Here is a 72,089-nt window from a genome sequence, read left to right as displayed (position 1 = left end):
TTGATTCAATAATTGTCATGGCTCACTTATCCAGAAAACCAGAGTTGACAATTTTTGTTGTAGGAACCTTTTATTGATTTGAATGAAATATATATTTCATTCAAATCAATAAAACTCACAACCACTTCACATTGAAGTTTCATGTAGCTGAGGTTGCAGATGTCCCTGGTGTGGAACTCATGCTGCAGTATGCGCATGGAACTTTCCAGCACTGACATAAAACGTGCTAACAGTGAAACTCACCAGTTTCCTCAATGTTGTGACTTTCAGAATATAACAAGTTCATTTTGATTTCAAGCAACTAGTTTAATGTTCAGTGAGTTATTTATCATGTCACCAGGTTGCCTAAATTATCTGCAGTTTGTAGGAGTCTTCAGTAAAGGAAAAGAAGAGTTTGTATTGAAATGTTGAGCACTTTTTCCCATGGTTATGAGTGCTACAATTGTAAGAGAACACAGATATAATTTCTGGTTTGTTGACTGTGAGCAATGAAGCTCTCTGGCGCACAGTTCATCAATCATTCTTGGGAATCCACTCACCAAACACTGACATAATCAACACAGTCCAATTTGGTAGTTTATGAGCTAGTTGGCAGGTAATTAATTAGCACCGCGAACTATCAGAGAAGCAACAACTCAAGCAAGAGTGTGCGTTTCATCTAAATTACAAATCACATCACTCACAGTTTTTATCTCCTTTATTGTGGACTTCAAAAGTCCAGCAGATAGCCAATCCTTTACTGTCCACATTTCCAAATTCAACAGTTTGATGGATCCAGCATGAAACTTTCCACAGTCTTTATAATTTGTTCGGAGTTTCATAAAAACTTCTTTAAGGTTTAATTAATCTTCCACAAAAGAAGTTCCAACTTGCTAGGGAGAACATGCATCTGTCTTGTTCAAGCATCTTCCAGTAAATCGAATGCCATCAAATATGTTTGGAATCTCTATGTCTGTGAAAGTTACGGATGTAATATTTGTGAACTTTTAAATTGCCAAGTAACTCATGGACCAATTTTGAAAGACGTGTTAGTACTGGGAAAAAATACAGTTCTGAATCATTGAAACAATACCAAAACGTAAAAGCCTGAAGATGCAAATAGCTTGCTTAAACTTGGATTATATTCCCATGAGTTTCACAAGATCACAAGATCACAAGACAAGGGAGCAGAAGCAGGCCATTCGGCCCATCGAGTCTGCTCCAAGGAAAAGGGAAAAAGAAATGGGGTGGGAAAAAAAGAAGAAAAGAAAAGAAAAGAAAAAGAAAAAAAAAACTATTCTAATCCCATTTTCCAGCCTTATCCCCATATCCCTTGATACCCTGACTATTTAGATATCTGTCTATCTCCTCCTTGAATACCCCCACTGATCTGGCCTCCACTGCTGTGCATGGCAAGGAGTTCCACAATTTCACCACCTTCTGGGTAAAGAAATTTCTCCTCATCTCTGTCTTGAAACTGTACCCTCTAATTCTAAGATTGTGCCCTCTGGTCCTGGACACGCCCACCAAGGGAAACAGCCTAGCCACATCTACTCTATCCTTACCTGTCAACATTTTAAATGTCGCTACGAGGTCCCCTCTCATCCTTCTGTACTCCAGCGAGTACAGTCCAAGAGCCGACAAACGCTCATCATACTTAAGCCCTTTCATTCCTGGAATCATTCTCGTAAATCTCCTCTGAACCCTCTCCAACGTCAGCACATCCTTCCTAAGATGTGGGGCCCAAAACTGCGCACAGTATTCCAAATGAGGCCTCACTAGCGCCCCGTAGAGCCTCATCAACACTTCCTTACTTTTATACACTATACCTCTCGAGATGAATGCCAACATAGCATTCGCTTTCTTAACCACCGATCCAACCTGGTGGTTAACTTTTAAGGTATCTTGTATAAGTACCCCCAAGTCCCTTTGTACTACCGCACTATCAATCTTCTCTCCTTCTAGATAATAATCTACCCGCTTATTTGAAGGATACAGCTGATTTAATCAACATGTCTGAGTTGATTAAGTAATTGGATAAACCAGATACAAACCAAGGGCATGTGCAAGGTTGAGGAAGGCAGCAGGGACAGAGGGCACCACAGTAATCACTAAGCTGACTAAGGTCGTGTTAAGTGTCCTCCAAAAATGGTCAAATTTAAATTTAAATTCTTACGCACACCCTGAGGAAAACTAGTTTCAGGAGTTGGGTGGAAACGTCGGCTGTTTATTTCCCTCCAGAGATGCTGAGTTCCTCCAGCATTTTGTGTGTGTTTAACCAATGTTTTGTACGGCTGCAACATGATGTCCCAACTCTTATGCTCAATGCTTTGGCCTGTGAAGACAGGCACACTAAATGCCTTCTTCACCATTCTATCCACCTGTGTGGCCAATTTCAGAGAGCTATGGACTTGCACCTCAAGGTCACTCTATACATCAACACTACTGAGGTCCCTGCCACTTACTCATCTGTCCTACCAGAATTTGACCTCCCAAAATGCATTACCTCACACTTGTCTGGATTAAATTCCATCTCTCACTGCTCCACCCAACTTTCCAGCTGATCTATGTCCCACTATATCTATAAACAACCTTTTTTGTTATCTACGATTCTACCAATTTTTGTGTCATCTGCAACTTACTCATCATACCCCCTACATTCTCATCCAAGCCATTTATATGTATTACAAACTACAAAGGTCCTAGCACCGATCCCTGCAGTACATCACTAAACGAGACGTACACAATGATACCAGAGGAACTCAGCAGGCCAGGCAGCATCCGTGGAGAAAAGCAGGAGGTCAACGTTTCGGGTCAGGACCCTTCTCCATGCATGCTGCCTGGCCTGCTGAGTTCTTGCAACATCATCGTGTTTTTCATCTAGATTCCAGCATCTGCAGTCCTTTGTTTCTCTACTCAATGAGAAGTGTTCACTTAGGATCTCGATCAAATTCCCTGACTCCACATGTAGGTGTTTGGTTCCTAAGGGGATCTACACCTTCCTTAGCTACCCTCTTGCTTCTAATAAACTTATCAAAGGCTTTAGGATTACTTAGGCCAAGGTAATTTCATGGCCCCATTTTGCACTCCTAATTTCTTTCATAAGGTCTCTCCAATATCCCCTATAAATCTCAAAGGACTTGTTTGATATCACTTCCAAAACCTGACCACTCCTTTTACCCGATTGAACTTCAATATCTTTTATTTTGCTTCTTATCCTTATAGGTACATGCTGACTCTGAACTCTTACTAACTCCCCTTTAAGTGCCTTCTACTTACCAGATGTTGTTTACCCCTCAGCATATGAGTGAACTCCCACAATAATATTATCAGAGCTCGCTCGTATGTAGAGGGGTCCATAACTTGGGTGTTCACAACACAGTCTGTACAATGAAATACTATTCTTAACTCTATGCATAATAATGTAATGAGCATTCTCATGTTCCCTTTATTAAAACTGAATCATCAGAATTTTGAATCTACATGCAAAACCTTACTGCTTGCTTTAAAATTTATGTGACAAATTAGAACATTCTACTAGTGAATAACATGAAGAGCAGATGAACCATAGGACATGGTTCAATCAAAAAGCTACTTCGTCAAGAAATATTACCATGTAATTAAACCATGGGCGTGTAACCTCTGAATGAATTCTGAAAGATCAAGTCATTCAACAATGATATCCTGAAATATTTCTTAAATGTGCATTCAGTTCAGCAACATTTTTTAAACGGACTGTGCAACATTTTCAGAAAAATTACAAGGAATCTGGAGGCTTGCAGGGAGTTGTACCCTCACTGACCATTAACCCAAGCTGCCACCGGTTACTTTTTGCTCAAATTGTACAATTTCATTTTTCTTCTGCAGAGTTAGTGGGAGCCAAGTTGGCCTGCATGGAGATTGGTTAGCTTTGCAAGTACCAAGTCACTTGCAGTTTTGATTGTGAGCACACAGTTTTAATGCAGTTTGTATAAAGTGGAATCACATACACCGTCTGTGCCAGTCTTACACATACCGTCCATTCTCAGGAAATGCTGATTTCACAGAAGCCCAGCCAATTTGAGCTAAAGAATCAGCACTGTGTGTCAATCATGCACAGGAAACCTGGTGCTGTTGAAAGAACTGTCACCCCCACACATGTACACTGGTATCGCAAACTCTCCCTCTCCAACCATCGCCAGTTGAGTCATTTAGAAGGTGTAGGTTTCTTTGTGATTAAGTTGAGAATCAACATTTGGAAGAGAAGTGTGTTGAGTGATTGGTCTGAGGAGGTAAAACTGACCATCTAAGTGCAGAGACGTGTGACTGAGACTCATCTAGAGTCCCCCATGTTCTCTTTGTTGCTTTGGTGGCAGTCCCACTGACCCTCCAGCATGATGGGAAGGGATGATGGTCAGGCAAACTTGCCAGAAGAATCAGGAGGAGGAAGTGAAGAATTGTCAGGAGATCCTAACCTGCTGGAGTATTTAAGGAGGACAGGTTATAAACCCACCATTCTGAGCAGCAACACGTTTGGAATCTCTGGGAAGATGAAGGCAAATGTTTTCACTTTGCTGCCACATACCACCACAGGCCTGTGTTTGCAAAGCTCAGTCTGCTGTTGTACAGATGACAGTGGCCCTCATTTTGTTCCCCTCAGGGTCATTCCAGACTACTGCTGGCAATGTCAGCAAACCTGTCCCCGGCAGTGTGAGTGCAGGTACTTACTGTTGGCCAGGTGTTGGCCTATTCCATCCAAAATCACCTTGAGGGTCCAAAGTGCAACTCTATCTGACCCACATGGAGCTTCACTCTCTAAATGTGTCAGTGGTCTGTGACCACACCTAAAACTTCGGTTATGTTACGAGCCAGGTTGCTATTTGGTGAATGTCCCTTTAAGGCACCTGGACAGTACAGTAGTAGTGTGTGTGGTGTTATCAAGACAGCAAGACTATAACAACGTGCTGACTGTTTTGCTCAGTGAGTCAAAGAGTGAGTCAAGGAGAGAGAGAGAGAGAGAGAGAGAGAGAGAGAGAGAGTGTGTATGTGACGGTCTCCGTAACAATGGATGAAGAACAATAGTTGTGTCTGTCACTACAATCCATGTATGGATTTTTGGAGCAATCAAGTGGTGTCCACTTTGTCATTAACCTGTAATGGAAAACAGCTATTTCTGTGGGCGGCCACATATCTAATGCCCTCGGAGTGGCAGATACTTCGGAACAAAGCGGTGGAGATCATCGGAGAGTGAGGTGTCATATGGGTTCCATCGTGGAACATTTGGATTTTGTAATTTCTCTCTACATTCTCTCTACATTTTCTCTTCAGTCGGTGGTTTTGCAAAAGCCTTTGCTCACGTTTCACCTTATGACTTGCTGAACTGAACTTTGAGAACTATTCCTAGACTTGGGGTTTGGGAATTTGCCACACACACACTTTGAGTTTATTAGATTTGGGGTTAATGTTTAACATCTAACATTTTTGTTTTTTTTATTATCACAAGTAGTTATTAATAGTTTCTAACACTTATACATGACTCATTGTGTTTCTGTTGTTGCTGCTACATAACAGTTATGATACACGCCCTTGCAGTAGTCAGCTGAGCTTATTATTTTCCAGCTGCTGTGCCACAATATTGGGAAGGACAAAGGTTATTCCCTTTAGATCTAGCTCTTCACACCAGTTGGAGCTAGGAGATTCTTGAAATAATAACCATGCAGCCATGCAGAATAGCATGAAGATCAGGATTTGGTTGTTGAAGCAACAATTTTGACGCCCAGACCATAACAGAGAAACTCTTGCTTTCCGGTGACTTTTCTATACAATTTGGGCATCACTTATTCGTTCCTGACAAGGAAACAGACTAAGGAAGGAGACTCTAGTTTGTCCTGTTCTGAGGAACAAACCAATAGCCTTAAGTTTTCAATGAGGACCCTTAGCTGCAACACCAATGTGCAGGTAATGATTTTGTTTTTTTATGTAACGTTCACATTTTTACCACCTTCTTGATAGTCAACAACACTTCTATTGCTGAATTCACTATCATCAACATCCTGGAGCAGTTATCACTGATCACTCTTTTATGAGGTCCATTCCACTAGACTGACACCATAGAACCATAGAACAATACAGCACAATACAGGCCCTTCAGCCCACCATGTTGTGCCAACCTTCAAACCATTCCTAAGACTATCTAACCCCTTCCTCCCACATATCCCCCCATCTTAAATTCCTCCATATGCTTATTTGACAGTCTGTTGAAATGACCAACATATCTGCCTCCACCACCACCCCAGGCAGCGCATTCCATGCACCAACAACTCTCTGGGTGAAAAACCTCCCTCTGATATCTCACTTCAATTTCCCACCCATTACGTTAAAGCCATGCCCTCTTGTATTGAGTGTTGGTGCTCTGGGAAAGAGGCACTGGCTGTGTACTCTATCTATTCCTCTTAATATTTTGTATACCTCTATCATGTCTCCTCTCATCCATTTCTTTCCAAAGAGTAAAGCCCTAGCTCCCTTAGTCTCTCCTCATAATCTATACTCTCTAATCCAGGCAGCATCCTGGTAAATCTCCTCTGCACCCTTTCCATCGCCTCCACATCCTTCCTAAAATGAGGTGACCAGAACTGGACACAGTACTCCGTGTGGTCTAACCAGAGTTTTGTAGAGCTGCATCATTACCTCGCAGCCCTTAAACTCGATCCCACGACTTATGAAAGCTAACATCCCATAAGCTTTCTTAACTATCCTATCCACCTGTGAGGCAACTTTCAGTGATCTGTGGATATGAACCCCCAGATCCCTCTGTTCCTCCACACTATTCAGAATCCTGCCATTTACCTTGTAATCCGCCTTGGAGTTTGTCCTTCCAAAGTGTACGACCTCACACTTCTCTGGATTGAACTCCATCTGCCACTTCTCAGCCCAGCTCTGCATCCTATCAATATCCCTCTGCAAGTTTCGACAGTCCTCCACACTATCCACAAAACTACCAACCTTTGTGTTGTCTGCAAACTTGCTAACCCACCCTTCTACCCCCTCATCCAAGTCATTAATAAGTATCACAAAAAGCAGAGGTCCCAGAACCGATCCTTGTGGGACACCACTAGTCACAGCCCTCCAATTCTGAATCCACACAGCCAAGCTTCCCTGGATCCCATGCCCTCTGACCTGCTGTAGAAGCCTACCATGTGGAACCTTGTCAAACGCCTTACTAAAATCCATGTAGACCACATCTACTACACTACCCTCATCAATCTTCCTGGTCACCTCCTCAAAGAATCCTATCAGGCTTGTGAGACATCCAGAACAAAACCATCCAGAACAAAGCAGCCTATCTCTTTCCTTGCCTATTTCCTTCCTCCCACCACCAGTGCTCTGTGGCTACTGGGTGTGCCATCCACAATATGCACTGCAAATCTCACAGAGGCTTCTTCCTACTTCAGCACTATCCAAATCATTCCCTCCGCATTTGGGAGCACTAGGACAACAGTCACAATGGAATATCAACACTTGTCATCCTGAACTGGCACAGTACAAATGCTTGTCCCTTGCTGTGGGTCATTCCCAAGCAACTTCCTACCTAACAACTCAATGGACATGCCTTCGCCTCCTGTGCTGCATGGGTTCAAGTTGGTGTTCACCCACCACCTACAAAAGAGTAATCAGGGATGACCATTAAATGCTGGTCTGTTAGTGAATACAAATAACAAAACATATATTCTTCATTCAGAATAAGTTTGCTCTAATAAATTATTTGTATGCAGAATAAATGGGAAAAAAAGATTCTTACAGGAAAGAGTGATTATTAAGGGGTTTTGCAGCAGAAAAGGGCCACCATTGCCTTTACTTGTACATCCATGGGCTGTGTCTCTATAATAAACACTGCAGTATGTCTCCAGAATAGTGCTGGTATTGAAAGTCTCTTGTTCAGAACTCCATTGGTGGTCTCCTTTATATTTTGGGTAGCTTCATAAGGTCTCATAGTAAAGAGCACACTACTCTTGGCTTTTTGAACCCTAGTGGGAATCCAGAGGTAAGAATTAAAGTAATGGACTTTGTGCCCCAAGGGTTGATCTAAAGTTTGGTGCATGAATAGGGCAAGTACTGTGGGCTACTTCCATATTCAGGAACTCAGCAAGTTCTCAGAGTACTTAGCATTAACCATCAAGACATTCTATGTGTGTTTCAAGACTATTTGATCACCCAGCCAGTGAAGACCCTAATGGTCTGGCATGGGTTGGGATTCTCGTGTGGAATTCTTCTTGGTATATGTTTGCACTCTGCTGCTTTCTGTGCAAGAAAGCTTTTTCCCTTCCCTTGCACAGTGAGAGGTGAGGTTACTGACAGTAGTTCCTGCTTGGAATGAGCCAGATGTGATGGAATTGAGGGGTGCTGTGACCCTGATTGCCACAAATAAAGTTGTCTAATTATAACTCAGTGATCACCTTCTTCCACAGAATCTCTGTCCCTATATGCATTACTCCTCAGAATTGATGCACAAAGGATCAGTATTTCAGCAAAGTTCTTGGCCAGAGCCCTTACCCACCCAACCCCCAGCTCCCCCTCACTCCCGACTATTCTGGCTACATGTGGCTATCCTCAGAGCCCTCTCCTCCTCACTGTAATGCCACAGGCCCAGTGATACTGCCACGTGAGGACATTATTTCCACAATATGGCAACCCGTTGTCCTCTACAAACCTTTCCATGGCAAAGTTCACCTTAACTAAGAAAATTGCAAGTCATTAAAGACCCAATTAAGCAGTATAGTTGAGGTGTTCTGTGACTGATAGACGCCCGGTTCACGTGCACAGTTAACAAGGCATTAACTGGATTGATGCAGTACTTGGGGTCAAATTGTAGTTGCATGAGGATTGATGTCACCAAGCATGTGATCCCATTGTACCAAATTTATCATGTGGTGTAAAATGTGCCAAGAATCTACACCTAAGCCAAAATAAAACTATAGTATGGGCCCAATTTTATGGCCACTGAGTTAGAAAACTCTGCCTCCAATGACTTAATTCTATATTGAATAAATGGAAAGAAAAACAAAGATGACATTAATTCCAAACTATGCATTTAAAGAAATCAAGTAGAAATATATTATACATTTTTAGCCATTCCAATAGACAAGACTCGTTTGAGTTTATTTAGAACCATTATACAAAGTGAAGAAAGTAAGTTACCCAGTTTAAATAGAAATGGCACACAACAAAATTCTTATCACTGTTTTATAATTTTATTTATGCATTCATGTAATATGTCCATCACTGTCATGGCCAGCATTTATTGCCCATCCCTAATTGTGTCTGGAAAGATGATGCGTTGAACTGCCATAGTTGGTGTGATGAAGGTGTTCCCGCTGAGCCACTGGGTAGGCTATTCCCAATCCAGAATGGTAGGAAATCTGCAGATGGAGGTATTTCTGTGCATCCATCCATTGCCTGTTTTCTAGATGGTGGAGTTCATGGATTTATAAGTTGCTGTTGAAAAAGCAATGGTGAGTTGCCACAGTGCATTTTGAAAGTGGACAAACAGAAAATTTTAGGGATCCGAAACAAGAAAATACACAGGACTGGATCTCATGTGTAACGTAAAAGAATATCTCGACGTATTCAAAGAATTCTTACAGAAATTGAATTAAAACAAGGGTACATCAAGGGAGATCTAAAAATTTACAACATTATTCATTTTAAGAGCAAGGCTGAAAAACCTTAAATCTATTGTACACGAACAAGATATGGCCGATATATTGAGTGGACTGTAATTTCAGCACAGGGAAATGATTCATAACTTATGGAAGTTAATAAATAATGTTTTATCTTGAAAATAAAACAAATTAATATCCTAGGTTGGGTGTGATAACTTTATGGATACTCAAAGATCTGAAAGGGGAAATGAATAATGGCCTGTTGTACGTGAGCCTGTACTATGAATTGAGACCCTTTCAGGCTGGGTCCAAGGGTTTGAGAATAAAATTAGGCAGCCTGACAGCACTAGATTGGAGCAAAGAGTTTGTTTTGAAAAGTCCTGCTGGAGGTGAAAGCAGAAGCAAGTTTAGTAAAAGCTGTATGTGAGCCAAGGATTGGGTCTTGGCTTAATTATGAAGGCAGAATTGAGGAATGATCAGTAAATGTGGACAATGGTCAAGAATCTTTGAGAATGTATCTCTGTTATTTTCAAAGCTACATGTCTGAAATGGGCTATAGTCAAAGCAATTGCATCTTGTGCCCTTCTGGGGTAAAATTGGTCTGGAAATTCAACTGGACATTTATGTTGAGATTCACCCTTGTATGTATGGTTCAATTTCCATGTCAGGTCTCCATCAAATGACTTAATTCTCCATACTATTGTCCATCTGGTCTATCGTCTGGAAAATTTGTGCATATTATCCGAGGATGGACCATGGTAGGACATATCTGTGATGATAATGTTTAAAAAGCATCTCTCTAGACAGGGATCACCTTTAGGTAAGTTGTTTTACTTACCTTGTGTCCTTTGACGGTAGGACCTCTCCACACTACCAGTCCCCTCACCACCAGTCTCTCCCCACCAACTTCACAGAAGCACAGCTTCTCCCTTTTCAATGTACAAAGGTAAATGTCATGTCTTTTCAGTAGCTGGCCACTGGTGGGTTTTGCAGTCATCTTATCGTGCATCTATTAAGGTATATAATTTCTATACTGTTGAGTGGGGAAATCAGCAATACATTGAAGAGAAAAGTTGTATGGGAAACAGAGAGAAATAACCAGATACCTCAGCAAATCACTTAATGGAGCATAAACATAAAACATTGAACGTAGAACAGCGCAGGAACAGGCTTTTCGGCCCATGATGTTGTGCCAAAGTAATGAAGTGAATGACACCCAATCTCTTTGCCTGCACATGGTTCATATCCCTCCATTCTCTACATATTTTTGTGCCTATCTATCTAATAGCCTCATAAATGCCTCTATCATATCTGCCTCCACCACCACCCCAGGCAGTGCATTCCAGGCACCCACCACACTCTGCATTAAAAAAAAATTGCCCTGCACATCTCCTTCGAACTTTCCTCCTCTCAACCTAGATACATGCCCTCCAGTATTAGACGGTTGTACCCTGGGAAAAAGATACTGGCTGTCTACTCTATCTACGCCTCTCACAATATTACAAACTACTATCAGGCCTCTATGAAGTCTCTACTATCACTTCTATGAAGGTACCAAGGATGGATCAAGAACATGGGTAGTTTTTTGGCAATGAATAAGCATTTGATGTTTCCTGTTAGGTCATGTTCTTATTCAAACTCAGGCTTGCTACAAGAAAATAATGGGTGTACTGGAGCAATACACAAAAAGTGCTGGAGGAACTCAGCAGGTCAGGCAGCATCCATGGAGGGAAATAAACAGTCGATGTTTTGGGCCAAGACCCTTCATCAGGACTGGAAAGAAAGAAGGCAGAAGCCAGAATGTGGGGGGAGGAGGAGGAGTGCATGCAGGCACGGGATAGGTGAGATCAGGTGATAGGCGAGTCCAGGTGAGAAGGGGAAGGTAGTGGGTGGGGGAGAATGGGTGTACTGGTCACTTATCTCCTGACAGAGCATGAAAAATACTGAGGTTTGGGCAGATATACATTGTGAACTGTAGGAAGAATTCTCCACTCCACGCACTATAACTGAGCCTGATTGTCAATTGGTAGAATCTAGAAAAGAGCTCTTAGATGTTTAGATCCCAAACACAGCTTGAGCATCCATAAGGAATGTTTCTATTAATGCTGCTCACCTTTGCCAATTCAGAATCAAACGTGAATCATTCAGAATCAAATTTCATCCATTGTCCTCCCAGAGTTAAGATGCAGAGAAGCATCAGTAAGCAATGCAAATGTGTAATATCTATTCCTCAACAAATCAATGCATGCATGGACATTTATCCCGCAATTTAACTCCAAGGTGCTGAGGAGATTTATGTCTGAAGCTAAAGCATTGGCAAGATGCCTATACAGAGTTAAAGCCTTTTCAAGTCCGAATTTTGTTAATCCAGGGAATTTGTTGTATAGCTGCAAAACTGTGTTTGCACACCACTTGTTAATACTGGCTTCTAAGAGGATTTCATTCTAACGTCAGATGATTCTTTTCAAAAATGTTTTTAGTTGCTAGGAAAGAGAATGAATAAATTAATTGGAAATGTCACATATTACACAGAAGTGAAACCAGACAAAGAAACAAACTATTCCACCTTAGGCAAACTGCTGGAAAAATGCCCGACCTCATTTTTTTTTTCAGTCTGGATCAATAAGCAACATGTCTTCTTACATTTTGTATACTGAAAATCAGAAGAGTAACAGATTCTTGGAATATTTAGTTTCCTTTCTTTTTCAATATTTTTATTAGTTTTTAAATTAATACAGATTAATATATAACATCAGTGTTTGTACATGTAATACAAAGAGATCAGGAGAACAATCATGGCATGGATAATCATAAAAAACAATAAAGTATATAAAAAAATCTGTAGATCCAACGATCTCTTAGTGAATGAATATAATATAAAAGAAAGAAAAAAATCCCCAAAACAATAAGAAAATTTATAAACAGTATATCAAACCAAACTAAGCTAAGGAAAAAAAAATGCAAAAAAAAAACAAACAGAAAAAAAAACCGGACTAAAATTTCTCAGTAGAAACGGAGCAATATTATGTCGTCAAGTCCATTCCTCTAAGTTGAAAGGTTATTACAAGGGGATCTATATCATGTGAAAATATTGAATAAATGGGTTCCAAACTTCCTCAAATTTAGGCGAAGGATCAATAGTACCACTCCTAATTTTTTCCAAGTTTTAACATGATATAGTTTGAGAGAAGCATTGAAAAGTAGTAGGGGGTAGTAGTAGTAGTAGTAGAATCCTTCCATTTAAGCAAAATGGATCGTTTGGCCATTACGGTAACAAAGGCAATCATACAGTTAGCGGAGGCAGACAGATGGCCAGACTCTATCCTTGGTAATCCAAAAATTGTAGTGATAGGTTGAGGTTGTGAATCAATCTTCAATACATTTGAAATAATGTTAAAAATATCTTTCTAATATTTTTCCAAAAGAGGACAGGACCAAAACATATGTGTCAAAGAAGCCACATTCGATTTACATCTGTCACATATAGGATTTATATGTTGATAAAAATGAGCTGGCTTATCTTTTGACATATGGGTCCTGTGAACTACCTTAAACTGTATCAAAGAATGTCTGGCACACATTGAAGATGTATTAACTAAATGAAGAATTTTCTCCCAAGTCTCTGTAGGTGAAGATGTCTGGAGTTCACTTTTCCATTCATTCTTAATTTTGTCCAGTGGTTCTGAACGAATTTTCATAATTAGATCATAGATTATGGCTATCAAGCCCTTCTGACAAGGATTAAAACCGAAAATTTTTTCCATAATTTCAGTTTTGTAAGGTGTCGGAAAAGAGGGTATAGTAACTTTTAAAAAATTTCTAATCTGCAAATATTGAAAAAGGTGTGATCTAGGCAAATTGTATTTGTTAGACAATTGTTCAAAAGATGAAAAACAGTTATCAATGAATAAATCACGAAAACATACTATTCCCTTCCTTTTCCATATGGAAAACGCTGTATCAACTCTGGATGGATGAAAGAAAAAAATAGATTGAATGGGATTTAATAGATTAAATTTATTCAATCCAAAAAATTTACAAAATTGAAAGCATATTCATATTGTATGTTTAACAATTGGGTTAATCATATGTTTACTTAATTTGGTAAGTGCAAAAGGGAGTGGAGCTCCTAAAATAGAAACTAATGAAAATTCAAGGACTGATTGGAACTCAAGGTGTACTCAATTGGGGCATTGAATTGCATCTGAATCTTGTATCCAAAAAATTAAATATCTAATATTAATTGCCCAATAATATAATCTAAAGTTAGGCAAGGCCGTACCACCATCCTTTTTTAGTTTTTGTAAGTATTTCTTACTTAACCTTGGGTTTTTATTCTGCCAAATATATGAAAGAATTTTAGAATCAATAGTGTCAAAGAAGGATTTCAGAACAAAAGTTGGAATCGCTTGGAATAAATTTTAAAATTTTGGTAAAATATTCATCTTAACCGTATTATTTTGGCCTACCAATGATAGAGACAGTGGGGACCATTTAGTAAATAATTGTTTAACATGGTCAATTAAAGGTAGTAGATTAGCTTTAAATAATTACTTATGTCTCTTGGTAATTTTAACACCTAAATACATAAAATAGCCAGTTACCAATCTAAAAGGTAATTGGCTATAAATTGGGGTTTGCATATTTAATGGAAAAAGTTTGCAGGAATATTTAGTTTCCTATTGCTCCCACTCCAACCATGAAAGAACACCTTCCACTGAATGGTTAGTGTTTTGTGCCAGGGAATGGTACAATTATCATTTTCTCCAACTGTGCTGTCATTTGAGTTCAGGTTGAACAGAACAGTTCAGTCCATTTAAAGTAATCATTCATCAAGTGACTCCAGATACCATTATGGACAAGCCATTCAAGCATTCAATGAATCCAGCCAGGCACAAGACAACACTTCTCCGATTTCCAATCTGCACATTTTAGTGGGGTCTGTGACTAATAATCTGAAATAAGAACCTAGAACTAATTATTAACCTGCTGCCTCTCCATTTTATCCCAACCCCTCCCACCACCGGACTTGATGAAGTAAATTAATGGCATGTCAATGGCTGAAACTTGCTAACTCAGCACAGAGTAGGAACCTGACCTACTTTTTCTTCTGTACTGGTGGCATGCTTCTACACATAATCATTTCCCATAATTTGAAATCTTGTCATTAATTTACTCTTTGGGATCTTGTCTTCTATGGATATTTTACATCAATTGCTTCAAACATTCCTGATCCGTCTGTCAACATCTGCCTGTTGAGCACCTTGATTACAATTGTTAATCATCTGGAAATATTTTATGATAGTTTTAGATTCTTAAAGTTATACAGCACAGAAACAGACCCTTCAGCCCATGTCATCCATGCTGACCAAGATGCCTTCCTATGTGAATCACATTTGCCTGAATTTAGCCCATATCCCTCTAAACTTCTCCGATCCACGTATCTCCTCAAATGTCTTTTAAATGTTGTAATTGTACCCGCCCCTACCACTTCCTCTGGTAGGTCATGCCCACTACCCTCAAGGTGGAAAAACTTGTCCCTCAGATCCTCTTTAAATCTTTCCCCTCTAACCTTAAACCTATGCCCTCTAGTTTGATTAGCATCTCAAGGTTTTCACTTATTTTATCTTTATACTTAAAAGGATGAAAAAAGAGGTCATCTGGCCTACTGGGTCTATGCTATCCCCCAGAGCAGCAATCCCATTGGTCTCATTACCTCCTTCACCCTCACAACTCATTCCCACTCACAATTGCATATAATTTCCCCTTTGCTTATGTTGATTCCTTTTGATATGAGCCTGCAGTAAGGGGTAATTTACAGTAGTCAGTTAATCTACCAAATGCCTTTAGGAAATGGGAGGAAATCAGAGCACCCAGGGGAAGCCCATGAGGTCATGGAGAGAATGGGCAAACTCAGAACAGGCAGCATCTGAAGCCAGGATAGAACCTGGAATTCTGCAGCCTGCCTAAGATTTCCTATTTTTTAAGAAGGAAGCAGAATGTTATCTCAGCTCTGTAAGTATGTTCTACTTCAAAAGCAGGGAGTCAATTCATTGCCCAGAAGTTTCCCTTTTTCCAGTAAAGCCAGAACCTCTCAAAGGATCCCTGTTAAGGACACTGAGTTCAGAGATTTTGTTTGCTTGAACTGTCCAGGAAGAAAAGTTGATATCATAGTGGTATTTGCTTTGCTTTTTTGCAGATCCAATAGGTTGTGCTCAATTTGACACAAATGCATGAGGTCTTATGTGTTTATGAGAATTTATCAAGTATTATGTGTGAGCACCATGAAGACATTATCAGACTCTGTTTATGTAATTATGTATAAGAGGAAAAAAATCCCTTTTTTCCAGGAGTTTTCTATATTCACCCAATATTCTAATTTGCTGGGCAGGGTTTTTTTCCCAATGAGTGCTATAAGTAGCTGGTCTACGGAGAAACCAACCTACCATTTGCTCATATAGTGCTCCAGCTCAGAGAGAAAGTCATGTTAATTATTTGTAGCCAACTATAATCCAACTAAATTTGGACAATGGTTGGCTACAAATAATTAACGGTAGCTGATTTTCAAGAAAGGGAAATTGTTTCAAAACATGTTGCTGGCAATGGCACAATTATTGCTCATCCTCACTATCCCAAGAAGGGAAGTTTATCTTCTTGAGCTGCCATATGGTGATGCTTCCTCACATTGAGGTTAGGCAGGGGAATCTAGGGTTCTGACATAACAATGATGAAAGAACATCAATATTTATCCTAGTCAGCAGACCTTTGACTTGAAGGCAACTTGTTCTCTCTCAATACGAAATATATGATTCATTTTTATTTTCATGGTCATGAAAGATGTCATTATCTTTCATGAAGTCATGGTGAGATAGAGCACGGAAATAGGCCCTTCAGCCCACTAGACCGTGCTGACGACTAACCACCTATTTACACTTGTCCTATGTTAATCCTATTTTTTATTCTCCCCACATTCTCATCAATATTCCCCTAACTCCTGGCACTGTGAGGCAGTGATTATACCAGCTGCACCACTGTGCTGCTCTGCTGAGTTCTGCTGGAAGCTCTCAGATTTACATTTCATCACAGGTTCAATTCTGTTATAGTTTCGAACTGAACACTGGAGACCCTGCTAGGACAGGTCAATTAGATTACGATATTTCTTAATGTTATATGTTATTTAAAGAGGCTGTTCAGGAAAAGAACCTAAGTCGCCAAAGATGTGTAGCTACTAAGCCAAGTGGAATTTGACCTTTAAGTTCTGCAATACACAGAGCTTAGTAGACATTGTCACATAGCAAGACTTAAGGTACATAGTTAGTTATAGGGTATTAAGCAATGATAGGGTCATAGAGTAATAATTATATAACATATTTTATCACTATTATTAACTATCCATCAAAGAGGTGTTTGTAGATGATACCCAAATAAAGTTATTTTCAATTGTTATGCATTCTTCAATCTGAAAAATGCTGGTTATTGACCCAGACAAGGATATCAATTGCAATAATACAGAAGAACACTAAGTGAAGGGTAACATAGTTTATTCTTTCAAAAGCTGTCAAAGAGCAATTGGAAAGAGCAATGCATATTTAACAGTACTTTATCTGCAGTTATGTAAATAGTAATATCTCAAAGTTAAATATTAATGATTCCAGTAAAACTAAACTTATTTGTAATGCCAAATAAAGGAAGAGATTTACCAAGATATTGCTGAATTGGAGTTTGGAACATCTGAGTTATCAGGAGAGAATGGGCAGGCTGGGTTTGTTTCTCCTGGAGTGGAGGATGCTGAGGCGTGAACTTTTCAAGGTATATAAAATTGTGAAGGAGATAGATAGGGTGGATAGTAGAAATCTTTTCCCATGCTGGGGCTGTCTAAGACAAGAGAGCGTAGATTTAAGGTGAGAGGCAGAAGGTTTAGAGGGGACCTGGAGGGATTTTACTCACACAGAGGATGGTTCCAAAATGTGCTGCTTGAAATAGTGGTGGAGACAGATACTCCAACAAACATTTAACAAGTACATGAATTGCCAAGGCATGAAAGGCTATAGACCTAATGCAGGTACAATGGGATTAGTGTAGATAGGTACAATGGGTGGCATGGAAGAGGTGGGCTGAAGCGCCGGTTTTTGTGCTGCGCGATTCTATAATTCTGACTTTTAAGAGCAGAATAGTAAATTTAGTTCATAAAATTTCTTCATTAGTTGGACTTGACGGGTAAGCACATAACAGAATTGTTTCTGTCTGCCGGGATGACAGTGTGATTCTAGTGAGGTTGGTTACACAGAAAGAACTTGGAGTTATGGCAATAAATTCCTGTAGTCTGTCTTTGAGCAGTGGGCAACTGCCAGCATGATATCAAACTGCATTCCACTGGAACCAAGTGGGGCTTCTGTTGGGTCCACACAGGAACCCATGCTTGACTTCAGCAGGAGGTGAATTGGATGTTCTTTCTCTGGAGAAGCCAGTGGCCTGCTCAGCTGAAGTGGTGGGCGGGGAGCCAGGGTGTGAAGGAACTGTGAGGTTTGGGGTGCAGTTGTGTTTATAAAAAAAGTTCTAGGTGCTGGTGAATTTATTATTACAATCTTTTCAGATTGTTCAATTCTTCTTGTATCTGAAATCATTTTGACTGCCCTGAACCTCACTTTATGGTCTTAAACCCTATCACAACTTTTGTGTCCACTAACCTTCCAAACACCTTCAAAATCTTTGAAGAAAATTGCTACTGAGAAGAACAATTATCTATTCCTGGATACGTTAAACCACCATAAAGAGAGTTCCACTTCAGGTGACCTGGTCATCAAAAAACTATTCAGCAACATGGATCACTCTCTAAGGCACCATTCAAATAAATAGGCAGATCTCAGAAACAAGTAATATAAAGGCCAGTTTTCCACTGTAGCCCTTTCTTCCTGATTGTTAGTGCAATCCAAGTGATGAGGTGGCTGCCTGTAATTTTTTGCTGGTGAGAATAATTATTTCTTGTTGCTCAGGCAGCTCTGCTCTTGTGCAGGGACAAAGTCCAAAGGGGCAGCTGGAAGTCTGTCTGTCAGATTGAATTTAAGGGAATGAATATATTGATGTAAGCAGCTAGCTATGAGGAATATATTTTTTAACATTTGTATAGAAGCAAAGTTAACTTTAAATACATTTCATCCGTTGCCTTGGCTCTTCAGAGAGCAATGCAGGAAATTCTAAGCAAGGAAACTTAAGGCAGTGTCTTAAATTCAAGGGGAATAATTGGACAGACTTGTATTCACAGTGCATTTGATTTCCTCTGGGGAACCCAAAGGATTTTACACTCTACAAATTATTTTTAAACAGAAAATTTTGGAAATGTTCAGCAGGTCTGTTTTTATTTCAGATTTCCAGCAATCTACAGCTTCTTGATTTTTAAATGATTTTGAAGTGTGTTCACTGTTGCTTTACTGTGAAATATGGCACTGCATGGAACAAAGACTCAGAAACAATACTAAACCAATAAACAAGATAGTCTATTTTCTGTAATATTGTTTGGGGTAAGCTTTGATAAAAAAACACTGAGACCTCTCCTGTTACTCCTGTTATACCCTACTGTTATAAGACTATTGAATGGTTCCCTTTACAATAAAATGGACTGTTGACTGCACAATCTACCTCGTTATGACCTTGCATGTTATTGCCTACCTGCACTGCATTTTCTTTGTAGCTGTTGCACTATATTCTGCATTTTGTTATTGTTTGACCTTATACCACCTCAATGCATGGTGTAATGAATTGATCTGTATGAACAGATCGCAAGACAAGTTTATCACTGTACCTCGGTACATGTGACAATAATAAACCAATTCCAATTCCAATTATTCTGGGATGTTCTTCTTTTCCTGAGCAGTCAGACTTTGTATGGGGTAACACAATGTTCCTTCTATTAAAGGGTCAGCTGATTTTTGATATGCTTTAGGGCATTTCAGGGGCCCTTTGTCAAAACTTCACTAATATTCAAGCTTTGTTTGGCAGGTTCTTTAAGGAATTTACCCATGAAATGTGAGTGCTGCACTGCTCCATCATAGTGGACACCCTGCAAGATGTCACCAGGCAAAAAAGATTCCTTGAGCATTAACCCGTTAGAAGAAATGAGAGAAAGGCTTGTTGCTGGGAAGGGCAGCACCAGTTATTGTAGGAAAAGAAAGACCTGAGGAGGCAGTGGTGTTCTTTCCTTCCTCTCCCAGGACACCATTTCTCCTCCAGTTGTCCTCCAGGAAATCATAGGGTCATACACCATAAAAACAAGCCTTTTGGCCTACCATGCCGACCATCAAGCAACCATTTCTACTAATCCCATTTACCAGCACTTGGTCCATAGTTTCTGCCTTGGCACATCAACTGCTTGTCTGGATGTGGAACCCTCTGCCCTCGCCACTTTCTCAGGCAGTATATTCCAGATTCCAACCAACCTCTGTGTGAAAAATGTTTCCTCTGATCCCCTCTTGACCACTTGCCTTAAACCAGTGTTCCCTAGTGTTAGAAACCCGAGTTCTATGTAAAAGGACCCACACCTCCTCCATTGCATTCCATACGTTCTGTGGAACTGAGTCTGTGGAGTCTACATGTGTGGTATGAGGAAAAATATGTTTAATCAGAGATTGAGTGCAAAACCTGCAGGTTTGACATCTCCAGACAAGTTTATGTTATGGAAATTCGTAATTAGGATCCAAATTGTGTGCTAAATTCAGACTTTTAAACCAGTGTGTTGCATTAGAATAACAACCACATAGCATCTGTTTTCAGCCTTTCGCCTAAGTAAGATAAGATCTTTATTAGTCACATGTACATCAAAACACACAGTGAAATGCATCTTCGTGCAGAGTGTTCTGGGGGCAACACACTTCTGACGCCAACATAGCATGCTCACGACTTCCTAACCCGTACACCTTTGGAATGTGGGAGGAAACCGGAGCACCCAGAGGAAACCCACGCAGTCACGGGGAGAACATACAAATTTCTTACAGACAATGGCAGGAATTGAACCTAATCGCTACACTAACCCTACGCATGTCCAGTGAGCTATGAATTCACTTTCCTCATGGAAAATCTGGGCCTGTTAGCTTTTAATTATTAAATGTTGGACTCTTTAGAGTTTCAGTTTTTACATAAAATATACAAGAGGCCATTTGGTATTAATGTTTTACTCAACCCTCCATTTGTCCTTACTCAGCATACTGTATTAAATTTATTTATTTCTATTGATCATGCTTTTGATATTTGTTGCTCCTAATTTGTTGTGAAAAACTCTGGTAATGCACGTTAACTTTTGACAGTGATTTTAATGTGTAAATAATGCTGTTATGAGCCAGGTTGCTATTTGGTAAACGTCCCTTTAAGGCACCTGAACAGTAGAGTAGTCGTGTATGTGTGGTGTTATCTCCAAGACAGCAAGACTATAACAAAGTGCTGGCTGTTTTGCAGAGAGAGAGAGAGGGAGAGAGAGAGAGAGAGGGAGAGAGGGAGGAAGGGAGGGAGGGAGGGAGGGAGAGAGAGAGGGGGAGAGAGAGAGAGAGAGAGAGACACACACACACACACACACACACACACACACACACACACACACACACACACACACACACACACACACACACACAGCTGGTCTCTGTATCAATGGATGAAGAACAACAGCTGTGTCTGTCACTACAATCCCTGTATGGATGTTTGGAGCAATCAACTGGAGTCCACTTTGTCGTTAACCTGTACTGGAAAGCAGGTTTTTCTGTAGGCAGCCATATATCGAATGTCTTCGGGGTTGCAGATACTTCGGAACAAAACAGTGGAGATCATCGGAAATTGAAGCATCGTATGGGTTCTATCGTGGAATATGTGGATTTCGTAATTTCTCTCTACATTCTCTCTACATTTTCTCTTCAGTCAACGGTGGTTTTGCAAAAGCCTTTGGTCACATTTCACCTTATGACTTGCTGAACTGAACTTTGAGAACTATTCCTAGACTTGGGGTTTGGGAATTTGCCACACACACACTTTGAGTTTATTAGTTTGGGGGATTATGTTTAATAGCTAACGTTTTTACTTTTCTTATTATCATAAGTAGTTATTAATAAAATAGTTTCTAACACTTATACATGGCTCGTTGTGTTTCTATTGTTGCTGGTATGTAGCAATGCTAATTTAAAATAGAGGTTAATGAAAGTTCATAACTTTGTTAACTCTCACAAACTCAAGTCTACTGGGAGTCAAAATGCATCACAATGTTAGACATAAATGTGTAATCATCATGGTGAAACTCAATGAGTATGAAATGGCTATCTGAGTTTGGTTCTTTTTTTAGAATTGCTTTACTACATTGAGTTAAATAAAGGGCATATTTAAATTAGTGTCGATCCTCCAGAAGATATTGGATAGTCCTCTAATTACAGTCATGAGTTATTGGAAAACTTCAAAACACGTTGCTCTGTGCTAAACTGGAACAGTTGTCTTGAAATGTGTTTGCTTTTTCTGTAGACTTTAATGCTGTTCCAGATTGGGTATTGATTCCACTTAATTGGGGTCAACTTAATTCCTCCATCGTATGTCAGAGGCAGATTGTTCAGTGCTCTCTGCCAATGAATTAGCCTTAGAGGCTGCTGTACTGTGCTAGGGTACATTATGTACTGATACAGAACACCCAGTATTTAATGGCTTGCATAACAAGATTAATGTAGCAACAAGGAGTCTTAGTAAGAACAAGAATCTGAGCATTTGGGGATACAATATGTGCTTAAGTAAGCAATCAACTGATCATGAATCAGTCGTGATAGAGCCATGGGATCATAGAGTTGCACAGCAAATGAGTCCTTCAGCCAAAATCATCCATGCTGACTATTATGCCTTTCTACACTAATCCCATTTGCCAGAATTAGGCACATATCCCTCTACTCCTTGCCCAAATGCCTTTTAAATGTTGTAATTGTATATGCCTCTACCACTTCCTCTGGCAGTTCATTCCAGATAACTACCACCTTCTGTGTGAAGACTTGCTTCTCAGATCTCCTTTAAATTTTCATCTTAAACCTATGCACTCCAATTTTAGATCCTCCACCCACCCAAGGAAAAAGAGTCTGATTGTATGCCCTATCTATGCCCCTCATAATTTTATAAACTTCCACAAGATCATCCCTTAGCCTCCTATGTAACAGTGAGAATAAACCTAGCCCATCCAATCTCTCCTTAGAAGTAAAGTCCTAAATACCAGGCAAATACCTGTTGAATCTCTTCTGCCATCTTTCCAAAGCAACCACATCCTTCCTGTAATTTGGCAACCAGAACTGTACACGATCCTTTGTGCCATCTAACCAATACAGCTGCAACATGGCATACCAACTCTTATACTCAATGCCTCGGCCCATGAAGGCATGCATGTCAAATGCCTTCTTCACTACCTTATCCACCTGTATTGCTATTTTCAGGGAACTATGAACTTGCACCCTGAGGTCCCTGCCATTTACTGTACATATGTCCTGTTAATACATTACCTCACACTTGTCTGGATTAAATTCCAATGGTTAGGCAGCTGCCAGAACTGCACGAAATCAGAAGTAGATTAGGGAGTGCACATTTTATGTGTGTAGACATTATACACATGCTGTATGACAATATGTTTTTCATTTTGTTTGTGAGGTATAATCTTGTTTATCATTGAAACAAGACCTTTAACCCAATATGTGGTGCTCCTTCTTTTAAAACAAAGCTGTTACAGTTATTTCTGTTTTCTTTTAATACATATCTGCCCTTACATGTTACTCAGCAGTGGGATTGCCTCTGCATTAGAGCACCATATTTTTAGCAGTTGAACCAGGACTCAATTCTCATCATAATTGTAAGATTATAGCTATATCTCACAGCAACAAGTATATCATATACAGTTTTTATAAATCTGACATGACGACATAAAAACATGGGCAGAACATTATCACTTACTGGTTGTCATGCTGCAATTGGATTTAAAATCCAAGCTAATATGGCAGGAATCTGTGCAGTACATCATTTAGGCTTTCATACATTTTTCTTTTAAGTGAATGACCTTTAAAAATCAAGGAAATAACAATGTATTTTCTCCCTGCTTTCCTGAAATAATTTTACAGTAGTATTTTAGAATGACTCTTATACGTAATTTGTTTAAATAGATAATGGCCAATTTATAATCACTATTTGACTTTATTTAAATTGACAGACAATTGGCCATTTAAATCCACAAATTTAAATTATTGTTGCTTTTTGTATTCAAGTATTACATGCAAATGTATTACCATGAGAGCTCCAAGGTCTGGCATGTGTAAAATTAACATAATTAGATTTTTATATTAATGTTGGTTCAAGATAGCTTGAATCAGTAATAAAGTGAAAAAAATGGGAAACATTTTGCAGATGACACTCTGATCTGTTTCATATTACATCCATTTTGGTCATAATGCTTTACTGCTCAGTCCGGTAATGATAATAAAAAAGGGATCCAGTTCTGCTGCTGATGTTGGTTGCAATCAAACTGTTCACATCCAGAATGGATATTGTTGACTTAATGCTATTGAGAGGCAAATTCATCCATTTCAATTAAAGGCAGCTTGTTTGGGGGAATTGAGAGTCTCTTTCTGTAGCAAGTGTTAATTCAAGATTTACCATATTTATCAGATACTGTATACTTATGACATAGACGGTGGCTATTTTGGTCTGTCGAGTCTATGCCAGCTCACAGAGCAATCCAAATCTCCACTAATTTTCCCTGTAACCTATTCAACCCAGATTCACATCAACTCCCCCCAAGATTCTACCACAAGGGCCAGTTTAGAGTGGGCAATTAACCCACTTGGTTGGTCGTGACACAATCGTTAAACTACTAGACTGATTAACAATCCAGAGACCCGAGTTCAAATTCCACCATGGCAGTTGAGGAAATTCAACTGTGAATATTCATGAATGATCACAGTCTTTTTTTCCATGGGAGGGAAGTCTAAAACTAAAGAGCATAGGTTTAAGATGAGAGGGGAAAGATTTAAAAGGGATCTGAGGATCAATATTTTCACAGAGAGGGTGATGGGTATATGGAATAAGTTGCCAGAGGAATTGGTGGAAGAGGCACAATTACAATGTTTAAAAGACATGTTACACAAATACATGGATAGGAAAGATTTAGAGGGATATGGGCCAAATGCAGACAGATGGGATTAGCTCAGATCAACATGGGCTGAAGGGCCTGTTTCCATGCTGTATAACTTTATGACATCACTGGGCAGTGGGAGAAAACTAGAGTATCAGGGGGAGTCTACATGGTTGCAGAGGGAATGTGCAAACCCCACACAGAGGTCAGGGTTAAAACTAGGTCGCTGGAGCTATGAGGCAGTAGGTCTACAAGCTGCACTATTGTGCTATAAAAAAGAAAGACTTAAACTGTGGCTTCTACTACTGCCTAAGTTCAAACCAGCTGCTAACTTGGTTGACTCCATTTTCCAACAGAAGTGTTTCAAGACATTAGTTCTTCCTTCAGTAGATCCATTGTAGCTTGAAGACTCGCCTGAGATTTTGCAAAGGATTGTATCAGGCATCATGGTATAAGCAGCAGTCTATCTCATCATAAGAAGGTTTGAAATTAGTTTGTAATTGCTAGAAGTTTTCCTGTAACTTTAGTGGTTAAATAAAAATAAGGCAGACCTTAATTTCCATCTTTATTTAACGCTCAGGTGATCAATTATTTTGGCTTAACCTAATTAAACTTTGTACATGTAATTCTGAATAATATCATGTACTCTCAAGATCCTGGTTAGCTATCAATAATTAAATTGATTATAGATCGCAAAAAAGATAATTCCCAAATGGCTGCTAAATAAAAGCTTTGAAACAAGATATTTTTGATGTTTGTGTGTACTATTATAAATATTGTGATTTTTAATTTGTTGGTTCAATCAGCATTCATCATGCATTAGATAAATAATCTAATGGCTGGATGATATTTGTAGAGTTTAGAAACATATGTAATCCACAATCAATAAGTAAAACTAATCAATATAAATTGGTTCACTTTATTCTGTCCTTCTGGTTTCTCTGCTTTTCTTCTCCTTTTGTTAATTACAAGTGGATAGGTAAGAACTGACTGGTAAAGGATGAGGAGAGGAGCAGCTATGGTTAGTGATTTGCAGAAAATGTCAGATTCATACAAATTTACAAAAATAACAAGCAAGAAATTTTCAGCCTGCTCATTACACCTGCACTATACTCCTGCTGGCAGAGATATTATGAAAAAACTTCTAAATATGCACCACCTGGTCCCACCCTAAACTCACCCTCACAATCTCCTAGGAGAGGGAAAACAAAATTGAGAAAAGAGTCAGAGCCAACAAGAAAACATGTGCTGAAAAGCTCTTCTCCGAACCTTTCAGGGATCACATATGCAACCTTTTTACGATGTTACACTGCTTAGAAGAAGGGCATCATTGAGGAAAAAGTAGTGGTTCATATGAATAATTGAAAACTGGAAAACTGTAGATCTGAAATAAAACAAAACTGCTGGAAACACTCAGCAGGTCAGGTAGCATCTATGGAAAGAGAAACCGAGTTAACATTCCAGTTTGATTACCTTTCTCCAGATCTAGGAAAAGGTAAAAATCAAACATTCATTAAATTGTAGAGAAGGGGAAGGGTGGAAAGAACAAAGGAAATAGCTATAAAAGGTAATTTTTATCAACTATTTTTGACTTAATAGCTAGATGAGCTCAAGGACAGCTTCTATCCTGCTGTTAGAAGATGCTTGAATGGATCTCTTATACGTTAAAGATGAACTCTTGATCTCCCAATTTACCTTGCCATGGCCCTTGCACCTTATTTGTCTACCTACACTGCACTTCCTCTGTAACTGCAACACTATATTCTGCACTGTTTTTCTTTTCACTGTCTCAATGTACTTATGTATGGAATAATCTGTCAGGATGACATGCAAACAAAAGCTTTTCATTGTATCTTGGTACATGTGATAATAATAAACCAATTACAATTACATTGGAGATTACGATAGGGTCTTTCAAGAGACTGTTAGGTAGGTACATAGAGCTGAGTAAAATAGAGGGCTATGGGTAAGCCTAGTAATTTCTAGGGTAGGGACATGTTCGGCGCAGCTTTGTGGGCCGAAGGTCCTGAATTGTGCTGTAATTGTTCTATGTTCTATGTTCTATATGCACATGGAATCCATAATCAATATGTAAATATTGTGGGCTAGAAAGAATAATTATGACACTCTTCAGAGATTATAACTGCCTCCTGCAGTGGTGGCATCTTAAGGGTGCTGATTATACATTCTAACTTGTGAAGATTCTACCATTTTACATAACATGTCAAATCAAAATTATTGAATGTTCTAATAACAAAACTAATGAATAACTAGAATGATGTTTAATTTGATGCTAATAGATCAAGTAAATAGGTCCATTGACAGGTTGGTCTTAATGTGGTATCACAAAAGAATGAAAGACTTTGGATGTACCAGGACTTTTTGTAAACTCTGTGGAAAAAACATAGCTGTGTATTGTGCTCAACCTTGGATTCCAACTCTACCATCACCAACCCTGAGTACTGTCACTTGTCCAGGAGTGGTTGTTTCAAGCCATTTGAATCCTCATCTATATATCTGTCATCTTCAGATTAGTCTAATGTTGTATGGTGCCTCATCCATACCAGTCCAAAAGCCAAGCACAACCAGTCTTATCCATATTTATACTTTTCATTTATTGTTCTTATGCTTAATTATTGGTATTGGTATTGGTTTATTATTGTCACTTGTACTGAGGTACAGTAAAAAAACTTGTCTTGCATACCGTTTGTACAGATCAATTCATTATACAGTGCAGTTACATTGGGTTAGTACAGAGTGCACTGAGGTTGTACAGAGTGCATTAATGTAGGTACAGGTAAAAACAATAACATTATAGAGTAAAGTGTCACAGAGAGAAAGTGCAGTGCAATAAGGTGCAAGGTCACAACTAGGTAGATCGTGAGGTCACAGTCCATCTCATCGTACAAGGGAACTGTTCAATAGTCTTATCACAGTGGGGTAGAAGCTGTCCTTAAGTCTGGTGGTACATGCCCTCAGGCTCTTGTATCTTCTACCTGATGGAAGAGGAGAGAAGAGAGAATGAACCGGGTGGGTGGGGTCTTTGATTATGCTGGCTGCTTCACCAAGACAGCGAGATGTAAAGGCAAGAGTCCAAGGAGGGGAGGCTAGTGTCCGTGATGCACTGGGCTGTGACCACAACTCTCTGCAGTTTCTTGCGGTCCTGGGCAGAGCAATTACTGTACCAAGCCATGATGCATCCAGATAGGATGCTTTCTATGGTGCATCGATAAAAGTTGGTGAGAGTCAAAGGGGACAAACCAACTTTCTTTAGCCTCCTGAAGAAGTAGAGGCACTGGTGAGCTTTCTTGGCCATAGCATCTACATGATTTGACCAGGACAGGCTGTTGGTGATGTTCTCTCCCAGGAACTTGAAGCTCTCAACCCTCTCGACCTCAGCACCGTTGATGTAGACAGGTGTATGTACACTGCCCTCTTTCCTGAAGTCAATGACCAGCTCTTTTGTTTTGTTGACATTGAGGGAAAGGTTGTTGTCATGACACCATTCCACTGAGCTCTCTATCTCCTTCCTGTACTCCGACTCATTGCTGTTTGAGATACGGCCTACAATGGTGGTATCATCTGCAAACTTGTAGATGGAACAAGAGCAGAATCTGACCACACAGTCATGAGTGTATAGGGAGTAGAGTAGAGGGCTGAGGGCGCAGCCTTGTAGGGCATCAGTGTTGAGAATAATCATGCTAGAGCTATTGCTGCCTATCCTCACTGATTGTGGTCTGTTGGTTAGAAAGTCAAGCATCCAGTTACAGAGGGAGGTGTTGAGTCCTAGGTCTTGGGGTTTGGTGACAAGTTTGCTTGGGATTATTGTATTGAAGGCAGAGCTGTAGTCAATAAACAACAGTCTGTGTGTGTCTTTACTGTCCAGATACTCCAGAGCTGAGTGTAGGGCCAGGGAGATGGCATCTGCTGTAGACCTGTTTCAGCGATAGGCGAATTGCAGTGGGTCAAGATTGTCCGGGAGGCTGGAGTTGATGCGTGCTATGACCAACCTCTCAAAGCACTTCATGAGGGTGGATGGTGGTCGGTGGTCATTGAGGCAGGTTGCCTTGTTTTTCTTCGGTACCGGGATGATAGTGGTCTTTTTAAAACAGGTGGGAACCTGAGATTGAAGCAGGGAGAGGTTAAATATGTCTTCAAGTACCTCCGCCAGCTGATCAGCACAGGATCTGAGCACATGGCCGGGACACCATCTGGGCCAGGTGCTTTCCTTGTGTTCACTCTCCGGAAGACTGATCTTACGTCCTCAACGGTGACCACAGGTTCAGTTGCATTGGAGGCTGTTAGGGTGAGTGGTGACAATCCACTTCCCTTCTGTTCAAAACGCGCATAGAATGCATTAAGTTCATCGGGAAGGGATTTGCTGTTGTTAACTATGCAGCCTGTCTTCATCTTGTACCTGTTATGGCATGTAAGCCCTGCCATAATTAATGTAAAATTCCTTGATTCAGGAGACTTGCATTCAACATATTGTAGGAAGATCCATGCACAAAACTTAACAGTTTATATCTTTTTTCCAACTGTCTTTGTTTTCATTGCCTAATACAGAGAACCCTTCAGAAGTGGAAGCCTTGTAGCAGAGGCCAAATCAAGATCAGCTGTATTACAAGTTTTTCAACTACTTCACATTTAGAAAATTACTAAATATGAATTCTAGGTCGAATTTGGTTTGTATATACTCAAAGTCAAGATGCTGCCTTCTGTAACTGGGCCACATTTTCTTTGCATTTTGCTTCGGACTGCTTTCTTAGTCAGCAGCTTCCTACTTTAATCAGAAGGAAGCATTAAGTGACACTTGCTGATGAGCACATGAAGAGAGAGGAGGGAAATAAGTGAATCCTTATCCTGTCCAGACCAAGTTCAGCATTGTTTCTCTGTTATAATTTTTCAGTGCAAAATAGGTTTTTGAAACAGTGGTAGTGTGAAAGGAAGACTTCCTTGGCTTGCGCTCCCTTGTCTTAAAAAAGGGGAAAGGCAGTAGCAGGGAACTATAGGTTAGTCTGACAGCTATTACAAGCAAGAAGCTAGATTCAATAGTCAAAGAGGAAATAGCTAATCATATAGGAAAGCTGAATGTAATTAAATCTAGCCAACACAGTTTTATGAAAGATAAATCATGTTTGCACATTTGCTCAAACTCTTTGAGGATACTGAGGATCATGACTCCATAACTATGACTATGATATAACAAGGAGAGGGAACCTGTAGATGTAGTGTATTTAGATTTTCAAAAAGCATTTAACAAGGTGCCACATAGGAGGCTGATGCATAAATTAAAAGCCCATGGGATCGGAGCAAATGTGTTAGAATGGATTGAAAACTGGCTGTCACATAGAAAACAGAGAGTTGTTCGAGTTGTCCACAACTGTTCATTATTTACATTAATGATCTGGAGGAAGGAATAGTATGTAAGGTTTCCAAATTTGATGATGATATGAAAACAGTTGGAAGGGCATGTTGTGATAAGGATACTGTGATTCTGTATTGGGATATGGATAAATTGAGTGAGTGGGCAAAAGACTGGAGTTCATTGTGGGGAAGTGTGAGGTCATGCTCTTTGATAAGAGAAATCAAAAGGTGGATTATTATCAATGGAGAGAGACTGCAAGTGTGTGAAGTACAAAGGGATCTAGGTGTTCTAGTGCATGAATCACAAACAGCTGGCAGGCAGGTCCAACAAGTAGACAAGAAGCAGACAGCAATTTGGCCTTCATTGCAAAGGGGCTGGGGTTTCAAAATAGGGAGGTTTTGTTGCAATTGTGGGATGTTGGTGAGGTCTCACCTGGAATACTGCACACAGTTTTGGTCCCCTTTCCTACAAAAAAATGATATTTTCTGAATGTTTAATTAATTTCTGATACTCAATGTAACAATTTCTGTACATTGGGGGCAGTACAATGGAGATTCACCAGGCTAATTCCTGGGATGGGAGGGTTGCCCTACTCAGAGAGACAAAATACTTTGGGTCTGTTTTCCTTGGAGTTTAGAAGAATGAGGGGTGACCTTATTGAAACCTAAGAGGGCTTGCAAGATTTTGGGATATTGTCAATCGTGGGAGAGTCTAAAACAAGAGGACATAATTACAAGATAAGAAGCTGTCAACTAAAATTGAGGAATGTAGAAATTTCTTCTCTCAGAGGGTAGAGAAGCTCTGGAATTCTCTGATCCAGCAGGTGGTGGAAGCTTTATCATTAGAAGTATTTAAATTGGAGGTGGATAAATGTTTGATAAATTGAGGAATAGAGGGGTATGGAGAAATTGCACAGAAGAAGAGTCGAGACCAGTAGAGATTAGCCATGATCATATTGAATGGTGGGTAGGCTCGAAAGACCTGATGGCCTACTCCTGTTCATATTTTCTTGTATTCATGAACTGCATTCTAATAAACGTAATTGGACTGACACTTGGTCATAACTTGGATTTGGTCCAAGCACTTTTCAATCTATTATTCACCACTCTTTAATAAGTCTTTTACAATACTGGCACAAGTTTAATTTTGATTTTTAACTGTTAAAATGAATACCAGATCTAAAGCGTCAGCTAATGGTAAAGGTAATGGAGACCAACCTACTTTGGAAGCTATTTCTAATCTGGGTAGAAAGTTTGACCGGAGCATTGCTGAATTGAAGTCCATTTTACAGGACTCTGAAGAAAAACAAAATACTCCTATCCAGGAGAGTGCCAAACAAATGCAACTAATTGCTGAACTCGACCAAGCTGGTAAAGAGAGAGATGCCAAACTTCATTCACTTGAAAAAGCTTTAATTACGACCAAGCAAAACCTGGAAAAGCAACAACCGAGGATCATCGACCTGGAAGGACACAGCAGGAGGAAAAATTTAAGAATCATCAATTTTCCAGAAAATACTGAGACTGGTAACCCTACCAAATTCTTTTCTAAACTTTTGGTCGATGTGTTCTGTTCTAATATGTTCCCTGCTGACACCATTCTGGACAGAGCTCATAGAGTATTAAAATTCAAACCTGCTCCGGATCAAAAACCTCAGCCAGTAATTTTGAGATTTCATTTTGTCAGCGTCAAGGAACTCTTGATTCATACCGCTCGTCGACATGGAATGATTCAACTTAAACAATGGAAGTTTTGAATAGTTGAAGATTACACCCCAAAAATTATGAAAGAAAGGCTGACCTACAAACCAATTATGGCTCGTCTCCATCAAAGCAATTATCATCCTGCATTATTATTCCCAGCAAGGCTGAGAATTACACTGCCTGGTAAATCTCGTAAATGGTTTAAATCTATCCAAGAAGCCGAGCAATTTCTTTTGAACTAGCTTTTAATTTTAAAAGCTAAGAAATGTGGAAGAGACACAGTGTTTTTCCTTTGATTTACTACCTACTCACTTTATTATCTAATTAATTTTTAGATTTAAACCTCTCTTTTTTCTTTTAATATCTTTAATGTTTTGTTTTTATAATAATTAAGAATTTAACAAAATGACTGATTGTTTGCTTTCTTTTTGAAATAATTATTAAACTGTATTCTTTAAATGTTGACTGTTAACACCCTTTGGCTCTGTTTTAATTCCACAACTTTGTAGTTACTTCGCTATCTCTGTCTGGGTTATCTTGTTCATTCTTAGTCTAAACATGAGTGGTTTATATACTTGTTAATTTGGACTACTGCCACCAATAGAATTGGGGTTAATTCAATTAGAGGGTAGCTTTCTGTCTGTCTATTGGCCAGTTTTCGGGCTATTGGGGGAGATGGGTGGGGCTGCTTTTAGGTTTTTTCTCTTCTGGGCTAAATTACAAATTGTCATCATATCTGCTTCCTCTTTGAACTCTTTTACTTCTTCTTGTTGGTAAGATCTGTATATACCAAGATTAACCCTTTACATACCATATGTTTTTTAATCTGTTAAAATAGATAAGACTATTAATTTTATTTCATGGAATGTTAACGGTTTAAACAATTTGCTTAAGCGCAAGAAGATCTTTAAAGTTTTTCATAGATTAAATGCTCAGATCATTTTTGTTCAGGAGACTCACATCAGGAAGAAAGATAATCAACGTTTTTTTAGACTTTGGAGGGGTCAACAGTTCCATTCAAATTCACAAGCAAAGGTGAAAGAAGTTTCTATTTTTATAGACTCCTCAATTTCGTTTGTCCATCATGAGACAATATCAGACCCCAATGGTAGATTTTTATTAATTACTGGTCTACTTCATAATAAAAAAGTTGTTATGGTTAATGTTTATGCACCCAATGTAGATAACCCTGAATTTTTTAAACATTTGTTTGCATTATTTCCTAATTTAAATGAATACACTGTGATCACGGGTGGAGATTTTAACTGCTGTCTAAACCCTTCGATGGATAGATCTGTGTCAAATCCTACACTTCCAAACAAATCCGCTGTCTTTATTAATTCTTTTTTAGTTGAACCCAGAATTTTAGATGTTTGGAGATTTCTACACCCATTTGATAAAGAATTTTCATTCTTTTCTCATGTCTACCATAATTACTCGAGGATTGATTATTTTTTTATTGATGCTAGACTAGCTCCACTTACTAAGGACTGCAAATACGATGCAATTGCCATTTCTGATCATGCACCATTGAGATTATCAATTAAGTTACCAGATGTATCCTTTGATGTCAGACAATGGCGATTTAACCCTTCGCTATTACAAGACTTAGATTTCATCCAATTTATTAAAGAACAGATTTCATTTTTCTTTTTAACTAATTTTACTGAAGAAATCTCCAGTGGGATAATATGGGATACATTTAAAGCATACATCTGTGGTCAAATTATTTCATATTCCCCTGGATTGAAAAAATGAAGTAATAATGAAATATGTATATTAGTTGACAAGATTAAAGAAATTGATAAAACATATTCTGATACTCCTAATCTGGAGCTTTTTAAAAAGAAAACAGAACTCCAACTACAACATAGTTTATTATTAACATCTTCAATTGAAAATCTACTACTTAAAAACAAAAATCAATTTTATGTACATGGTGACAAATCTGGTAAATTATTGGCCAACCAATTGAAAGCTACTATATCTAAATGTCAGATTAATAAAATTCATAAACCAGATGGTACCTACACGATAGATCAAGTTCAAATTAACAAATCCTTTCAAGAATTTTATTCTTCTTTATACCAGTCAGAATCCCCTGAGGATCTTACATTAATACATGAATTTTTAAGAGATTTGAAGACTACCCAATTATCTTTAAATGAACGCTCTACATTAGATGCTCCCATTTCGGAGGAAGAAATAAATTCAATGAATTCAGGTAAAGCACCTGGCCCTGACGGATACACAGCAGAATTTTTTAAATCCTTTTCTGATTTTTAAAGATGCCCTATCAGTGGGTAAACTACCACAATCTTTCTATGAAGCAACTATTTCTTTAACTCTTAGAAAGGACAAAGATCCCACTGATTGTGCATCTTATAAACCTATTTCTTTATTAAATGTAGATTCCAAAATATTTTCCAAAATACTGGCCTTTAGATTGGAAAAGGTTCTTCCACAAATTATCTCTGAAGATCAGACAGGGTTTATTCAGAATCATTATCTACATTTTAATATTAGGAGATTAATGAATATTATATATACCCCTTCATCCCAAATTCCAGAATGTGTTGTTTCACTAGATGCTGAAAAGGCGTTTGACAGAGTCGAATGGGATTATCTATTCAGTACATTTCAAAAATTTAATTTTAGTCCTAAATTTATATCTGTGATTAAAATGATTTATTATGCACCTATGGCTTCAATACTTACTAGTAATCAAAGATCTCCTTTGTTTAGGCTTTTTCGAGGTACTAGACAAGGCTGCCCATTAAGCCCTTTATTATTTGATATTGCTTTAGAACCCTTGGCTATTGCACTTCGGGATTCTTCAAATATATGTGGCATTACTCGTGGACAGAAGATTGATAAGATATCTCTTTATGCAGATGACCTGTTACTTTATATTTCTGATCTGGAGGAATCTATCGCCGCAGTACTATCACTATTAGATCAGTTTAGTGCTTTTTCTGGCTATAGATTAAATCTTAATAAGGGCGAACTTTTTCCATTAAATATGCAAACCCCAATTTATAGTCAATTACCTTTTAGATTGGTAACTGACTATTTTAAGTATATATTGGTGTTAAAATTACCAAGAGAAATAAGGACTTATTTAAAGCTAAACTACTACCTTTAATTGACCATGTTAAACAATTATTTACTAAATGGTCCCCACTGTCTTTATCATTGGTAGGCCGAATTAAAGTGGTTAAGATGAATAATTTACCAAAATTTTTATATTTATTTCAAGCAATTCCAACTTTTGTTCCAAAAACTTTTTTTGACACTATTGATTCTAAAATTCCTTCATATATTTGGCAGAATAAAAACCCAAGGTTAAGTAAGAAATATTTACAAAAACTAAAAAAGGATGGTGGTATGGCCTTGCCTAACTTTAGATTATATTATTGGGCAATCAATATTAGATATTTAATTTTTTTGGATACAAGATTCAGATGTAATTCAATGACCCAAATGGGTACACCTTCAGTCCTAATCAGTCCTTGAATTTTCGTTAGTTTCTATTTGAGGAGCTCCACTCCCTTTTGCACTTACCAAATTAAGTAAACATGTGATTTAACCCAATTGTTAAACATACAATACGAATATGGTTTCAATTTCGTAAATTTTTTGGATTGAATTAATTTAATCTATTAAGTCCCATTCAATCTAATTTTTTCTTTCATCCATCCAGAGTTGATTCAGCGTTTTCCATAATGACAAGGAATGTTTTGATGATACATTCATTGATAACTGTTTTTCATCTTTTGAACAATTGTCTAACAAATACAATTTGCCTAGATCACACCTTTTTCAATATTTGCAGATTAGAAATTTTTTAAAAGCTACTATACCCTCTTTTCCGACACCTTACAAAACTGAAATTACGGAAAAAATTTTCGGTCTTAATCCTTGTCAGAAGGACTTGATAGCCATAATCTATGATCTAATTGTGAAAATTCATCCAGAACCACTGGACAAAATTAAGAATGAATGGGAAAGTGAACTCCAGACATCTTTACCTACAGAGACTTGGAAGGAAATTCTTCATTTAGTTAATACATCTTCAATGTGTGCCAGACATTCTTTGATACAGTTTAAGGTAGTTCACAGGGCCCATATGTCAAAAGATAAGCCAGCTCGTTTTTATCAACATATTAATCCTATATGTGACAGATGTAAATCGAATGTGGCTTCTTTGACACATATGTTTTGGTCCTGTCCTCTTTTGGAAAAATATTGGAAAGATATTTTTAACATTATTTCAAATGTATTGAAGATTGATTTACAACCTCATCCTGTCACTGCAATTTTTGGATTACCAAGGATAGAGTCTGGCCTTCTATCTGCCTCCGCTAACTGTATGATTGCCTTTGTTACATTAATGGCCAAACGATCCATTTTGCTTAACTTGGAAAAACTTGGAAAAAATTAGGAGTGGTACTGTTGATCCTTCGCTTAAATTTGAGGAAGTTTGGAGTCCATTTATTCAATATTTTCGCATGATATAGATCCCCTTGTAATAACCTTTCAACTTAGAGGAATGGAGTTGACGACATAATATTGCTCTGTTTCTACTGAGAAATTTTAGTTCAGTTTTTTTTTGTTTTTTTTAAATTTTTTTTTGTTTATCTTAGTTTGATTTGATATATTGTTTATAATTTTCTTATTGTTTTGGGTTTTTTTTTCTTTCTTTTATATTTTATAATAAATCTTTTTTTTTCCTTTCTTTTATATTATATTCATTCACTAAGAGATCGTTCGTTCTACAGATTTTTTTATACTTTATTGTTCTTTATGATTATCTATGCCATGATTGTTCTCCTGATCTCTTTGTATTATATGTACAAACATTGATGTTATATATTAATCTGTATTAATTTGAAAACTAATAAAAAGATTGAAAAAGAAAGAATATTCAGAGTTGGACAAGCACTCTTTGGTTTTTAGCTTTTTAGTTGTATTTTATCATGACCTAAGGTTCAAATGTGGTTTTGGTGGATGCACATGATAACCATCCATTATCTGAAACCAACCAAAAATTTTAATTGGTATTACAATTCAAATAGAGATATTAAATGGAATAAAAAAGGAAAATTTTGCAAATGCTGGATATATGAACTCAGCAGGTCAGGGAGCAATTATGTAGAGAGAAATGGTGATGATCTTTCATCAGAACTGGAAGATATCAGAACTGGAAGGTGAACGGTCACATTATTTTTCCTGGAGTAGAGGAGTCTATAATGATTTAAGGCGAGAGGGGAAAAATTTAAAAGGTACCTGAGGGGCAAGTTTTTCACGGAGGATTGTGGGTGTGTGGAATGTGCTGCTCCCGGAAGTGGTAGATACAGCTACAATCACAATGTTTAAAAGATGTCCAGACAGGTGCAGGGGTAGGAAAGGTTTAGATGGATATGGGCCAAATGCAGGCAAGTGGGACTGGCTCAGATTTACAACTTGGTCAGCATGGATGAGTTGGGTCAAAGAACCCGTTTCTATGTTGTATAGCCCTATGAATCTATATTGGAGACAAACAGCCTTAAAGTAGGAGCAGAGCTGGGCAGGGGAAGGAAACGGTTCTAACCCCACTTCACAAAATCTGTGAATCTGAGTGTGTAACATGCTGGTAAACTGATCAATAACAAATCAGAAACCTATGCCTGCATGTGTGCCATGATCAATTTTGCCATTGCATTTCTATCAATTTTAGCGTTGAACGCTCTAATTTGACACAATATCCACATTCATTTTTGGATTTTCCAGAGAATTCCAAATTTTTACTCAGCAGGTAGAGTAGTGTCTGTAAGGAGTAAAGAATTCTCCTTTCCTCCCACAGATGCTGCTCGACCCATTGAGTTCCTCCAGCAGATTGTTTATTGCTCCAGATTCCAGCACCTGCCATCTCTTGTGTCTCCAAATTTCTACTGTATTGCATATTTAAAAAATTACTTCAGTTTTCCTATCGAAGGACTCTAATTTCATAATCCTGTCCCTTGTTCATTCTCTGCCAGCCAGGGAAAACGATAAATGTCTGTGATGGGAGAGAGATGAGGACCAGTTAAGGGGCTGAAAAGGAAGTGATAAAAGGCAAAATGAGTTCACTTGGCCTCTCACTTTCTACAGACCAAGGCCATAGCTGTGGGCACTCGCCTCTTCGTTGGCTACATTGAACAGTCTCTGTTCCAAACGTACTTCAGCCCTGTTCCTTGACTCCTTCTCCGCAATATCGATGACTGCATTGGTGCTACCTCTTGTACCCATGCAGAACTCGACAGTTTCATAAATTTCACCACAAACTTTCACCGTGCTCTCCAGTTCACTTAGATTATCTCTTACACCTCTCTCTCCTTCCTTGATCTTTCTATCTCTGTCTCATGAGATTCCTTATCCACTGACATCTTCCACAAACCCACTGACACCCACAGCTATCTCAACTGCAGCTCCTCTCACTCTGTGTCTTGCAAGGACGCGATCCCTTTTTCTCCACCTCTGTCACATCTGCTCCCATGATGAGGTTTTCCAGTCCAGGACATCCAAGATGTCCAACTTCTTTTCTAAACGGGGCTTCCCCCGACTGTGGTCAAGACAGCTCGCACCTGTATCTGCCATTTCCCGCACTTCTGCTCTCACCCACACCCCTCCTATACTCAACAGGGGTAGGGTCCCCCTTGTCCTCATATTTCATCCCACCAGCCCACATATTCAACACATCATTCTCTGCCACTTCCGCCATCTCCAACGGGACCCCACTACCAAGCAGATCTTCCCCTCCCCACCCCTTTCTGCCTTTCACAGGGACTGCACTCTCTGCAACTCCCTAGTTCACTCCTCCCCCCTACCCCTCCCACTCCCACCCTGGGAACTTTCCACTGCCCCACCATAGGTGCAACACCTGCCCCTACACCACCTCCATCACCTCCATCCAGGGACCCAAACAGTCCTTTCAGGTGAGACAGAGATTCACCTGCACCTTCCTTAATATCATCTACTGCATTCAGTGCTCCAAGTGTGGCCTCCTCTACATTGGTGAGACCAAACGCAGACTAGGTGACCATTTCGCAGAACACCTGCGCTCTGTCCGTAACCACGATCTGCATCTCCACATTGCCAGTCACTTCAACTCCCCCTCTGGCACTAACACTGATATGTCAGTCCTCGACCTCCTCCACTGCCAGGAGAATTCCAGGTGCAAACTGGAGGAACAGCACCTCATTTTCTGTTTTGGAACCTTGCAGCCTCATGGCATGAGTATTGAATTCTCCCACTTTAAGTAATCCCCATCCCACTTCCCCACATCCCCCCCCACAATGCCTCTTCTTTTCGTCCCTTTCCTAGCCTCTCTCTCTTTCTTCTACCCCACTTTCTTTTTTTTCTCTCTTCTTACCTTTGACCCATCCCTCGGTGGATCTGCTCTCCCCTCCTCCCCCGCACCTGCCTATCACTATCTCTTATCTGCATCTACCTATCACCACCTTGTGCCCACCCTGCCTCCCCTCTTTTGTCCACCTATCACTGCTCTGCTTTTCCCTCCTATACATTGGGCTTCCCCCTTTTCCTATCTTCAGTCCTGAAGAAGGGTCCTGACCCGAACGTTGACTGCCTGCTTTTCTCCACAGATGCTCCCTGGCCTGCTGAGTTCCTCCAGCATCATCATGTTTTTCAAAATGAGTTGATAATGAGATGCATTAAATCAGAAAGAGATTCAGAGGAGATGCAGTTAATTTGGTGCAAGAAGCCAAGATTAGAGAGATCAGAGTGGGTTTACGGATGGGGAATGAATATAACAGAAGGCAGAAAATTCAGGAACTCCTTGCAGGAAAAGCCAAGGTGTTCAACAAAGCAATTACCCGGATTTTGACAAGGTTGCCACAGAGGGAATACAACATATGCAAGACCAAAGGGAATGAGAGGACAGAAAACACAGTTTAATTCAAGTTTCCTTGCTCATTTATATGCAATGCAGAACATTTTGTGTCATGATTGTGTCTGGCATCACTGCACTAATTCAAACATATTTTTCTAAATTTCAATCTTGTTTTATCCATTGTGCCTAACATTCCGTTTCAATTGATAGTGTAAAGGAGGTCAAGGCCTAAGCTGATGAAATATATGTAAAGGGTCTGCATGAAATCCCAGTACAATCACACTGCTTTAGTAAAAATGCTTAGTTTGCTAATACTTTAACTCTCCTCACCAATTATAGTTGCTCTTCTCAGTGCAGATCATCCTTGCTGTATCTGCTTTTCTCCTACCCCTTTGTATAATGCAAAGTTTCACTCCCTCCCCATTGATTCCTTTCCTCAACCCCATGTATTTCCCTCCCCCTCTCCAGAAATGCTATTTTTGAGAAATGTAAGTAGGTAGGCATGGTTTCAAAAATTTCTAAGTTGTTAGTCGGGCAAGGGAGTGGGAGCAGATCGTTTGCATTTATCTATTCATGTGATGTGGCCATTGCTGGGAGCACCAGCACTAATTTATCCATCCCTACTTGGCCTTGGGAAGACTTGGTGAGCTCTCACCTTCAACGATTGTAGTCTGTGTGGTGAAGGTATTCCCACAATGCTGATTGGGTGGAACTTCAAAAGTATTAACTCCTTCACAGTTGTCTTGTTATTAAACTCATGGTCTTGGACTCATCCAGCATGGAAACAGGTCTTTTGGTCCACCTAGTCTGTGCTGACCATCAAGCATCAGTTACACTAATACTATTTTAGAAATGACCCTAGGATGCTTATAATTCCATTGAGTTACTTTAGATGACTCTTTGGTTCTGATCTTCTTTGACCTGAAACTTGTTTCTCTTTCCACAGATGCTGTCTGACCTGCTGAGTGTTTCTAGCATTTTATTTCAGATTTCCAGAATCTGCAGCTTTTTTGTTTTTCATATAATAATCCTTGATACTGGTGGGTTGCACCCATTGAATACGCTGTTCTTGCATTTTATAATAAAATATGACTGGATGGAAATACTGGGTACTAACTCCAGAAATCAGCAAAGACCTTGCAAGGTAAATGTCAGGAGAATGGTGGTGAAGCATTTGATAGATGACATGCTATCAACAGATGGATGAATTACTCTTGCTAACCAATTCCAATTGCAATGTCAAGCTGTGCCATTAAGCAGCAGCCAGAGACAGTCCAAAGCACAAGGCAGAGCTCTGTCATAGCTGCTCTGATGATTGTTGGCCAATGAACAAAGCATATAGAACATAAAACAGCAGAGGAACAGACCCTTCGACCCATAATCTCCATGCCAACCATAATGCCAAATTAAAATAATCCCATCTGCCTGTTGAAATCCTCCACTCCCTGTATCTTAAATATTGCTATTATATCTGCTTCCACCACCTACCATGGCAGCATGTTCCAGGCACCTACCACTCTCTGTATAACAAAAAAAATCTTGCATCTATCCTTTAACTTTTCCCATCTCACCTTAAAGCTATGCCCTCTAGAATTTGTCATTTCTATCCTGGGAAGAAGACTCTGACTAACTACCCTGTCAATGCCTCTCATCATTTTATATTCTTCTATCAGCCCCTCAGCCTCCAACGAAGACAATTGAAGGTTGTGCAACCTCTCCTTATAACTAATATTCTCTAATTCAGGCAACACCCTGGTGAACCTCTTCTGCACCCTCTCCAAAGCCTCCATATCCTTTTGTAATGCAGTGACCAGAACTGCACACAATACTTCAAATGTGGTCTAAGCAAAGCTTTATACAGCTGTAACATGACTTCCTGAGTTTTGTACACAACACCCCGACCCATGAAGGCAAGTAATGCTGTATGCCTTCTTTACCACCCCATCTACCTTCAGGGAGCTATGAACTTGCACCCCAAGATCCCTCTGCACATCAATGCTCCTTAGGGTCCTTCCATTTACCGCACACTTTCCTCCTGCATTTGATGTCCCAAAGTACAACACCTCACACTTGTCTGGATTAAAGTCCATCTGCCATTTCTATGCCTGCATTTCCAATTGGTCTATGTCCTGCCGAGTCCTTTGACAACCTTTCTGGTTATCTACAGCTCTGCCAATTTTTGTGTTGTCTGCAAACTTACTAATCGGCCCACCTACATTTCCATCCAAATCAGAGGTCCTGGCACCGATCCTTATGGAACACCACTGGTCACAGACTACGGGTCAGAATAACACTCCACCATGACCCTCATTCTATGGCCAAGCCAATTTTGAATCCAATCTACCAAGTCTCCATGGATTCCATGTGCCTTAATCTTCTGGATCAGCCCACTCCGAGGGACCTTGTTGGAAACTTTGCTAAAGTCTATCTGGACAACAACCACTGCATTATCCTCAACAATCATCTTCATCACCTCCTCAAAAGACTTAATCAAGTTTGTAAGACTTGACCTCCCCTGCACAAAGCCATGCTGAGTATACTTAAGGATAGACTCACATAGCTTTTCCAGATGTGAGTCTATCCTTAAGAATCTTCTCCAATACTTTAGTCTATTTAGTGTGAGTCTATCCTTAGGAATCTTCTCCAATAATTTTCCTACTACTAATGTACGGCCTACCAGTCTATAATTTCCTGGTTTGTCTCTATTGCCCTTGGTAAACTGAGGAGCAACACTGGCTATTCTCCGGTCTTCTGGGGCCTCACCTGTGGCTAAAGAGGATACAAAGATCTCTGTCAAAACCCCAGCGATCTCTCTTGCCCCTCTCAAAAACCTGAGATATATCCCATTAAGCCCTGGGGACCTATCCACCTTAATGCTCTTCAAGAGACCCAATACCACTTCTTTCTTGACATCAACATGCCCTAGAATATTAATTAAGAAGACAGAAGGTGGAAGACAGATCCTTCCTGATCTTAATATCCTGCATGTCCTTCTCCTTGGTGAATGAGTACTCATTTAGTACTTCGCCCACGTCCTCTGGCTCCAGTCATATATTCCCTCCTTTGTCCTTGAGTGGTCCTACCCTCTCCCTCTCTACTCTCTTGCTTTTAAGGTACAAATAAAATGCTTTGGATTTCTCTTTAACCCTGCTCACCAAGGACATTTCATGGCCCCTTTTAACCTTCCTGATCCCCTGTATAAGTTCTCTCCTGCTTCCTATATATTCCTTAAAGGCAAAGACAGCCACTCCTAATCTACTCTCCCCAGCTTCTGCCTGATATTGTAGCAATTAGTCTTTCCTCAATTTAGCACTACCTCCCCCCCCCCCCACCCCGAGTTTCAACCTTAAATTCCCGAGTTATGATCACCTTACCCAAAATGCTCTCCCACTGAAACTCTGATCACCTAGTCAGGCTCATTTCCTAATACTAATCTGGTATGGCCACTTCCCTGGTTAGATTATCTATATACTGTGTCAAGAACTCCTCCTGGATGCAACTAACATATTCTGTCCCATCTAAGCCTCTGGAACTAAGGAAATAAGGACAATATTGGGAAAAATTAAAGTCACCCACTACAACTACCCTGTTGCTTTTACATCTTTCCTCAGTTTTCCTCCATAGCTGTTTATCTATCTCCTGCTGGCTATTGGGAGGCCTATAGCATATCCCCATTTTCCTCTCTACCCATATTGCATCACTGGATAAGTGTTCCAGGATGTCCTCTCTAAATATTGCTGTGACATTCTCCCTGTTCAGTAATACAACTCCCTCATCTCTTTCACACCCTTCTCCATTATGTCTGAAACATCTGAATACTGGAACGTTGAGCTGCAGTCCTGCCCTTTCCTTACCCAAGTCTCTGTAATGGTTACATCATAGTTCCATGTACCAATCCAGGCTCTACGTTCATCTGCTTAATCTGTCATACTCCTTGCACTGAAATAAACAGCTTTCAGTACATTAGCCCTAGTGTGTTCATTAACCTGGCCCTGCCTGTCTTCCCGTTCAGACTTACTTGGCCTAACCTGTTCCTTCTCCTCAACCCCTTCCCTCACTGACCTCACAGACACTCAGATCCCACTCCCTGCCGCACTAGTTTAAACCTTCCCAAGAAGCATCAGCAAACTTCCCTGTGAGGATATTGGTGCCCTTCCAATTTAGTGTAATCCATCCCTCTTGTAAACGTCCCACTTGCTCTGGAAGAGAGCCAAATGATCCATGTATCTGAAGCTCTCCCTCCTGCACCATCTCCTTCACTGCATGTTTAACTGCACTATGTTCTTACTTCTTCCCTCGCTAGCATGTGGCAAGAGTAGTAATCCTGAGATTACGACCCCGGAGGTCCTTTTGTCTAACTTTCTGCCGAACTCCCGAAATTCTCTTTGCAGGACCTCGTCTCCCTTCCTACGTCTGTCATTAGTACCAATATGGACCTGTGGCTGCTTACTCTTCCCTGGCAGAATATCCTGTGCTTGCTCAGAGATATCCTTGACCCTGGCACCAGGGTGGCAACACACTATCCTGCAGTCTTGCTCATGGCCTCAGAACCACCCATCTGTACTCCTGACTAAAGACTCCCCTATCACTACTGCTCACCTTGTTCTTGACCTACCTTGCTGTGCATCAGAGCCAGCCATGGTGCCACTGATCTGGTTGCTGCCGTCATTTTCTCCTGAGGGGATATCCCTCATAATGCTTATTCATAAAGTATCATCACAGGTTTTGTTTTATATTCTACTCAAATGGTATTCAGTACAATGTCTGCCTTCAATGCAATTGATTTTCCTCATATTGCAGTATTATTCACTTGGATTAAGGATTTTTTTTTCACAGTAGCTACCTTGGCTGCTATCAGGACAGTACATGTGGTTTCTACTTCTTGGTTAAGGAAGATACCCTGGGTGGTGTTATTACTGACCAATAGTCCTTAGTAAAGGACACAAGTGAACTTTGGAACAAGATTACACTGGACACTGGTAACTGTAGAGGAAGAATCTACCTGTATTCACTTACTTGAATCATGCATGAAGTTTGGCCATCAGAATCAGAATCAGATTTATTATCGCTGATATATTTTGTGAAATTTGTTGTTTTGTGGCAGAAGTACAGTGCAAAGATATAAATATGCATAAATTACAAAACTAAATAAATAATGCAAAAAAAGGAATAACAAGGTAGTGTTCATGGGTTCATGGATCATTCAGGAATCTGAGAGCGGAGGGGAAGGAACTGTTCCTAAATTGTTGAGTTTGGGTCTTCCGGCTCCTGTACCTCCTCCCTGAAGGTAGTACTTAGAAGAGGGCATGTCCTGGATGGTGAAGGTACTTAATGATAGATGCTACCTTCTTGAGGCACTGCCTCTTGAAGATGTCCTCAATGGTGGGGAGGGTTGTGTCCATGATGGAGCTGGCTGAGTCTACAACCCTCTGCAGCCTCTTGTGATCCTGTGCATTGGAGGTTCCATACCAGGCTGTGATGAAACCAGTCAGGATGCTCTCCGCTGTACATCTACAGAAATTTGCAAGAGTCTTTGGTGACAAACCAAATCTCTTCAAACTCCTAATGAAGTAGAGCTGCTGGTGTGCCTTCTTCATGATTGCATCAATGTGTTGGGCCCAGGATAGATCCTCTGAGATGTTCATGCCCAGGAACTTGAAGCTGCTCACTCTTTCCACCACTGACCCCTCAATGATGACTGGTGTGTGTTCTCCTGAATTCCCCTTCCTGAAGTCCACAGTTATTTCCTTGGCCTTGCTGATGTTGAGTGTGAGGTTGTTACGACCTCACTCAACCAACTGATCCATCTCACTCCTGTAAGCCTCCTCATCGCCATTTGAGATTCAACCAACAACAGTAGTGTCATCGGCAAATTTATAGCAGTGGGCTAAGCATGCATCCTTGAGGTGCACTTGTGTTGACAGTCAGCGAGGAGGAGATGTTACTATTGATCCGCACTGACTGTGGTCTCCCTGTGAGGAAGTCGAGGATCCAGTTGCAGAGGGAGGTACAGAGGCCCAGATTTTGAAGCTTGGTTATTAGTACTGAGGGAATGATACTGTTGAATGCCGAGCTGTAATCGATAAACAGTCGCCTGACATATGTCTTACGGTTGTCTAAGTGCTCCAAAGCAGAGTGGAGAGCCAGTGAGATTGCATCCGCTGTAGATCTGTTGTGGCTGTAGGCAAATTACAGCAGGTCCAGGTCCTTGTTCAGGCAGAAGTTAATTCTAGCCATAACCAACCTCTTGAAGCACTTCATCACATTAGATGTGAGTGCTACCAGGCGATAGTCGTTGAGGCAGCTCACCCTGCTCTTCGAACATAGAATATAGAAAAACTACAGCACAATTCAGGACCTTCGGCCCACAAAGCTGTGCCGATCATGTCCCTACCCTAGAAATTACTAGGCTTACCCATAGCCCTCTATTTTACTCAGCTCCATGTACCTATCTAACAGACTCTTGAAAGACCCCGTCGTATCCGCCTCCACCACCATTGCCAGCAGCCCATTCCACGCACTCACCACTCTGAGTAAAAGACTTACCCCTGACATCTCCTCCATATCTACTCCCCAACACCTTAAACCTATGTGCTCTGTGGCCACCAATTCAGCCTTAGGGAAGAGCCTTCGTCTATCGACCCTATCAATACCTCTCATCATCTTATACACCGCTATCAGGTCCCTCCTCATCCTCCGTCTCTCCAAGGAGAAAAGACCGAGTTCCCTCAACCTGCTTTCATAAGGCATGCTTCTTGGGCACCAGTACGATTGGTGCCCTTTTGAAGCAGGTGGGAACCTTAGACTGCAGCAGTGAGAGATTGAAGATGTCCTTCAATACTAGAGAAACAAAGGACTGCAGATGCTGGAATCTAGATGAAAAACACTATGATGCTGGAGGAGCCGTTTCACAGAATACCTGCGCGCTGTCCGTAACTGCGACCTGCATCTCCCTGTTGCTAGTCACTTCAACTCCCCCTCCCACACTATCACAGATATGTCAGTTCTTGGCATCCTCCACTGCCAGGATAATTCCAAGCGCAAACTGGAGGAACAGCACCTCATTTTCCACCTTGGAATTTTGCAGCTTAATGACATGAACATTGAATTCTCCCACTTTAAGTAATTCCCACACCCCTTCCCCCCCACCCCACCCCCAACAATGCCTCTTCTTTTCTTCCCTTTCCTAGCCTCTCTCTCTTTTTTCTACCCCTTTTTTTCTCTCTCTGCTTACCTTTGAGCCATCCCCCCATGGATCTGCTCTCCCCTCCTCCTCTGCACCCGTCTATCACTGTTTCTTACCTGCATCTACCTATCATCACTTTGTGCCCATCCCTCCTCCCCTCTTTTGTCCACCTATCACTGATCTGCTTCTCCCTCCTATATATTGGGCTTCCCCTTTTCCTATCTTCAATCCTGAAGAAGGGTCCTGACCTGAAATGTTGACCGCCTGCTTTTCTCCACGGATGCTACCTGACCTGCTGAGTTCCTCCAGCATCATCGTGTTTTTCATGTCCTTAAGTACTCCAGCCAGTTTGTCGGCACAGGTTTTCAGTACCTGACTAGGCACACCATCGAGGCCTGATGCCTTGTGAGGGTTCACCCTCTTGAGGGATGTTCAGACATCGGCCTCCAAGACATAGATCACAGGGTCACCGGATGCTGTGGGGATTTGCACAAGTGTAGTGTTATTTTCCCTTACAAAGCGTGTATAAAAGGTGATGAGCTTGGGGTATGAAACATCACTGCATTTTCATGCTGTTAGGTTTCACCTCATAGAAAGTAATGGCATGCAAACATTGCCATAGCTGCCGTGCCTCCGATTGTGTCTCTAGCTTCACTCAGAATTGCTTTTTCACTCTCGCGATGGCCTTTTGTCGGGGAAACCTGGATTTCTTGTAGGATTCTGGATCACCGGTTTTCAATGCCACATATCTAGCTCTCAGCAGACTGCGAATCTCTTAGTTCATCCAGGCCACTTAATGGAGATACAGGTGAAAGAACTTATTGTCCACGGAATATACATTTGCATGACACATAGACATCTTTACTAAGAGGAGGGGAAAAAAGGGAAAATTAGTTTTAAAATAACTTTTAGTCTAGTTTGCTGAATCTTGGAAGTTTTCAGAACTAAAACATTTTAAAAGCTAAAAAGGCCATGACCAAAGTTATTGGAATGCGTTTTATGTTGCTGTAACTTTTCTAACAGCTTTGTTCAAACTTTCAGTGCTGAATAACACAGAGCTGTATGTTTTGGGGTGCAGAGAGTAAACTTGTGCCAACACCATAATGTATAATTGCAAATGTTTAAACCGTCAGTTATTTTTTGTATGAAATCTCTCTATATTTGATTGTTTATCTTAGATAGACATAAATATGCAGGGAATGGAAGGATATGGATCATTTGCAGGCAGAAAGGATTAATTTAATTTGGCATCATTCTTGGTACAGACATCTTGGACCAAAGGGCCTGTTCCTGTGATGTACTGTTCTATGTTCTAAGTTATAATCTTTGGGCCTATATTCTAAGTCTTGTCACTTTGCAACGGAAAATAGAAGAACAAAGTAAATTTAAGTCTGGAGTGAATATTTTCAGAAAACGTCAAGGGCAAGAAACCACAATGCGGCATTTGAAAATTTGTAGATTCTCTGTCAACATCTTCTCAGTAGAAATGAGCTCACTGACGCTGCCATCAGTTATGCCCTGGCTTGGACCTACCTCTGTCACAGTGCTTACACTGTTAGTTGCTGGGCAGCCGATGGCTCATAAACAAATGTTAAAACCCACAAACTTGTACAACAAACAGGAGAAGATCCTTTCATCGCCTTAGCTCCTATGTCCTGTACATTGCTGTATTTTGATCTCACCCAGGTGCCCAGATAAAATATCATTCTGGTTTAAAGCTTGTATGTGTGTGTTGCTGGAGTGTTGCACTGTCAGTGGTGAGGCATTTCAATTGATTCAATAAGATGAGGATCTGTGGGACCTCTTACATAAACATTACATTTCCCATGTGATTAGTTTGAAAGAAGGTAGGGAAATTCACCCTAATATGTATGCCAATATTTGTCCCACAACCAACTTGACAATGATAGCAAAAAACAAACTGAAAGAGGAATTCAGCAAGTCAGGAAATATTTGTGGAGGGAAATGGACAGTCGAGACCCCTCAACCCACATGTCTTTGGGATGTGGGAGAAAACCAGTGCATCCAGAGGAAACCCACTTAGTCACAGGGAGAACATACAAACTCCACACAGGCACCATCTAAGGTCAGGACTGAACCCGAGCTGCTAGCGCTGTGAGGCAGCAGCTCCACTTGCTGCACCACTGTGCCATATTTGTTCTCATCTTCCTGCTGGCCAAAGAATCTCCATTCAAATGAATGAGCTTGTGGATCGTAATCCATGCCTAACCTGGCACGGGATCCCTGATTCGATTCCCCAGCCTGAATGCTTGGAAATTCCTGCAAGTTTGAATTCCACCACTGGACTGCATGTGAAGTTCAGTGGCACAGCACAGAAACTGATTTGATGATTGGAGTCTCTCATTAAGTTTGGGTCTTCTGGTTCCATCCTGATGACTCTAACTTGCTGGCATTTAATCATTTACAGGCGACCATGCGTTATGGGTGGCAGTTGTATTCCGAGGAAACAGTCAGTTTTGTGCTTTTCTGTAATGTGAAGCTGCATCATCCATGCATGCGTCAAGAGACACAAGTTGAAAAATAAATTTTGTGCTTATTTATTTACTTTTTCACATAAATTCCATGACAGTAAAATTTATTCCATATTTCAATTTTTTTGGTTGTGATTTGTGTTCCACATGGTAGGCTTCTTCAGAAGGTCAGAGGCCAAGGGATCCAGGGAAGCTTGGCTGTGTGGATTCAGATTTGGCTTGCCAGTAGAAAGCAGAGGGTCGTGGTGGAGGGAGTGCATTCAGATTAGAGGATTGTGCCTAGTGGTGTCCCACAGGGATCGGTTCTGGGACCTCTGCATTTTGTGATTTTTATTAATGACTTAGATGAGGGGGTAGAAGGGTTAGTTGGCAAGTTTGCAGACGACACAAAGGTTGGTGGTGTTTTGGATAGTGTGGAGGATTGTCGAAGATTGCAGAGGGACATTGATAGGCTGCGGAGCTAGGCTGATAAGTGGCAGATGGAGTTCAATCCAGACAAGTGTGAGGTGGTGCACTTTGAAAGGACAAACTCCAGTGCGGAATACAAAGTTAGTGGCAGGATTCTGGGTAGTGTGGAGGAGCAGAGGGATCTGGGGGTTCATATCCACAGATCCCTGAAAGTTGCCTAACAGGTGGATAGAAGAAAGCTTATGGGGTGTTAGCATTCATAAGTCGTGGGATCGAGTTTAAGAGCTGCGAGGTAATGATACAGCTCTACAAAACTCTGGTTAGGCCACACTTAAAGTACTGTGTCCAGTTCTGGTCGCCTCATTATAGGAAGGATGTGGAAGCATTGGAAAGGATGCAGAGGAGATTTACCAGGATGCTGCCTGGTTTAGAGAGTATGCATTATGAGGAAAGACTAAGGGAGCTAGGACTTTAGTCTTTGGAGAGAAGGAGGATGAGAGGAAACATGATAGAGGTGTACAAAATATTAAGAGGAATAGATAGAGTGGACAGCCAGCGCCTCTTTCCCAGGGCACCAATGCTCAATACAAGAGGCCCCGAAGGGCCTGTATTGTGCTGTACTGTTCTATGATTCTATGATTTGTGAATTCAGTCAGGGCGAATTTCTGTTACTCAAACATACGTATTGCGGGGACAGACTATATACATTTGGCAGTTTGTGCAGAACTGCTGGCAAAACCCAGCAGAGTCCATGTAATTATTCCTGTGGAACATTGCTGTGTGAAAATTAGTTCTTTGCTTTCCTGTGCTAGGACATTGTGCAAGCATCAAAGTACTTCATGAGTCGTAAAATGTTTGATTCATCCTGAGATAGTGGAAGTTGTTGTGTGAAAACATGACTCACAGAAATGATTTTAATCTTTAATCCTCATCAATTTATTTATGAACTAAGAAAAGTGATGTGCTCATTGCTTCTGTTTTTCTATGAACCCTCTGACTATATCCCAGCAACAGGTTCACTTCCCTCTGGAAGTCTTATGAAACATACAATGATCATGCGGTGTTTGCTGTAGATATTTTGAGGTCAACTGGAGGCTATTAAAGGAACTGTACAAGTGCAATGAATTCACTTTATCTCCCTTGTCTAATGTACATATGCTGTGAACCTATGCTGGGTCAAGCCAGGGTCAGTGGCTGGGGCTTTGTGCCAATGGGAAAGTGACCTCTTCTTCCTGAATTCGCAGCAAGGCATCCATCACATCAGGATGTGAAATAAATCAGAAGGGACAGATCTTAGCATAAAGTGATCGCAAAGAAAAAAAGGTGATAAAAGCAAATGTGATCTGTCATGCTGACAGCTGATAACTGGCATACCTTCTTCCATGGGGCTGCTTGGAAGCAGCCTTTTCAGAAGCAACCTCTTATGACATGTTCAATTATTCTTGGGGAGAAAAAAGAGCGTTCGATTCTAATATTCTTGTAAGCCTTTTAGAAAATATGCCTGTCACGTTCAAATTCTTTGTTTAGGACATTTAAGATGTAAGGTTTGGGCAAATGAAGAGATAGAGTAAAGAGTGATATATTGATTGTAAGCAGTTGAATAGTGGTTGGGAAATAAGATTTATAAATTAGCATTAGAGGAGCTCTGAGTAACTGAAGTAAGAGATAAGGTTCTTACCTTGATAGTTCTGGTGAGCCTACTGAACTTTTTAATTGCAGGGATATCCTGGGAGCTTAGCTCCTGCCATGAACTGCCTCTATAATTTCTTCCCAGTAGTAATAGATGTGTTGCTGGGAGAATTTTTTTTCTTTCTAGTCATTACAAAATCACCTTTTTTTAGTTCATCAGTTGGACCAGAGTCACTGATGTGGCACCAGAGAAAGTAAAGTGCTTATCTGCAGGTTTGCAGCCAATTTTTTGTTTTGAGTGTTTTCTTCCCTGCGTGTCACCACACTGCACGTTGCCTTTCAGAGATCCGGCATCATCGAAGGTGAACTCCGCGCCCCCCCCCCCCCCCCCCCACCAAAGTCTTAAACGGACACAAAGCCAATGGTCAGCATGAGTAGAGCTGCTTTCATGCCTGACTCATTGTAACATGATCTAGCAACAAATTCATGTGGTGTCTGAGAATTCCTGAGCATCACGTTTTAATCATCAAAACTATTAAATGATATAGGATTACATTAGTCTTATTTGAACCAAAAATATGTTGTCCAACACAATCACTTTATGCTGTAAGGTTCTGATGACTCATGGGAGGTGGTGATTAATGCAAGGGATCACTTTAGTTTCCACTCATATTCCTGAGCTTTCATTTGGCATAAATTTTAAAAGAATTGCTGAAATCTGAAATAGTTGAAAGCAGCCCAGCTACATCATAATAATGCTGAGTGATGGATAAACTTGAAATCTGCCTTGGGTAATGGTACTCATAACAAGGCAAAGGAGAAAACTCCCCAAACTAAAATCACTAGAGTATGAACTGCTGATTTCCCCATTGTTGTCTCGATATATATTGGCATTGGTTTATTATTGTCACTTATACCAAGGTACAGTGAAAATTTTGTCTTGCATACCAATTGCACAGGTCAATTAATTATAGATTCTACAGAAACAGTGAAGAAAATTACAGACTAATTGTATGAAAAAACAATATGACAAATGCACTTTCTTTTAACTTTGACCATCCCTCAGGATCAGTGACTCCAAAGTTTTTGTTGCCACAGGGAGATTCCATGTCATTTCTTAGCTATGAAGTCATACTGAAAGCTTTGTCTGATAGGGTTATTCAGACCCATTGAATTTAACTTCCTTACTTTACTATGTGATAATTGCCACATTATTTGGAACTATATTTATCTCCAAATCACTGTGAAATAACACACATTTTCCTATTAGCCAGATAATAGTTAAACAATGGGAATTTTGCAGTGTTATATTTTTAAACATCATACTTCCATTAAAAGAAATAGTTGACAATGTTTGGAGAAAGCACCTATAATGTCAATTTAAAAATAATGACATGTCATGCAAATAATGCAAATATGCTGTTCAATATAAACATTACCTCAGCATGATGTAACTACAAACAACAGCAATAACAGTTTGCATTTATATGGTGACTTTGACATTGTAAATTGTCCAATGTTCTTCATGGGACTATTACAAGTTAAAATTGAACTCTTGGCCTCATAAAAGAACAGCAAAATAGTGCAGTTACTGGAAATCTAAAAATAAAAATGCAGGAAATGCTGAACAAGTTGGTCAGTGTCTTTGGAGAAAAAGAAACTATTGCAGTATTTAATAATGATAATGTTTCATTAGAATAAGACAATGTTGGATACATTACAAACTTCAAGCAAGTGTAGAGATAAAGAAATGGGAGGAAAGAATAAACGGGAAAGTTTCTATAACAGAAATATAGTATATTTAAAGGAGAAAAGTGTTAATGGTGTAAAGTGAAAAACAGGGTTGGGTTTGGTAATGGAACAAATAAAACAACATGAGTCCAAAAGGGCAGTAAGTGGCCAAGCTGGGACACCATTAGCAAACTGCTTTCCCCCCAAAAAAAGTGATTACAATTAGAAATTAATAAATTCAGTTCTGTATCTGAAGGCTACATTGTGACTATTTGAGAAAAGAGGTTCTGTTCCTCAAGTTTCCACTGACTTTCACTGGAACAGGATATGAAGGCAAGGTCAGAAGATGCAGGGATGGAATGGAGAATTAAATGGGATATGACCAGAAGCTCAGGATTAAGCTTGCTCATTGAATGGAGGTATTGTACACAGACAAATATTTGAACAGGGGCATGCAGGTGAAGCTGAAGATTGGTGTTTGATGGTCAGTGCATAGTTAGTGGGCCGCAGTCTCTGTGCTGTTTGTCTCTTTGCCTCCATGATCTTTTGGTGCATGTAGCTTGTCTTGCATAATTGTGATACTTTATGTAGTAGAAAATGTACACTCACCACACAACCCAAAATTATATGATTTCTTGGAGGTGTGAAGATTCAGATTTAAAAACCTTGGAAAATTTGAGGTTAAAAAAATGCCAAGGAGTTCTTCTCCAGCCCATCTGGTGGCACAGTAGCGTATTGGTTAGTGTAACGCTACTACAGCGCTAACAATTGGTGTTCAATTCCCGCTGCTGTCTGTAAGGAATTTGTACGTTTTCCCCGTGTCTGCTTGGGTTTCCTCTGGGTGCACTGGTTTCCTCCCACATTCCAAAGACGTACAGGTTAGTAGGTTAACATGAGTGTAATTGGGTGGCACGGGCTCATTGGGCCAGAAGGGCCCATTAACATGCTGTATAAATAAAAGAAAATCCAGAAGATTAAAGCTCCCCAAAGAGGTCACTCTAGCCCTGGATTCCCTGAAGTACCCAACGATTCAGCAAAGCAAGCACCAGGTCTGCTTTTGAATCCCCAATAAGTCGGAGCCTGAAATGTGAACACATCCCTTTTGAACTCATACTCTTCCACCTTAAATACAAGCCCTCTGGTACTGCACATCACGGAATGGTCACAGCCCAGGAGGAAACTGTTCAGCCTATTGGCACACTGGCTCTGGGTGAGAGTACTCCAGCTAAACATTTATAAAGGGTTTTCCAACCCCCAGAGTGAGTTCAAGGGAGATCCCAGACTGACTATTTTGCCACCTTGTACATCAAACATGATGATCACCATATTTGTTTTGTCAATCAGTACTTGAGGTGTTTGTGTACTGTGGTAAAATAAAGATGTTTCGGTATTTATCTTTTTATCCTTAGCCCTGTTAATTCTTTCCTTTCAGATGCTTATCTAGTTCTTCTTTGGATGCTACAATTAAACCCCCCTTCACCACTATCTCCATTCATGCATTCACTGTAGCAAAAAGATTTTTTCTCTTGTCAGTTGCGCTTTTTCCATTCACCTTTATACTATTACCCATTTCTGGACCCCACCACTGTCTGGAACACTGTCTATTCCGTCTGGACACTACAAACAGAGTCATACAACATGGAACCAGACCATTCAGCTCACTATGCTCATAGTGACCATTAATTCCTTTCATACATAGGTGATACAAACGATCAGCCAGACACTTCGAAGATGAACACTTGAAATAGTCTTATGGGATCTGCTCATCTCTGTGTCAAGGAGAACAGCCACTCTTGGAATCTCTCTTTTGTAAATCTCTCTACATCCACCCTAAACCTTCACATCTTTTCCAAAGTGTGAGGCCAAGAACTGGACACAACACTGTTCAAAAGATTTATCATGCCTTCCTTGATCCTATATGTTTTTCAACCACTTTCTCAAGCTTTCCTACCAAGAACACACAAGCACACTAGGAAGTAGGAGTAGGAGTTTGTCACCAAGCCCCTCAGACCTACCCCACCATTCAATATGATCATGGCTGATCTATGCTGGCCTCGACTCCTCTTCTGTGCCAGTTCCCCAGAACCTAAAAGATTCTGAAAAGAATCCGAAACGAGAATCCTAAAAGATTCTACAAGTTTATTAAGAGCAAAAGGGTAACCAGGGAGAGAGCATGTTGGTACCAATGACATAGGCAGGAAGAGGGATGAGGTCCTGAAAAGTGAGCTTAGGGAGCTAGGCAGAAGGCTGAAGAACAGGACCTCAAGGGTAGCAATCTCGGGATTGCTGCCAGTGCCACGCGATAGTGAAGGTAGGAATAGGAGGAGATGGCAAATAAATGTGTGGCTGAGAAGTTGGTGCAGGAGGGAGGCTTTAGATTTTTGGATCATTGGGATCTCTTCTGGGGAAGGTGGGACCTGTACAGAGAGGACGGGTTACACCCGAACCTGAGGGGTGCCAATATCCTTGCAGCCAGGTTTGCTAGGGTGGTTCAGGAGGGTTTTAAACTAGATTGCGAGGGGGAAGGGAACCAGAGGAGTAGGTCAGAGGAAGAAGGGGATGGGGAAAAATCAGATCTGACAGGCTTTGAGGAAGGAGAAGCAGAGTACAGGCTATAAAAGTAGTAAGGTGGATGGGCTAAAGTGCATTTACTTAAATGCAAGAAGCATCAGGAATAAAGGAGATGAACTGAGAGCTTGGATAAGTACATGGGACTATGATATTGTGGCTATTACAGAGACATGGCTGACATCAGGGCAGGAATGGAATTTGAATATTTCTGGTTTTCAGTGTTTTAAAAGGGAGGGGGGGAGAAGAGGACGAGGGGTAGCGATACTGGTCAGGGACACTGTTACTCCTGCAGAAAGGGTACATAATGTAGAAGGATCCTCTCTAGAGTCAATATGGGTGGAAGTTAGGAACAAGAAAGGAACAGTTACCCTCCTGGGAGTATTCCATAGTCCGCCCGGTAGCAGTAGGGATACTGAGGATCAGATTGGGATGCAGTTTTTGGAAAGATGCAAAAATAACAGGGTTATTATAATGGGAGACTTCAACTTTCCAAATATTGATTGGCACCTACTTAGTGTCAAAGGTTTAGATGGGGCAGTGTTTGTTAAGTGTGTCCAGGATGGATTCCTGACACAGTATGTTGACAGGCCGACTGGAGGGAATGTCATATTGGATCTAGTTTCAGGTAATGAACCGGGACAGGTGACAGATCTATCAGTGGGTGAGCATTTGAGGGACAGTGACCATTGCTCCATAACCTTTAGCATTGTCATGAACAGGGATAGGAGCAAAGAGGAGGGGAAGATATTTAATTGGGGAAAGGCGAATTATGAGGTTATAAGGCGAGAACTTGAGAGTGTAAATTGGGATGACATTTTTGAAGGGAAATGTACCATGGAGATGTGGTCGATATTCAGGGATCTTTTGCAGGATGTTAGTGATAAATTTGTCCTGGTGAGGCAGAGAAGGAATGGTAGGGTGAAGGAACTGTGGGTGACGAGAGAGGTGGAACAACTAGTTAGGAAGAAGAAGGCAGCATACGTAAGGTGTAAGCAGCAAGGATTAGTCAGGGCTTGTGAAGAATATAGAGTAGCAAGGAAGGAACTTAAGAAAGAGCTGAGGAGAGTGAGAAGGGGACATGAAAAGACTTTGGCGAGTAGGGTTAATGAGAATCCTAAGGCTTTTTTCTCGCACGTGAAGACCAGAAAGATGGCTAGAGTAAAGGTAGGTCCGATTAAAGACAAAGGTGGGAGGATGTGCCTGGAAGCTGTGGAAGTGGGTGAGGTTCTCAATGAATTCTTCTCTTCTGTATTCACCAAGGAGAGGGGTCTTGATGATGCTGAGGACAGTGTTGGTAAGGGTAATGTTCTAGAGTATGTAGATATCAAGAGAGAGGATGTGTTGGAGTTGCTAGAAAATATTAGGACAGATAAGTCCCCTGACGGAATATTCCCCAGGCTGCTTCATGAGGTGAGGGAGGGGATTGCTGAACCGTTGGTTTGGACCTTTGAGTCCTCGTTGTCCACGGGGATGGTACTGGAGGATTGGAGGGTGGCGAATGTTGTCCCCTTATTCAAAAAAGGTAGTAGGGATAGTCCAGGGAATTACAGACCAGTGAGCTTTGCGTCTGTGGTGGGTAAGCTGTTGGAAAAGATTCTATGGGATAGGATATATAAGCATTTAGAGAATCATGGAAAGATTAGGGACAGCCAGCATGGCTGTGTGAAGGGAAAATCTTGCCTCACAAGCCTAATAGGGTTCTTTGAGGAGGTGACGAGGAAGATTGATGAGGGTAGTGCAGTAGACGTGGTCTACATGGATTTTAGTAAGGCGTTTGATAAGGTTCCGCATGGTCGGCTTATTCAGAAGGTCAGAGGCCAAGGGATCCAGGGAGGCTTGGCAGTGTGGAATCAGAATTGGCTTGCCTGTAGAAAGCAGAGGGTAGTGGTGGACGGAGTGCATTTGGATTGGAGGGCTGTGACTCGTGGTGTCCCACAGGGATCGGTTCTGGGACCTCTACTTTTTGTGATATTTATTAATGTCTTAGATGAAGGGTGGAAGGGTGGGTTAGCAAGTTTGCAGATGACACAAAGATTGGTGGTGTTGTGGATAGTGTGGAGGGCTGTTGAAGCTTACAGAGGGATATTGATAGGATGCAGAGTTGGGCTGACAAGTGGCAGATGGAGTTCAATCCAGAGAAGTGTGAGGTAGTACCCTTTGGAAGGACAAACTCCAAGGCGGAGTACAAGGTAAATGGCAGGATTCTGGGCAGTGTAGAGGGGCAGAGGGATCTGGGGGTTCATATCCACAGATCACTGTAAGTTGCCACACAGGTAGATAAGATAGTTATGAAAGCTTATGGAATGTTTGCTTTCATAAATTGTGGGATCGAGTTTAAGAGCCGTGAAGTAATGATGCAGCTTTACAAAACTCTGGTTAGGCCACACTTAGAATATTGTGTCCAGTTCTGGTCGCCTCATTATAGGAAGGATGTGGAGGCGTTGGAAAGGGTGCAGAGGAGATTTACCAGGATGCTCCCTGGATTAGAGAGTATGGATTATGAGGAGAGACTAAAGGAGCTAGGGCTTTACTCATTGGAGAGAAGGAGAATGAGGGGAGACATGATAGAGGTATACAAGATATTAAGAGGAATAGATAGAGTGGACAGCCAGCACCTCTTTCCCAGGGCACCAATGCTAAAAACAAGAGGACATGGCTTTAAGGTAATGGGTGGGAAGTTCAAGGGAGATGTCAGAGGGAGGTTTTTCACCCAGAGAGTGGTTGGTTCATGGAATGCGCTGCCTGGTGTGGTGGTGGAGGCTGATACGTTTGTCAAGTTTAAGAGATTGTTAGATAAGCATATGGAGGACTTTAAGATAAAGGGATATGTGAGAGGAAGGGGTTAGATAGTCTTAGGTGTGGTTTGAAGGGCGGAACAACATGGTGGGCCGAAGGGCCTGTATTGTGCTGTATTGTTCTATATTCTATGGTTCAAATGCGGGCAAATGGAACTAGCTTAGCTGGGCACCTTATATCGGTCGGCATGGATGAGTTGGGCTGAAGGGCCTGTTTCTGTGCTGTATTATGACTTTATGACTCTGTTGAATCTAGAGTAGGTCCCCTTAACAGTCAGTGGTTATCTATGTGTGGAGCCATGGGAGATGGACAAGGTCTGAACTGAATACATCTTGTCTGTGTTCATTGTAGAGAAGGACGTGGAAGCTACTGAGTTTTGGGAAGACAACAGTGTCGTCCTGAAACATCAACTTTACAACAGTGGAGGTGTTGGCAGTCTTGAGGAACATAAAGGTGGATAAATCCCCGGGGCCTAACCAGGTGTATTTTAGGACATTGTGGGAAGCAAGGGAAGAAATTGCTGGGGGCCCCAGCCATGAATTTTGTACCTTCCTTTGCCATGGGTAAGGTACCAGAAAACTAGAGGATGGTTAATGTTGTGGTCGTATTTAAGAAAGGCTGCAAGGACAAGCCAGGGAATTACAGGCTGGTGGACTTAATATTAGTGGTGGGAAGGTTACTGGAGGGGATTCTAAGAGACAGGATCTATCTGCATTTGGAAAGATAAGGACTGATTAGGGATTGTCAGCACAGCTTTGTGCATGGGAAATTGTGTCTCATGAATTTGATTGAGTTTTGTGAAGAGGATCAACAAGGGCAGGACAGTAAGTGTTGTCCACATGGACTTTAGCAAGGCCTTTGACTGTGTTTTGCATGGTAGGTTGGTCTGTAAGGTTATATCACATGGGATCCAAGGTAGATAGCCAACTGGATGCAAAATTGGCTTGGTGGAAGGAGACGGAGGGTGGTAGTGGAGGGTGGTTCTTCAGATTGGAGGCTTGTGACCAGTGGTGTGCCACAGGGATCAGTGCTGGGTCCCTTGTTGTTTGTCATATATATTAACAGTTTGGATGAGAATTTAGATGGCATAATTAGTAAGTTTGCAGATGACATTTAAATAGCGAAGAAGATTGTCTAAAGTTACAGCGGGATGTAGATCAACTGGGAAACTGAGCAAAGGAATGGCAGATGGAATTTAAATCAGACAAGTACAAAGTGATGCATTTGGGAAGTTAAACCAGAGCAGTTCATACACAGTGAATGGCAGGGCCCTAGGAGTGTTGTTGAACAGTGAGTCCAAAGGTACAGGTACATAGTTCCCTGTGAGTGTTGACGCAAATAGGCAGGATAGTGAAGAAGGTGTATGGCATGATTGCCTTCATAAATCAGGGCAATGAGTGCAGGAGTTGGGACATCATGTTACAGCTGCACAAGATGTTGGTGAGACTACACTTGGAGTATTTTGTGCAGTTCTGGTCACCAGACTACAGGCAGGATTTAACTAAGCGCGAAAGGATGCAAAAAAGATTTGCAAGGAGACACAAGAGACTGCACATGCTGTAATATGAACCAAAAAAAAACAAAAAATGGAGGAGTTTTGAAGGGTCAGGCAGCATCTGTGGAGGCAGAGGAATAGTCAATATTTTGGGTCAAAGCATTGCATCGGGACACTCACATGGATGTTGCTGGGACTGGAGGGCTTGAGTTACGTAGGGAGACTGGGTAGACTGGGACTGTTTTCCTTGGAGCAAAGGAAGCTGAGAATGACCTTGTAGAGGGGCATAGAGAAAGTAGGTAGTCATGGTCCTTTTCCCAGCGTAGGGGAGTCTAAAATGAGAGAGCATATGTTTAATGTGTGAGGGAGAAGATTTAAAAGGGACCCAGTCTCTTCTGCACAGAGGGTGGTGGGTATATGGAACGAGCTGCCACAGGAAGAGGTCAGGGCGAGTACAATTACAACCTTTAAAAGACATGTGGACTATTTTGTGGATAGGAAAGGTTTAAAGGGATATGGAATTAATTCAGGATACATGGAACGAGCTGTCAGAGGAAGTCGAGCAAATTTGTCAAACATTATTTATCTTTCATAAACCATGTTGACTAGGTTTAATTATATTCAGCTTTCCCAAGTGATTTGCTGTTTCCTCTCTGATGGTTGACTCTAGCAAGTTGCCAGTTATAGCTGTTAAACTAACTATCTTGTAGTTCAATGGAAACAGAAGTTAGGGTATTGAATACGGAAGTAAGGAAGTTTTGCTTCAACTTCATAAAATCTTAATCAGACTTCAGCTGGAGTTCTATGTGCATTTCTGGTCAAGTAAGAATGTAATAGCACTGGAGAGGGTGCAGAGGAAGTCGCCAGGATATTGCCTGGGATGGAAAGTTTTAGTTATGAGGAGGGTCTGGAGAAGCTGAGTCTGTTCTCCCTGGAGTGGAGGAGGTTATGAGGGGACACAGTTGATGTATACAAAATTTATACAGGGTTTAGATAGGGTTGACTGCAGGAAACTTTTCCCCCTATCCAAGGTACGGTATATAAAACTAGAGGATATAGATTTAGGAGAAGGGAGAAGAGATTCAGAGGGAATATGGGAAGAACTTCTTCACCTAGCGAGTGATTGATGTTGGGTCACTGAGAACCTTTAAGAAGTGTCAAGATGAGCACTTGAATCACTTAGGCATAGAAGTCTGTGGACCAAGTGCTGGAAGATGGGGTTAATGCGGAAGAATGCCCACTGGTCAGAGTGGACAAGTTGGGCCAAATAGCCTGGTTAAATGCTGCATGATTCTATGACTCAATAAATCTCTTCCCTCTTACTCTAAATCTATGTTCTCTTGTTTTATTCATCTCTGATAAGAGGAAGTTTCCTGCAGTCTCCCCAATCTGCATGCATCATAATTTTATATACCTCAATAATATCTCCTCTTAACCTCCTCCGCTCCAGAGGAAACGGACTTCACCTCTTAAGTCTCTCCTCACAGCTGAAGCACTCCATCCCAGGCAATATCTGGGTGAATCTCCTCTGCACCCTCTCCAGCGCTATTGCATCTTTACTTGTTGGACCTGCCTGCTAACTTTTTATGATTCGCACACTGGAACATCTGGATTCCTCTGAACTTCACTCATTTGCAGTGTCTTCACCATTTAGATAATAATTTGTATTTTGATTCCTCTTGCCAAAGTGTATGGCCTCGCAATTCCCCTCATTAATCCCCATTTGCCACATTTTCACCCAATCAGTCCATCTATCTCTATCCCATTGCAGAATCAAAATGTCCTCATCACAACATGCCATTTCATCTAGTTTCTTGTCATCATCAAGCTTGGAAATTTTACATTTTGTTCTCTCCTCCAGGCCATTAACATGAAGAGTAAACAATTGATGGCCAAGAACCAATCCCTGGGGTACTCCACTAGTTACAAACCTCCAGCCTCAATCCATTACTGACTCTCAACAAACCATGCAGCTCTCACACCAGCCCCGCCCACTATCACCCACCTTCGCCCCCCTCCACCCTCCTGATTCATTCCACCCACTCCACACACAGTTCACCCACAAGGTCCCCCCCCCATACCACCAACCCCAATGGCTCTGGTTCCATCTGCCATTCACCTCCCCCCCCCCCAGTGGTTTCCAACCTCACCTCCTTTACTTATCAGCACTGGTAGCCCTTTGGTTTCCTGCTTATCTCCCTCCAAAAAGTGTCTGCAACCTTCAACCTTCACTCTCCCCTTCCCACACCTCGCTCCACCTGCTTCTCATTTTTTTCTCCTTTTCTGCCTCCATCTATCATCCACCTGCCATTGTCTCCCAAACGCACCCTCCCTCCTCCTCTACTTGGCAACCTGCCCATCATCTTTCACCCCTCCTCAGTCTACTATTCATCAGGGGCCCGTCTCAGCAGTCCTCCTCTGAAATGTATACTAGCCATCTCACCTCTCCACTCTCAGTCCTGATGCAAGGTTTTGACCTGAAATGTTGACAGTTCCTCCTCCACCAACCCCCCCCCACCCCCCACAGATGTTACTTGACCTGTTGAGTTCCTCCAGCAGATTTTGTGTTGATCCAGTTTCCAGCATCTGCAGTTCCTTGTGTCTCTGACTTCTTAGTTCTTGTACCCCTTTTTAGAGTTGTGCCTATTGTGACTTTGAATGAGCAACACACATTTAGGTGCTGGAACAGGTCTTTTTATTCAGCGCAAGTAAACATTTAGGGGAGACCTGGCATAAGAATCTCCCCAAGCCAAAGTACATCAGATTTTTGGAGACACAAGAAATTCTACAGATGCTTGAATCTGGAGCCACACACACAAAATGTTGGAGGAACTCAGCAGGTCAGGCAGCATCTATGGAGGGAAATAAACAGTTGACATTTCAGGTTGAGACAGGACTGGAAAGGAAGAGAGCAGAAGCCAGAATAAGAAGGTTGGGGGAGGGGGAGGAGCACAAGCTGGCAGGAGATAGGTGAGTCCAGGTGAGAGGGGAAGGTAAGTGGGTGGGGGAGGGGATGCACGTTGAGGCCAGACGCAGGTTGGAGGAACAACACCTCATATTCTGCCTTGGTAGTCTCCAACCCGATGGTCTCAACATCGATTTTTCTAACTTTGGTAACCGCTCCCCTCTGCCCCCCCTTCTTTTTTTCCACACTTTTGTTTTCCCTTATTCCTGTAGCCCCCTCACCCCTTCTGTTTCCCCTCCCTCGTCCTCATGACTTGCCCATCTGTTCCCCACCTCCTTCTCTTTGTTCCATAGTCTACTGTCCTCTCCTAACAGATTCCTTCTTTCTTCAGCCCTTTGCATCTTCTACCTATCACCTCTCAGCTTCTTACATCACTACCCTTTATCCCCCTTCCCCCACCCACCGACCTTTCCCCTCTCACCTGAACTCACCTATCACCTGCCATCCTGTGGTCCTCCCCCTCCTCCCACCTGCTTATTCCGGCTTCTGCCCTCTTCCTTTCCAGCCCTGATGAAGGTTCTCGGCCCGAAACGTTGACTGTTTATTTCCCTCCATAGCTGCTGCCTGACCTGCTGAGTTCCTCCAGCACTTTGTGTTTGTTACATCAATTTTTTATACATTTTAGGTCCAAAGATAATCACAAATGACTAAATATAATTTCAATAGGTACAATTGTTTAGTTTATTTCAATAGCTTAGGTGTGGAAAAAATGGTTCCACAGAGTTATATGTTTATGAAGGGTACAATTTTTAAGTAATAAGACCAAGCACCTTTGTTGAGACAATATAGTTCACATTGGTATTCTAAGGGCATCCAAGGACAAAACCCAAACACCAAAAACATCCTTTTACTAGTTTTGTGGGGAGTGGCTTTTTGGATATGGAAGCATCCCAAGTATTGATTGACAGAACAAGTATGATCATGATTGGGTTTAAGGGGCTAAGTGAAAAAATAGCCAGACTGGAACCTCCCTTGATCTCATTCTGTGGAGGGAGAACTATTTGACTAATAGGAAAACATACGGTATTTGCAGAAAAATGTAGTTACCTTCCAAATAATGTGGAAATTATGGCAGCTCTCCATCATCCCACCCTATATCTACATCATCATGATGGAAAATATCTTGGCTGAAGATACCTCATGCCTAGTACCAATGCCAGGCCTTCATCTAGGGTATAGTTGTGGTTGAGCACTTCACATAGTACAGTTAACACAGCCCTATGGCTTGTATGTTTGGCCAATGTATACAATGATGTCTCATGGTCATGTCAGTTTATCTTTTATGTGGCATCCTGCTGTGAGCTGCTACCCTGCTCCCTTCACAGATGCGGTGCTTGTTTACGCAGATGTCCTCGTAATTCCAAAACCAATGATGGTTTGCAGATTACATCTGAAAGGAGTTTGAGAGCTGGTTCTTGTTTTTCTTATTCTTACACTTTTATAGTCTCTGACTATGGCTGCCATTCCTTGCTAGTGCCTTCTTGTTTATATCAATTCTTCTAATTCTTCTGAGCAAAATGTCGAATTTCACATTCCTTACCACTAAATTTCATCTGCCATCTATCTGCCATTTTATCATCCTGTCTGATCCTCCTTTTATATGTGTTACTATCTTGCTCAGAGCTCAATTTGCCTCCACATTTTATGTCATCTACTAATTTGGAAAGTTATTTAAATTTAATCTTTTTTTAATTTTTAAATTAAATTTTTTTTAAATTTTATTTACAGCGTGATAACAGGCCATTCCAGCCCAACGAGTCTGCGCCGCCCATTTTGAACCCCAAATTAACCTACCCGTACGTCTTTAGAATGTGGGAGGAAACCGGAGCACTCGGCGGAAACCCACGCAGACATGGGAGAACGTACAAACTCCTTACAGACAGCAACGGGAATCAAACCCCGATCGCTGGTGCTGTAATAGCGTCGCACTAACCACTATGCTACCGTGCCACCGATATAATTAATCATATGTATTTAAACATGTGATCTTAATACTAACCAATAAATCCACGCTGGCTTTATTTAACCAAAACATACTTATTCTTGATGATTGTTTCTGAAAATTTCCTCACCACCAATGTTAAAGTTACACCCTCATTTGTAACATTTCAATTTTCCAGGCAAAGCCTCTGAACCTGTAGATGTTGGGATGATACTGGACTAAGGTCTCTCCAATTTCCTTTCTTACCTCCCTCAGCAACCTTGAACATATTTCACGTGGACAGGTTTATCCACTTCCATTGATAGTTGCCCCATTTGGTCTGGCTCATTTCTTAGAATTAAGTCCAGCAGTGCCATCGTCGTTGTTGGTACAAAGACGTAAAGATCAAGAAAGTTCTCCTGAACACATTTTAGAAATTTGTCCCCCAATCCCCCACCTTTTCCCATTATGTTACTGTGATCCCAGCAGACATTTGGATAGGTGAATTCCTCCATTAGCATTAATGTTGAACATCTTTTCAATTCCCCTGTAAATTCCCCAATATCCAGGTTTCCTAGTTGGCAGCATGTAGTGTAATAACACTTCCATTATTTCTTTCCCCTAAGCAGGTGGATTCCGTCTTTGATCAGTACAAGACATCCTCAATATTCTCTTGAATCAACATTGCCACCCCCTCTCCTTTCTCCCTTTCTCAACCTTTTCTAAACTTGTACATGGAAATATTTAGAACTCATTCCTCCTGATTTTTTTTTTAGCTATGCCATTATAAGTGCATCTGCAGCTCACCCAGCCTTGTTTAATACAGTTCTTGCATTGATGTACGTATACCGTAAAACCATTTGAAACCTTCTTGTACAACACACAAAATGCTGGAGGAAATCAGCGGGTCGGGGTGCATCCATGGAGGGAAATGAACAGTCGACATTTCGGGTTGAGACCCTTCATCAGGACTGGAAAGAAAGAGGGGAGATAGCCGGTATAAAAAGGTGGGGGAAAGGGGTGGCACAGGAGCTAGTGGGTGACCAGTGGATTCAGGTAACGGGGGGTGATAGGCAGGTGACGGGCGGAGAGGGTGGGAATGATGTAAGAAGCTGGGAGGTGATAGGTGGAAGTGACAAAGAGCTGAAGAAGATGGAATCTGATAGGAGAGGACAGTGGACCCTGGAATAAAGGGAAGGAGGTGAGAAGAGGAACTGGAGGGAGGAATGTGTGGGTGATGGGCAGATGGAGAAGGTGGGGGAGGGGAAAGAGAAGGGGTCATGGGGCCGGTGGGATAAGGGGAAAAAAGGGGTGGAGGACAGAGGGGACTGGTAACTGGAAGTTAGAGAAATCGATGTTGATGCCATCAGGTTGGAGACTACCAAAACGGAATATGAGGTGCTGTTCCTCTTAGCTTCATCTAGCCTCAACTTGGCAATAGAAGAGGTAATGGACAGACATGTCAGTGTGGGAATGGGAAGTGGAATTAAAGTGGCTGGCCACCAGGAGATCCCGGCTGTTATGGCGGATGGAGTGAAGGTGCTCGACGAAGCGATCCCCCAATCTGTGTTGGGTCTCACCAATGTAGAGGAGTCTGCACTGGGAGCACCGGATGCAATAAAGAGCCCCATCACCCCTCCTCTTTCCCCTTCCCCTCCATGGATGCTGCCTGACCCATTGAATTCCTCCAGCATTTTGTGTGTTGCCCCAGGATTTCAGCATCTGCAGTCTCTCTTGTGAAACCTTCTTGTATTATTTTTTCAGTCTGGATCTATGTCATTCTTGTGCTGATGATATTTATTTTTCTCAATGTCTTTTTTATCTTTTTTTCTCCTTTTCAATGCTAAAAATGTCTTCTTACACCTGAAAGAAAAACTTATCTTTCAGAGACACCTTGAAGGCCTATGGACAGGTGCAATTAGGAGAAATTCACTATGGTGATTAATTTGACCCAGGGGTACGCAAAGTTCATGCAAATATAATGAAGGGTCAATTTGTCCTGATTGCGATTTGTGCTTGAAATTCCTTATCTCTTGTGATGATTTAGAGGATTTTAAGGGGAAATGCTTAAAAAATATTCAAAACAATCAAATAAAGCCTTCCAGGCATGTATGTGTTTGAAGAGACATGGAATTGTTGATTATAAAGTGTGCAATCAAATTGAACTAAAACTTATGTTGGAGCTTATTCAGAGTGATAATGAATGGAACAAATTAACAGTAAACACATAGCCTTCCTTTAATTCATAAACAAAATAATAAGGATTTAATTTTAGTAGATTTCTGGCAGTATTATTTTGGGGAGAACAAGTAACTTTGAAAATCAGCTAACTGACATAACATATGAAGCAGTTATTATTGATGTATAGGAGAAACGTGAGCAAGTTTGTGTGAGGCAGGATTTGATCAATCATTCTCTGTATGTAAAAATTGGTTAAGAACAACACAATAATTTATAAAGCTACTCAATGTGTTTCTGAAAAGAGGTGGACACTCAACCTGAATTTTAAAATTGATTTCGCCAATACCCTAACATTTATATGCAAAGCCATCTTCTTTGAAAGCTAGCGGAGATTGATGCATTGATTGCATTAGATGTAAAATAGTTCCACATGCATTGAAAGGAAATAACATGCAGTGAAATTAACTCAAAGGACAATTGTGTTTTGAAGAAAATTGTTATGCAGGCTTTGTTGCAGTAATAGCTTACTCAGTGGCACTATTTCAGTCAGCATAATAAATCCATACCACAGGAAGGAGTAAACTCAGTGAGCAGCTGGTACAGACTGAATTGGTAAATAATTAGCAGTTGCTTACTGTACAATTGTCCTAGGTATAAACCAGTCAATGAAAACTACACATTTTGGTGAAAAAAAGTAACACATTTTACAGATTCACGGAAGGCTACGGTAGACATTTGAGGTGAATTAAGCAGTGATAATTTTGCCTTGTAAAACCTTGACAGCCATATTACTAAAATCCTATTTGCCCTCGATAGAGCATCAAGGACCTGTGTATATTGGAGAAGGAATTTGGTCAGTATCAGTAAGACCTGAACTGACTCTGGAGATGAGAGGTCTGGTGTGGGGGGTGTGGTTGTTAAGGATTGTGTGAATGAGTATAGGGGTTGCAAAGAAAGTTTACTGCTGACATACGACAGTGGGAGTGGTGGGGGTACAAGTGGGTAATTGGAAGATGTGATCACTGTTGGGGGTGGGCTTTGGTGGTTGAAGGTGGGGGAAAGGGTGATGTTGAGTTGAATGAGATGGAGGTCCTAAGCCTTGAGAAAAACAAGTGATAGGTATCGGGGTAAGGAATGGAGGTTCCATTAATGGGGATCTTAATGGAAAGCTGGAGCAGTAAAGTGGATCAACTTGGCTCAGGTTCACAGTGCCAGTCTGGGACACCTCTTTAAATCAGATGGAAGCAGGTTAGATAGCCTAGTGGCATGGTGTCAAGGCAACAACCTTTCCCTCAATGTCAGCAAAATAAAAGAGCTTGTCATTGACTTCAGGAAGCTAGGTGGAGCACATACCCCTGTACGTATCAATGGTGCTGAGGTGGAGATGGTTGAGAGCTTCAAGCTCCTAGTGGTAAACATCACAAATAGCTTGTCCTGGTCCTACCACATGGACACCACAGCCAAGAAAGCTCACCAGTGCCTCTACTTCCTCAGAAGGCTAAGGAAATTTGGCATGTCCTCGTTGACCGTCACCAATATTTATAAGTGCACCATAGAAAGCATCATATCCAGTTGCATCACAGGTTGGTATGGCAACTGCTCTGCCCAAGACCGCAAGACACAGATCAGTCTGTCACGATAACCAGCCTCCATGGACTCCGTCAACACTTCCCATCACATCAGTAAAGCAGCCAGCATAATCAAAGACCCGACCTACCCCGGACATTCTCTCTTCTACCCCCTACCACCGGCAGACAATACAAAAGCTTGAAAACATGCACCACGCTCAAGGACAGCTTCTATCCTGCTGTTATAAAACTCTTGAACAGACCTCATGTATGATAAAGATGAACTCTTGACCTCACAATCTACCTTGTCATGGCCCTTGCACTTTATTTGACTGCCTGCACTGCACTTTCTCTGCAACTGTAACACTATATTCTGCATTCTGTTATGGCCTTTCCTTTGTACTATCTCAATGTACTGATGTTTTGAAATGATCTGTTTGGATGGCATGCAAAACGAAGCTTTTCACTGCATCTCAGTACATGTGACAACAATAAACTAATTATGAATTTTGTAGCTGTTATGGTGGGCTGCTTCTGTGTGACACCTATTCCTGTGCATCTAAAGATGCCAGAAGTAGCGTCAGCCATGGGTTGCACATCACTGCACTTGTCCTCTGTGCAACATCGCATCAGATGTAGAGGGGACCAGGGACACTCATCACAATCCCCAGCTTTTCATGGAAATTGGATTGTGCAATGCTCATAGATGTGGAGCTACATGATCCAATGTCTCCTTAATGATGGAAGATGGAAGAATTCTTACAGGAACAGTAACAAAGTAAGTTCATTGTCAATCAGGTAGCTGAGCTTAACAAAGAGATGAATGAGAAAGGAGAAACGAAAAAAAAAATGATTTGACACTTATTTAGCTATCTGACAGCCATTACTTTCTGAAAGAATAAGGCTTCACAGTTTCAACATTTAGGATTTGGTATGCTGTTAATAAATATTAGACTGGAAAGCCTTAACATTCTGTAATGAATTTAGTTCACATCTGCCATGTTTGCTCAGGACCATCACACCTTTTAATTTAATAAAACAGAGAGCTGTTGATAATGAACAGCTTACAAGGAGATTCACCATCTGGGCAGCAGCTTTTGGATTAATTTTACCTACACCCTTCCCGTATGTTACCATCCAATTTTCATATCAGTGAAAGTTTGTTTATTTTTAAGAGAAAATCCAGCCCATCCTCCTTCCTGATGACATTTTTCCAATTTACAAACACATACTTGTGCATTTGTATTCTATATTGACTTCATTATATTATGGTAGTGACAAAGTATTGCCAGTGCTGGGAATCTGAGGTCGGTGCAGAAAACCCATGAAATACTCAACAGGTGAAGGCATTTTCTTGGACACAAAACCATTAACATTCCATTTCTGGGAGCATTCAGCACACCAGGAAAGCATTGGAAGTGTAACAGATAGTAGGTGAGTTCAGAACTAGGGAACAGTCAGGGGAGGGGTGAAAAGAACAAAGAGAAGATCTGCAATAGGAAGGAAGGTAACGGAGAGCTGGTAGTGTGATGCAAAGGGTGCAGGGTGATAATGAGACAAGTAAAGAAGTAAAAAGATGAATCTAGATTGCCTTGACAGAATCTGCCTCTGAAAATTGCATGAACTACCTACCTGTTCCCGACATAGAATCAATTAAGTTCTGAATGTCAAAGTTGCTGAGTTTGTTTTCTGAGAATTGGACACTGCAAATTGAACAAAAGATGAGGTTTAAACTATTTGAACGTGCACTGAACATCACTGCTATTGACACACACTGGCTTTCTGGTATATTTTTGAATTTTAAAAAGATGAATTTTGATTTGTTTGGGTTGGGTGAGGGGCACTTTGAAATTGGAGCTGCGAGTGATGAAATGGGAAATGAAAATAAGAAATGAATTGAACCACTAGAAACATCAAATTAAATGTGAAAATACATAGGCCAAACAGCATTGGTAGAGGAAAGTACATTTACATTATAGAGTGTTCGTCTTCCAACTTCCAGATCTTACAAAGGGGCAAAAACGGAAATTCCATTTTCAGAATGAAAGACCTGTTGTATATTCCCAGGACAACTTGTTTTCAAATGAAAATTATACAAGGATGCAGCTGACACCAATTAATACCTTATTTATTTGCATGTGCTTGTGATTGCTTAATTAGCTCGATAGTGCTTTATTTTCCTTTACAATGCACAAAGCAGTTGTTTTACATTCTTAGTGTGGAGTGAAGCAAACAATCAGGTGCATTGACAAGTTGAAATAAGGTAACTGAAAAAAGAAATGTTTCAGTTGACATTCTCATCAACATTTTAATTCTTCAATCAGAAGTTGTTTGATATTCATTTGCTTAGGGCATTGATTTTATTCTTGAATCGTGTACAGGGAAGCAAAGGCAGGAAAGGGGAGAGGGTGGGTGATGTGATTGGAACTATTTATTCATTTGAGAGGTAAATGCCTATAGCTGGGCTGACTGACCTGTCTTCCTTGTTGGAATTTTCTGTGCATTTATGTTTGCTTTCAGATAACATGAGAAACTTGAAGATTCTTTTTCATTTTTTGAACAAAGCAAAACTTACTAAATTCTTATGAGATACGGCAGGGAAATGTTTCTTCTGGCTGGGATATCTAGAACAAGGCATCAGTGTCTCTGAATAAGGGGTGGGCCAGTCAGTGCAGAGGTGAAAAGATATTCCTTCACCCAGATAATAGTCTCCCAGATAATTCTCTTCCCAAAATGGCAGTGGAATCTCAGTTGCTGAATGTATTCAGGACAGCAATAGATTGATTTCACCATGTTGGGGAAATCAAAAGGTTGGTGCAGGAATGTGGCCACGAGTTGAGAGATCAGCCATAAACTCATTTAAAGGGAGAGAAGTCCCCTGGGGCTGAATGGCCTCCTCCTGCTTCTACTTCTTCTGTTCTTATTTTTCTCACACATCAAGACAGCAAAAGTAGTCTTTGGGACAGTTGGCACCATAAATCCCCTCCAGATTTCCCAAGGTCTCAGTTTGCAAATGGACAGGGCTGGTGGAAAATCAGCAAAACCTCCTCACTCAGGGGTATGAAGGGTCTCGACCTGAAACCTCAACTATCGGTTTCTTCCTACAGATGCTGACTGACTCACTGATTTCCTCCAGTAATTTGTGTTTTGTTCCTCACACGTGCTTTGGATTGAAATTTCAGGTTGGCCTTGATTCTTCTTTCTCCATCACTCATATTTTTGGGATGTGAGCATTACTGGCAAGTAATACTGCCCATCTCTAATGGCCCTGAATGGTGTGGCTTGCCAAATTAATTCAGAGGATGTTTAGGAGTCAACCATATTGCTTCAGTTCTGGAGATACATATTGGCCACACCATGTATTGATGGAAATTTCCTTCTCCTAAGTCTGTTGGTGAACCAGTGGATTTTAACAACAATCTGATTGTCTCCTGGTTATTGTTACTCAGAATGACTATGCTTTTTTA

This window comes from Pristis pectinata, chromosome 10 (assembly GCF_009764475.1).
Source record: "Pristis pectinata isolate sPriPec2 chromosome 10, sPriPec2.1.pri, whole genome shotgun sequence".
Classification (NCBI taxonomy): domain Eukaryota; kingdom Metazoa; phylum Chordata; class Chondrichthyes; order Rhinopristiformes; family Pristidae; genus Pristis; species Pristis pectinata.
The sequence above is the reverse complement of the archived record's forward strand: the minus strand, read 5'-3'. Positions refer to the sequence as shown.